Source organism: Equus przewalskii, chromosome 5 (assembly GCF_037783145.1).
Source record: "Equus przewalskii isolate Varuska chromosome 5, EquPr2, whole genome shotgun sequence".
Taxonomy (NCBI): domain Eukaryota; kingdom Metazoa; phylum Chordata; class Mammalia; order Perissodactyla; family Equidae; genus Equus; species Equus przewalskii.
Window position 1 is genome coordinate 38589076 of NC_091835.1, and position 72089 is coordinate 38661164.

Below are 72089 nucleotides of genomic sequence, written 5' to 3' on the forward strand. Positions count from 1 at the left end.
TTCTCATACAGCAAATAACTAATAACATTTCCTATTGATAAGGCATGCCTAGCATATCTGAGGATCAGCAAGGAGGCTGATACAACTGGAGCAGAGTGAGTGAGGGGAATAATGTTAGAGCGTGCACTCTCAATTGAGATGATATCACTGACAAGGGGACAAAAATGGATCCTTCAGGGTAGCGAAAAAAATCTTATTCATTTTATGTATAAAGCACAAACATACATAAAGTAAATAAAGAGAGGGGTAGCATATTTGTGGTTTTGAATTTTTATGGGGATGCATTAAGAAAATATGTCTGTGAAACTCCTTAATGGGTTGAGTTTCTGGGGATAATGAAAAAATGGTTGAGAAACACTGTTAACAGGATAAGATGCAAGAGGTAACAGGGCTGAGATCATCCAGGTCTTTGTAAAGTTTTAGCTTCTTCATGGAGAAGCATGGAAAGCCACTCTTAGGTTTGAACAGATGAGCCACATGATCTGACTAAATCTGAAGGGCATCATTTGGCTTTTGAAATGAAATACAGAATAAGGTCAGAAATAGGGAGATCCTTAAAATAATTCAAGCAAGAGATGATGGTGGTAAACAGTTGAAATGGTGAAAAGTGATTGAATTCTGACATATTTTGAAGTTAGGGTTAACAAGACTGTCTAACGTAACATGTGGCCTGAGAAAGAAAGAGAGAAGCTAAGGATGAAGTATGATTTTTGCCTGGAAAATCTGGAAACATTGTGTTTTTCATTAACTGAGTTGAGAGAGATTATATATGAAGTACGTGTGAGAGAGATCAGGAGTTTGTTTCTGGATTGGACATGGAAAGTATCAATTATCTATTAAACTTACAAGTGGAGCTGTTTAATAGCAACTCATATACCTAAGTCCTGAGTTAAATGGTGAGATTTGGGCTGGAAAGTATAAAATTGGGCTGTTCAGCTTATATGTGATGTTTAAAACAAAGGCACTGATAATATCACCAAGGAAATTAATATAAATATAAAAGAAAAGAAGTCCAAAGACTGAGCCCTGTGGCACACAGAGGTTAAGAAATAAAGGAGAAGAGGTGAAATCAGCAAATAAGACTGAAAGGAGTAGCAATGAGGTAGGAATAAAAATCAAGAAAATGCATTGCCCTGGGTGCCAAGTGATGAAAATTTCCATGAGACATAAGTGAAGATTAGCAGTGTCTAATACTGCTACTTACTCAAGTATGATGATAATTTATAATTGGATTTACAAAATAGGAAATAGTTGCCATGTATTACTCAGCAAAAATCTAATTTTTGAGAGATTTAAAAGAAAACAGAAGCAGTGTCTTCCAGACATGGCAGAGTGAGCTGTGCCCTTTTTCTCACTGCCTTTTGAATTACAACTAAATGGACATTCACTGACCAATAGAGGAAGCCTACACAGCACAAAAGGATGAGTGAGAGACACATGCAGCTATACAGCTGAAGGTGGATAGACTGGCCCTCTGGGAAGTGGCAAAAATAGGTGAACACACCCTGCTCTCCCTCAGCAGTCCTGTGCACGCACATGAATTCATTCCAGCCCTGCACAAGTGGCTTAAAAGTGGGAACATGTACCAGGGTGACAGTAGGGGGAAGTGATGGCAGCCCTTATCCCATGCTCATGACCACTTTTACAGCAGGGAGGGGGAGCACACCATGCCCCTGTGATGCCAAGGAGCAGCCTTAACACATTCCAGTGAGGAAGCCCTGCCCAGCAAACTCAGCAGCCCCACAGACTGCAAGCAGAGACCACAGCAGATCTATGTGCTGGGGCAAAATCACCCCAGACTCATGTGAGCACTAATAGTGCTGCTGAGCCCCCAAAGAGGGAGCATGTCCTAAGCAGCTGTGGGAAGAGGCAACAGCAGCTTTGAGCCGGCTTGTGATTACTTTCCTGGCAGGGAGTGGGAGCCCATAGGGCCCTTGCAGTGCCAAAGAGTGACCTTAGCTCCTCAATCCAGCAAGGAAGCCCTGCCTACCAACCACAGTCCACACAAGCATCTGAATGCACCCCAGGAAAAGGCAGGGACTCATAGCACCCCCACAGCTTCCAGAAGATGGGGTGGGGCCAGAAACTCTGTTCCTGTTTCCCTCTAGCGGTAATTGGTGGGATCTGTGACCTAATACAACCACAAATCTCCTGACAAAAGACCAGCTCAATGAACACCATGAGAAACTGCAGCAACAATTCAGACCACAAGGAAAATGACAATTATCCAGAAAGCAACCCTGAAGATGCAGAAGTGTTCAACCTAAATGGCAGAGAATTCAAAATAGCCGTCATAATGAAACTCAATGACATAAAAGAGAACATGGAAAGACAATGAAAGGAGCTCAGCAATAAAACGAATCTCTTCACCAAAGAGACTGAAACTATAAAAAAAATCAAGCAGAAATTCTGGATATAGAAAACACACTTAATGAAATAAAAAATAATTTAGAATCCTTAAGAACTAGAGCTCATATTATAGAGGAAAGAATTAGTGATTTAGAGGATGAAACTACAGAAATTCTACAGGTGGAGGAGGGGATAGAAGTAAGATTTAAAAAAATGAAGGAATTCTTCAGGAAATATCTGACTCAATTAGGAAAAGCAACATAAGGATTATAGGTATTCAAGAGGGAGAAGCGGGGGAGATAGGAGCAGAGAGCTTGTTCAATGAAATAATAGCTGAGAACTTCCCAAACCTGGGGATAATGCTGGATTTACAAATACACAAAGTTAATAGAACACCTAGGGGCCGGCCCTGTGGCTGAGTGGTTAAGTTTGCGTGCTCTGCCACAGTTGCCCAGGGTTTCGCCAGTTCGAATCCTGGACATGGACATGGCACCACTCATTAAGCCATGCTGAGGCAGCATCCCACATGCCACAACTAGAAGGACCCACAACTAGGAATATACAACTATGTACTGGGGGGCTTTGGGAAGAAAAAGGGAAGAAATTCTTCTTTAAAAAAAACAAAACACCTAATTACGTCAGTGCTAAAAGAACTTCCCCAAGGCATAGAATAGTAAAAATGTCAAAAGTCAATGACAAAGAAAAAAGATTAAGAGTAGCAAGGCAGCACAAAATAACCTACAAAGGAAACCCTATCAGGCTTTCAGTGGATTTCTCAGCAGAAAGTCTTCAGGCTAGGAGAGAACGGAATGGTATATTCAAAATACTGAAAGACAAACACTTTCAGCCAAGAATACTCTATCCAACAAAACTTTCCTTCAGATACAATGGAGAAATAAAAGCTTTCCCAGATAAACAAAAACTGAGGGAGTTCATCACCACTACATCTCCCCTACCAGAAATAACTAAAGATGCCCTCACACCAGAAACAAACGGAGAGGTCTACAAAGCTCTGAGCAAGGCGATAAACAGACAGATGTATTCAGAAAACTGTAGCTCACTACCATAATAGGGAGGCAAAGACTCAATTACGACTTAAAGGATAAAGGGAAAGAAAGCATCAAATGTTATGATAAACACTCCAACTTAGCCACCAACTCAGAAAATTAAAAACAGAACAGTTTGCAGCAGCAATTATTCAGAAGGGGTGAGGAAAGGGAAGGAATTTGCTTAGGTTAATGGAGATAAAAGACTATGAGAAAACACTATCTCATCTACAAGATCTTTTACACAATAATCACAGTAACAACTAAACAAAAAATCAGAACAGAGCCACAATTCACAAAAAGGGAGAAAACTTCCTCAGAAAACCACCAAAATGAAATGGCCGGCAGAAATACAAAGGAAGAAAAACAATGGAAACAGAGAACAACTAGAAAACAAGAGATAAAATGGCAAGATTAAGCCCTCATATATCAATAATCACTCTAAATATAAATGTATTGAAATCTCCAATAAAAAGTCACTAAGTAGGTTTATGGATTAAAAAACAAGGCCTGACAATACACTGCCTCTAGGTATTGCCAAACTGATATCAGACAAAGCAGACTTCAAGTTTGAAAAGACAATGAGAGACAAATAGGGCAGTATATAATGAAAAAGGGGCATCCCACCAAGAGAACATGACATTTATTAATATATATGCACATAACACAGGGGCATCAAAATACATAAAGCAACATTAACAGACCTAAAGGGAGAAATTAATAGCAACACAATAATAGTAGAGGAACTCAACACCCCACTTACATCAATTGACAGATCATCCAAACAAAAAGTCAACAAGGAAATAGTAGATTTAAATGAAACTGTAGATCAGGTGGATTTAATAGATATATATAAAGAATTCCATCCAAGAACAGTAGAATACACATTCTTCTCAAGTGCACATGGATCATTTTCAAAGATGGACCATATTGGGAAACAAGGCAAGCCTCAATAAATTTAAGAGAATTGAAATCATCCCAACCCTCTTTTATGACTGCAATGTTATTAATCTAGAAATGCACTGAAAGAAAAAGACTGGAGAAGTTATAAATATGTGGAGACTAAACAACATGCTACTGAACAACCATTGTATCAATGAAGAAATCAAAGGGGAAGTTTAAAAACACCTGGAAACAAATGAAAATGAAAAGACAACATACCAACTCTTATGGAACACAGTAAATGTGATCATAAGAGGGAAATTCACAGCCATACAGGCCCACCTCAACAAGCAAGAAAAATCTCAAAAAACCAATCTTAGAAAGCACCTAACAGAATTAGAAAAAGAACAAAGTCCAAAGTCAGCAGAAGGAGGGAAATTAAAAATCATGCAGAAATAAATGACATCGAGAATAAAAAATAACGCAGACAGGATTAATGAAACTAAGAGCTAGTTCTTTGAGAAGATAAGTAAGATTGACAAACTCTTAGCCTAAATCACCAAGAAAAAAAAGAGAAGGCTCAAATAAATAAAATTAGAAATGAAAGAGAAATTACAACAGAAATACAAAGAATTATAAGAGAATACTATGAAAAACTATATACCTACAAATTGGATAACCTAGAAGAAATGGATAAATTCTTAGACTTATACAACCTCTCAAAACTGAATCAAGAAGAAGTAGAGAATTGGATAGACCAATCTCAGGTACAGAGAATGAAAGAGAAATCAAAAACCTTCCAAAGAACAAAAGTCCAGGACCAGACGGCTTCTTTAGAGAACTCTACCAAACATTCAAAGATTTAATACTTTTCCTTCTCAAACTATTCCAAAAAATGGAAGAAGATGGAACACTTCCTAACTCATTCTATGAGGTCAACATTACCCTGATACCAAAACCAGACAAGGACAACACAAAGAAGCAATATTAAAGGCCAATATCACTTTGATGCAAAAATCCTCAACAAAATATTGGCAAACCAAACACAGCAATATATTAAAAGGAGCAAATACCACGATCAAGTGGAATTTATTCCAGGGAAGCAGGGATGGTTCAGCCTCCATAAATCAATCCATGTGATACCCCACAATAACAAAATGAGAAATAAGAATCACATGATCATCTTAATAGATGCAGAGAAAGCATTTGATAAGATCCAGCATCAATTTATGATAAAAACTGTCAATAAAATGATCAAGAAGGAAAATACCTCAACATAATAAAGGCCATATATGACAAACCCATAGCCAACATCATACCTAATGGTGAAAATCTGAAAGCCAACCCTCTGAGAACAGGGATATGGCAAGGATGCCCACTCTCATCTATTCAACATAGTATTGGAGTTTTGGCCAGAGAAATTAGACAAGAAAAAGAAATAAAAGGAGTCCAAACCGGAAAGTAAGAAGTGAAACTCTCACTTTTTGCAGATGACACGATCCTATCTATAGAAAACCCTAAAGATTCCATCAGAAAACTATCAGAAATAATCAACAACTACTGCACAATTTTAGAGTACAAAATCAACTTAAAGACATCAGTTGCATTTCTATACACTAGCAATGAACTAGAAGAAAGAGAAATCAAGAATATAATCCCATTTACCATCACAACAAAAAGAATAAAGTATCTAGAATAAATTTAACCAAAGAAGTGAAAGACCTGTGCACATAAAACTATGAGATATTATTGAAATAAATGGAGGAAGACATAACGAAATGGAAAGATATTCTGTAGTCATGGGTCAGAAGAATAAACGCTGTTAAAATATCCATACTACCTAAGCAATCTACAGATTCAATGCAATTCTAATCAGAATCCCAATGACATTTTTCACAGAAAGAGAACAAATAATCTTAAAATTTATATGGAATGACAAAAGATACCGAATAGCCAAAGCAATCTGGAGAAAAAAGTACAAAGCTGGAGGCATCACAATCTCTGACTTCAAAATATATTACAAAGCTATAGTTAACTAAACAGCGTGGTACTGACACAAAAACAGACACACAGATCGGTGGAACACAATTGAAAGCTGAGAAATAAAACCACAAATTTATGGACAGCTAATCTTCAACAAAGGAACGAAAAATACACAATAGAGAAAGGAAAGTCTCTTCAATAAATGGTGTTGGGAAAACTGGACAGCCACATGCAAAAAATGAAGGTAGACCAGTATCTTACATCATACACAAAAATTAACTCACATGGATTAATGATTTGAATGTAAGACCTGAAACCATAAAACTCCTGGAAGAAAATATAGGCAGTACACTCTTTGACGTTGGTTTTAGAAATGTCTTTTCAAATACCATGTCTTCTCAGGCAAGGGAAACAAAAGAAAAAGTTAACAACTGGTATTGCATCAGACTAAAATCTTCTCCAAAGCAAAAGAAACCACGAACACAATGAAAAGACAACCCACCAACTGAGAGAAAATATTTGCATATCATTTGTCCAACAAGGGATTCATTTCTAAATAGATAAAAATCTTGTACAACTCAACAACTGAAAAAGCAAACAACCTGATCAAGAAATTGGCAGAGGATATGAACAGGCATTTTTCCAAGGATGATATACAGATGGCCAACAGCCACATGAAACGATGTTCAATATCACTATTTATTAGGAAAATGCAAATCAAAACTACAATGAAATATCAGCTTACACTTCTCAAAGTGGCTATAATTACCAAGATAGATAACAATAATTATTGGAGAGGATATGGAGAGAGGGGAACCATCATACACTGCTTGTGTGAATGCAAACTGGTGCAGCCATTATGGAAAACAGTATGGAGATTTCTCAAAAAATTAAAAATAGATCTACCATATGATCTAGCTATCCCACTGCTGGGTATTTATCCAAAGAATTTGCAATCAATGATCTAAGGAGATTATGCACCCCTATGTTCATTGCTGCATTAGTCACAATAGGCAAGACATGGGAGCAGTCCAAGTACCCTTCTACAGATAAATGCATAAAGAAGATGTGGGATATACATACAATAGAATAATACTCAGCCATAAAAAAGACAAAATCGTCCCATTTGCAAAAACATGGATGGACCTTGAGAGTATGATGTTAAGCAAAATAAACCAGACAGAGAAAGATAAATACTGCATGATTTCACTTATATGTGGAAGATAACAAATATATGGTTAAAGAGAAGAGATTAGTGGTGACCAGAGGGGAAGAGGGCTGGTGGGTGGGCAAAAAGAGTAAGGGGGCACATATATATGCTGACGGATAAAAATTAGACTGCTGGGGGTGAGCATGATGAAGTGAATTCAGACATTGATAAGTTAAAGTGTACACTAGAAACTGCACAATGTTATAAACCATTATGATCTCAATGAAATTACTTGGAGAAAAAGAAAAAGAACACATAAGGAAATGAATTTGAAATACTTTTAGCATGATGCAGTTAAATGTTTATTAAATGCATTTTTTCTAATAGTGATGAATTGTCCTTCTTGAGTCTGGTATCATACTCAATCCTGAATGCAATCAATTGTGGTCCCTTGAAATATTACTTGTCCTTGTTTTTCTCTATCTTTCCATCCTGGAAATTTTTTCCCTCACTTCTTAATGTCTTTTATAGTTTCTATCTCCCTGTCTCTTTTCTTCAGTTCTTCTTTCAATTCACTTACATCAGTGAAGCAAGAAATCCCTACATGTTTCTAATCTTGTTCCTCCACTGATTTTTCATTTAAGCGATTTTGTTTCTATTCCTAGAATTTCTGTTGTGACTTTTTCGAATTTCTCTGGCTTCTTCCCATCACCCAACACTAAGACACTAACTTCCTTTTTGTGTGTTCATTTCTAGCTCTTAAATTTCTATTCATTTAAAATATTTATACTTTATAATCCAATATTCAAGAATTACATCATTTGCTGTCTTTCCTAATTTTTTTTTTTTTTTTGCATGACTTGATATTTTACATTGTGGCTTCCAAACCCTATGTGGCCTAGGTTGAGAACATCTCTTGAAGTTTTCTATTTATATTTTTTAATCATAATTATATTTTATATTTGTAGTTTCATTTTATATTTTGCCCCCAGTCATCACAAAATATCAATCTTCCTGATTATTGTAAAGAGAATGCCCATCCCTCAAACCTTATTTCTTATTTCTCTATTTGTTATTTATGCTGAATGTTGCTGAAGAGGAGACAGGTTCAGATCTAATCTCTTAACTCATTACCATACTGCTTATTCTAGTTATTTTATACCAGAGTAGCAGCTGTTGAGAAGAAAAGAGATTTAACTATATACACAAAACCACCATTTCCCCAGTATAATCCCAGGAACTCTGATTACTTTTGTTTGGAAATCTCCTCTTTGATCTATTAATTTTGTTTAGACTTACTCTCTTCTTCCTCTAGTTAGTGATTTTCTCATCAAAAGTTTGGTGATTCTCATTTGTCTGTTATTATTGATCACTGGCGCTTAAATTTATGCAATGTTTCCAATCATGAAATAGTAGTTCTATTAATTTGTTAACTAATTTAGATAATATTTAAAGAAGCTTATCTCTGGCAATGTTGAAATTGTGGGAGGAATCATGTAGCTGGACAAAGTATGTGGATATCTTATATTCTGACTTCTGGGATTTCCATACCTCCTGCAGGTGGTCATGACTGGTGGTACACTACCCTCTTGTCCACACTTACCATACAATCTGGTATCTCTTAAGCCAAAAATTACATTCCAGAGTGCCTTTTTCTCAGTCATAATAACGGGGAAAAATCTATTGCTTTTTATTTTTCGAGGTTCAAAGTAGGCTTCATAGATCATCTTTATGGAAAATTGAAGAATTTAACGAAAGTCTTTAATTTTGGTGCTCTGACAGTGGCCCTAAGCATCCAACTACTCTTATTACCTGTTATCTTTAAGCTGATCTTATATCTCTTATATTGTTTTATTTGCTATATTTGCTCTTTAAATGATATAATTGATAACTTCTTTTTAACTTATAATCTAATTTTCTGTGAACCCCATAGCATTTGTTTTATCATGCAAATAATTTCACAATTTTTTTTTTATTCATTTGATACTATGTTCAGGGTCTGGTAAGAATTGATTATTTTATAGGTATTTTTCCTATTATTTCAATTGATTTGGCATAGTAAGTGATATAGCCATATATGCTAAATCTGTTTAACTTGATCCAATAAAGGAGTAATATTTTTAAGTGGAAAAATTTTATTTAATAATTTATTTTTAATTTTTATATTCAAATAGCCAAAATGTGCCCGTATTATAATGTCCTACCAGCCTGGCTATGCCTTTATCTTTAAAAGCCATGTGGAGGTCCTGTGCGAAAATTGGGGGTACTATAGTAAATTAAAAATTACTGCATGGAAAGCTATTGAGAAATTCCATTAGGGAAACTCAGTTATCTTGGCCAGGAAGCAAAAAGAAATAAGAAGCAAATAAAGCTCTCAAAACCATTATATTAGTCAAGATGGGTGAGGTTATCCTGCAGTAACAAATAATCTTAAAATATTGAAGGCTTAGAACAACAAAAATCTATATCTGCAGCAAGAAAGCTTTATTTCAACTTGTGCCGTAGAAATCTTCACCCACATCACCTTCACTCCTGGACAAAGTTTCATGGAGTAGCTTCTGTGTGGAACATTGCGGCTTCTTGTATCAGAGAGAAACAGACTACAAAAAACCATGAACGTGCCTCTTACTATTTCATGTCTGAACTGTCCAACTATATACATATCCCAGAAATAATTGCTAACAAGGCATAGACAATTCAAAAGGTGTGAAAGGACAGTATGAGGAACACATGGTGGAGTCATGCCTGATGATACATTCTTTTTGTTAGTGCCACAGGAAAAGAAACCTGGACTGTGGAGTTGAGAGCACCGAATCTTAGCTATTAGGCTACCAAATCATGTTTCTAGAGTACATTATAAGCATCAGTGTTGGTTTCAGTTTAGGAATATGGTAAATATGACTTTTCCAGTTACAAAAATTATGAAAGAGGTGTGAAAACCTTCGTTAGAACACAGATTTCTTAGACCCAAATATTCCAAGACAAAGGGCAATCAAAGCAGCCAATGTCAGATAGGACTAAAATTGCCAATTCAGAGCGAAGGTAGAAATGAGCCACAGTCAATGTACTATCAGAGTTCCAGACACACAGAGATAAAAGGGAGCAGGAAAATTCATGGATTTTGAAAGTACAAGTAAGGTACTTCAAATAAAACCTGGTTAATTGAATTGAAGACATTTCACATTTCTAAACTTTGTAAAGAGGCAACATATCTAAGAGGAGACAATTGTAGAAGTTTAATTTTATTCCTGCTATAAATATACTGTCATATGTAATTGTCTAAAGGAGATTTTCCCAAGATGTATAATCTCATCTATCAGGCAAAGTGGACAATTAGCATTCAAAAACAAAACAAAACAAAAAAAGCAGTGACCCAGAAAATGTTGTCCGAATGTTTTCCTTTGTTCAGATATCATTTGGTCTGCCATTATCTTTGCAACAATGATCCCTGAGCTCTGGGAAAATAATTTTGCCTAAGATAAACTCCAAGGGTGAGAAATTTTTGTTTGATGATGATGATGATGATGATGATGTGGATGAGAGACTAGTATTTTGATAATTCTTTATGTGCTAATGAATATTTGGAGATTTAAAAATATGTAACATGAGATTTTTAAAAATGCAATTTTTTGTGGTCTGGACATCTACATCCATTTCAGGGGAAGGCAACCTTAAGCTGAATCTGTTGGAGGAACATTAGCTTAATCATGGCGATACATATTTTAAGCTGAAGAATAAACAGAATAAGAATTTGGGAATGGATGAACTCTTTTCTTAATTAATTTTATCCTTTTATATCACACAAGTGTTAATTCCAAAGTTAGCTACTTTGAGACCTATAATTTGTTTTATCTTAGTGCCCTCTGTTCCTGCTTTCTTGAGGTTATCTGAATTTTTTGCCACTCCATTCAATTAATATATTGCCTTCTAGGCATTACCTGTTTGCATTATATTTTCAGTGGTTGTTCTAAAAATTACAGTATACACCCTTAAATTTTCTCAGTCTGGTTAAAGCTAATTTTGTACAACTTAAAAATCTTGTACCATACAGCTTTATTTAACACATACCCTATCCATTATGGTATAGTTTCATATGTATTACATCTTATGGGCATTGGAAACACTGGAAGACGATGTTAAATTTTTTTTTTTTTTGAGGAAGACTGGCCCTGAGCTAACACCTGTGCCCTCCTTCCTCTATTTTGTATGTGGGACACCACAACAGCATGGCTTGATGAGTGCTGCATGGGTCTGCACCTAGGATCTGAACCTGCGAACCCTGGGCCACCGAAGTGGAGCACACGAGCTTGATCACTACACCACTGGGTCAACCCTGACAATGTTACAATTTTTGCTTTAAATAGTCATATATACTGTAAGGAAATCAACAGAAAGTAGTCTTTAATATTTATCCAGATATTTACAATTTTTCATGATCTTCTTACCTTCTCAAATACCCAGTTTTCCTTTGGGTACTATTATTCATAAGCCTGAAGAATTTCCTTCATTTAGCATTTCTTGTAATGCAGGACTGCTGGTGATAGATGTTCCTAGTAATTTTTTTAAAATGTTTTAATTTATTTCCATTCTTGAAAGATATCATTGACATAGAATTCTGGGTTGACAGGTTTTATTTTTTTTCTTGAGATGAATATTCTATTATCTTGTTTTCATTATTTCTAATAAATTTATGGCCATATAAAGTGTCATTATTCTCTAGTTGCTTTCAAGATTTTCTATCACTTTCAGAAGTTTGACCATAATGTATCCATTATTACTTAGTTTTTATTTATCTTTTTTGGGTATTACTGGGCTTTCTGAATCTAACTTTCTGTTTTTCAACAAATTTGGAATGGTTTCAGCCATTATTTCTTCAAATATTTTTCTGCCAAGTGTTTTCCTCTCCTTGTAAGATTCTAATTACATGTGCTATAACTTTTGATGTTATCACATTGGTCTCTTTTTTAAAAAGTATTTTTGCCCTTTTCCTCAGATTGAATTATTTCTATTGATTTCTGTCAAAGTTAAATGGCTCTTTGTCATATGCATTGTGCTGTGAAACCTATAAAGTGGATTGCGTGTTTTACACATCCTACATTTTGTTGCGAATGTTCTGTTTTATATCATTTGCTGAGATTTAGCATTTTGTATATTGTAAGCATATTTTCTTATACATACTTGAGCATCATTTAAATACTACTTTAAAAACATTTCTCTGGGGACTGGCCCAGTGGTGAAGCAGTTAAGTTGACATGCTATGATTCAGTGACCTGGGGTTTGCTGGTTTGGATCCTGGGCGTGGACCTAAGCACTGATTGTGAAGCCATGCTGTGGCAGGCATCCCACATATAAAGTAGAGGAAGATGGGCATAGACGTTAGCTCAGGGCTAATCTTTCTCCAAAACAAATTTGTCTGATAATTTACAAATCTGGGTCATCTTCAGAGTGATCTTATTTTATTGTCATTTTTCTTGAGACAGGTCACATTTTTCTGTTTTTTTTTTTTTATGTTACTTTAAATCTCGACACTCTTGAGAAGACTCTGGATTCGATTATATTTCTCTAAAGAGTGTTGGTGTTATTATTTAGAAGGCAATTAAATTAGCTGAACTAGCACTGAAAACTATCTCTTGGTTGACAACTCAAATCATGTCTCAGCTCTATAATTTGTCTTTAGGTGCAGTCTTGTTCACACAAGGATTGTTTTGGTGTCAGTCAGAATTTGGGGCAGAGTTTGGACACTGCGTTTATTACTGCCACTTTTTGGCACTCTCCTTTCTGGGATCCTGCCGTCATTTTTTAGCCCTGTTGTTGTCCTGAGCTCTATCCTCTACTTTTTTTTAGAGAGGAAAGACTGCAAGGTGTTCATTGGAGTTTTAGATAAATAAATGAAGTTGAACTTGGTCTGCCTTCAGGCTAAAAATGGTAATAGCAGGTAACTCTTTTTGTGTCATTTTCTTCTTCCAAGTCCAAACTACTTTTCCAAAACTCTGACTTTCCCCGCCTTCAACCTCCAGGTTGATGTGTGTATGCATGTGTGTGCTTTGTCCAGAGGTTATAATTGTTATCAGTGGTAGGGTCCCTCAACAGCTTGCTTAGACATACCAGAAACAGAAGCTCAAATTCCTTTGGATTTAAGTGTTTTTTTCTTTAGTTTGAAAACATCTTCAGTTGTTTTATGTCTGAGGACCTCATGATCTCTATAGTACTTACTAAAATTTGACGCACTATTTGTTGCTGGCATTTTATTATTGGTAGATATTTATGCATTTTGCTACTGTGGTAACCAAATGTTGTTTATGAATTTTATTCCAGAATCTTTGATAGGGAATCTTAGATAACATTAACATATGTAGTTTGGAACAAAAAGTGAAATAGAAAAGGAAAATATAAACCTTAGGTAGAGAAAAACATTGGATTCATTCAATTAGTGTGTGGTCATTACCCAATTCAGTCTTTGGGGGAAGAAAATGTAAATTTTTGCGTGTTGTCTTGGGAGGAACCACAAAGAAATAATGGTTGTAATTAATGGAGGAGACTCATAAAATGTAGAGCAGAACAACACTTTTTAAATGTTAATGTCTTATTTTATCCATAACATTAATTACCAGTAAACAAAATATTCAGATTAGTAACTTTGGCACACAAGCTTGGACATGAACAAAACAGTCCTTTTTACCACAGGGCGAATGTGCTGTATTAGAATTTATGCTCACTCATCCGGCTTGATTGCCCATGTCCTTGAAATTTATACCATACTGCTTGCTCCCCATATGTGCATTTATCCAAGACCCTGGTGAAAGTATCTACATGACAATTATTACCACTATACAAAATTATCTCATAATAACTTTTGGCACAAAGGAAACAAAAACATAGATGAGAAGTTAAGAAAATATTAACATTTTTTCTATTTCCCAATATTTTCCTTTCACAAAAAAACATTTCACAAAATATAATGGGAAAAACGTCCTCATAGCTGTTATGGTACATTAGATTATTTTTCAGTGAACTTACATTTTCTCCTTCTGACCACTATGAGAAGAGTATATTTTGTAGAGAATTAATGATAGGTTTGGCCCTGTGACTTGTTTTGACAAGACAATGTGAGTGGGAAAGTGATGGCTTATGAGTTCTGAACCCAGGCATAAAGAAGTACATTTCTGCTTGGCCCCCTGAAAGCTACTAATCTCTGCCATAGAAGATCATGTACAAGGTAGCCCATTGTTCTGAGAATAATATATATAAAAAGGATCTGAGCTGAATCTGTGGTCTGGAGGTTAGCCCATGTATACCTAGCCTACATCAACTGAAACCCAGCCAAAAGATAAATGGGAGAATGAGAAATAAATGATTATTTTTAAGTGTCAATGCCATCTTGCTTTGTTTATAACACAACTTTAGCAATTACATATAGCTACAATTTACATATTGAATAATATTAATTTTTAACATTTATATATTTTCTCAATATGAATATGGGAATAAATATAGAGAACTAAAGAAAATGTCCATATTCAAAGAGATAAATGTATATGAAATGTTAATTTATTTTGCAAATGATCATCATGTATAGGATCTCTCCCTCTTGTAATTGAATGATGGCGGAATTGTGTCTGAATATTGTCAAATAACTAAAGTTTATTCTGAGTTCTCTCAATGAATATTTGTCTGAGCCCCACAAATATTTTTACACTTTTGATTTTTAAAATTATTTAACATTTTATTTTTTTCCTCAAACTATTTTTCTAAGCATGGTAATAAACGTTGACAGAAGGTGGGAGATAGAAAATTCAATAAAACAAGATACCTTCCAAAATATCTGAAATCCAGTAGAGGAAAAGAAAACATTAAAAAATCAAGGAACACTATTATTATCCAATGAAAATACCAGTTTCCACCAAAAATATGAATCTATCATTGAGAATGCTATACTAAAACAGATTCAGAAGATAGATGTTGGTTCCATTCTCTGAGGAAGTTGGGCAGATCCAAATGGCTCTTATACAGCAAGCTTGCGGTTGTTGCGTAGTAACCTTGAGGGCCAATTAATTTATTAAACTCAGCTCCAAATCTATCCTTCATTGCCCTTTTTTGAGATAATAGAGTATATCTTATAAACTCTTCTCCCTTGTCAGCTCGCGTGATGTTAAGTTTTGTCAGTAAAAGGCACTGGACAGGCACTGCAGGAGAAACAGCTCTTCTTCATGGTTTCATGGAATTTTCTCTACTTTGGCTACTACAGTGTGGTTGCCAGCTGCATGCACGCAGGAAGTCCTGTGATATTCACTCTCCAGCAAGTTTTTGTGTCCAGTCCCATTCATAATTCCCTGCCCTCCAGTCTCTGCCTGCTGACAATCTGGCAAGGAGGTCATCTTGCTTGCCTGTCACAGACTGAGATCCATCCTCACCAATTTCAGCCTGCTGACTGAGGAACTACTCTGTTCCAGGGCGCTCCAGTGAACGTGTCTGCCATGAAGTTGCCTGCAGCCACAACGTCTTCAGTGATGTCTAAAACCCATCCTCAGGGAATAGATCTGGCTGCAAAGTGACTCCTTCCTTGGGTGCTCTCCTTTAACCTGAAGGTATTCTTTGTAATTTTCTTTTATCCTCTCTTAGTAGGTAATTTCTTACAAATAGTAAATAATTATTTACATAAATCTTCCTTTGATTTCTGTCTCCTTGACTGTGACTTATACACCTTACCTTGCACCCTCAGGTAAGGTAGAATAAATCAATTAATTTGAAAATATGAGTGGAATTACTCAACTTACTGAAGATAGAAATAACAGTTCTTGATGTTATTATTTGCAATTTATACATGATTTATTTTAATAAATTGCAAAAGCTTAAGAAATTGATAATATGTACCTGGGTATATATTTTAAAAATTAATATACACAAAGATTTAAAAATAATTCTACAAATCCAAAAGTGAAGCCTCAGGCAAACTATGGACTTTAGGTGATTTTGATGCATTAATGTGGATTCATCCTTGGTAACAACTGTCCACTCTGGTCAGTGATGTTGATAATGGGGGAGGCTATGTATGTGTGGGGCCAGGAGGGATAAGGGAAATCTCTGTACCTTCCTCTTAATTTTGCTATGAACCCAAACCTGCTCTAAAATATAGTATCTTAAATAATTCTAAGAAAATAATTTATGGCTTTTGAAGAAACTACAAATATGCTCCTTATTGATGGTGAAAGAGCAGTATATCAAATTTAGGTAAGCTAAACTGCCTGGTGCTTACAAACATACATTCTTATTTCCAAACATGATGCAGAAGAAAGTGTGTTTTTCTGATAATTCAAATATGTACAGTTATTGTCCCTATCTAAAGATATTGGGAACCTGAAATACAAAGAATAATACATCATTAATATTGGTAATCTATAACTTTCTATTTTAATCAATAAACAACACATTTAGACCAATAGCCCCATAGCTAAATCTGAATATTTCCCATATATTTTTCTGTGGAAACACTTAAATAATTGTGTTTATATAATTACTTGTGTATTTCTTTTTTTTCTTTCTAAGATTAATTCCTTCAAGGTAAAATATGAGTTTTCAAGAAACTTACAGTTTGGAAGAGAAAGTTGAGCCATTTGACCACACCCATGAATTATTATTGGTTCTTTGGGAGAGTCCAATCCATGAAAAAACACTCAAGGAGTTCAAAAAATTCTATGAGAAAAGACATTTTACTAGAAGTCAATTAAAAACTTTTATACTAATTAGGATTTGGTAACAACAAATGAAGTTAATTCTTTCTTATTTTATAGAGTCTTTCAATTTACAATATAACGTTACACACAGGATACATTATAAAAATGTATTATGACTAAATGAAGAGGGCACATTGAAACAATGACAGTTTCAGGGCTCTGAAAACTGATCGAAGGTTAACGATAATTTGTGAAGTGTTTATTATTGGAAAACTGACTAGAGATTCAAGTAAAAATGGAGCCAACTTCTAATCTTCTTGCCTAGGACTGCTCCCACATCTGCCCTCCTGCCCAGCCCAGCCCAGAGAGCAAGAAGAATTGCAATTTGTACAATATGGATAAGGCTGAAAGAAATCAACGATGTTGCTGATACGGGGCAGACTTGATTAGCAGATGGGAATGGGTCACTAAATAGCCCACTAGTATTTCAGTTCAATGTGTCAAACTTCCTAGGTAATTAATGAGGAAAACCATCCTTTTTTAGTCCAAGGTTGTGATCTCCTTTGTGTCAAGCACAGTGCCAGCTGTATATAATGGGAAGGTACTGAAACCAAGACTACGATGAAAGAAATGACATTAGATCTACGCATTCTTGGATGATGGAAAAAATGTGTAGATGTGTAGAAGAGACAAAAATGATACTAGTAAAAGGTAAAAACGAAGGGAGACTTGAGATCTGATTTCAAAGTTTTGAGCATTCTCCAAAACAGACACACACACACCCCAAATGGTAGAAGATGGAAGCTCTACTGACTTACAGCATTTGAATAAAGCCCATTGAAAAATCATTGTTTCACAACTAAGCTATGCAATCACAAGGGCAATCCCTAAGAAGTCAGGCTAAAAAGTAAAAATAAACAGTAAGAATTTTTAAAAACTGAGCAGAAATATCACAGGCACACTTTAGAGAAGATGCTGCAGCAAAAGTTTATGCAAGTTACAAAAAGTAATAAGTGTAAGGTGGGACTGGCCCAGTGGAATAACTGTTAAGTTCATGTGCTCCACTTCGGCAGCATGGGGTTTGTGGGTTCAGATCCCGGGTGCAGACTTACACATCACTCATCAAGTCATGCTGTGGCACGGCCCCACATACAAAGTAGAGGAAGATTGGAATAGATGTTAGCTCAGGGACAATCTTCCTCACCAAATATGATTATGATAATAATAATAATAACAAATATAAGGAAACTGAAGCAGAATCCATGTTTACTACAGTATATTATCAAAAATGTCTACTTAAAACATAGAAAGCATGCAAATAAACTAAAAATTGTTTGACATACTCAGGGAAAAAATCAGACAATGGAATCCTTCACTGGGATAAAATGTTAGATTTATTAGAAAAAATATATAGAGGAATTATTATAAATACACGTAAATTATAAAGAAAATTGTGTTCAAATAATTATATGAAAATACGATGGCAGTGACAAAACCAGTAGGAAATGTCAATAGAGAAATACAAACTATAAATGGACCAAACAGAAATGCTTAGTTGAAAAATACATTACCTGAAATGAACAATTCACTAAATTGATTCTACAGAAAATTTGAGATGCAGAAAAAAGAACTGATGAAATTGAGGATCGAGTAATAGAAATTATTCATCCCAGAAGGTGACTGAGAAGAATTAACACAGTTCAGAGACTTTTGAAACAGTATTAAGAAAACCCATATGGGTGTAAATATAGACTGAGAAGAAGAAGAAAGACAGAAAAGGACAGAAAAATAATTATAAGACAATGAATGAATAACTTCTTAATTTTGAATTTAAAAATATTTATAGACCCAAAGGGCTCAGCAAATACTAATAGACTCAGCATATTGAAATCCACATCTCAAGACAGCACAATCAAATGAATGAAGAACATTTGAAGACAAAGACAAAGAAGTAATCTTGAGGGAACAGGCAGGATTGTTATGACTTCAGTCAATGTGCCAATCAGAGAATGAGTGAGATATTTCCCACCTCTAGCAACACATAGGTCAAATTACCTCACACAAAATCCACATTTTCCTGAAAACTATTCCACATTGGAGGGGGGTGACATTAGCAAGATCGAGGAACAGGAAGCCGCAGGCCCTCATTCCCTCACAGAAACAACAACTCAACAATATATCCAGAAATAAACCCATTTATAATGATTTTCTAAGGTCTAATGATTTTCTACAAGGGTGTCAAGAACATTCAATGGAGAAAGGACAGCATGTTCCATAAATGGTGCTGGGAAAGCTGACTATTTTCATGCAAAATAATGAAGCTGGAAGTTTACATTACACCATATACAAAAGGTAACTCAAAATGGATTAAAGACCTAAACATAAGACCTAAAATTCCTGGAAGAAAACATGCTGGGAAAGGTAATGACACTGTATTTGGCAATGATTTCTTGGATGCACAATAAAAGCACAGGCAACAAAAGTAAAAGTAGACAAATGGGACTACATCAAACTGAAACACTCTGCATCACAGGACACAATCACGAGTGAAAAGACAAGGTCCAGAATAGGAGAAAATATTTAAACATCATATCTGATAAGGAGTTAATATCCAAAATATATAAGGAACCTCTGTAGTGCAGCAATTTAAAACCAAATAACCCAATTATAAATTGGGCAAATTCAGAGAATTTTCCAAAGAAGATGTGCAAATGACCAAACATGAAAATATGCTCAATATCATTAATTACTAGAGAAATGAAAATCAAAACCACAATTAAATATCACCTTATACCCATTAGGACAGCTACTATAAAAAACTCAGAAAATAACAAGTACTGAGGAGAATGTGGAGAAAAAAGAACCTTTGTATACTGTTGGTAGGAATGTAAATTGGTCAGCCATTATGGAAAACAGCATGGAATATTCTCAAAAAATTAAAAATAGAATTACCATATGAATCAGCAATCCCACAAGTGAAAATATATCCAAAGGAATCAAAAGCAAGATCTCAAAGAGATATTTGCACACTTATGTTCATTGCAGAATTATTCACCATAACCAAGATGTACAAGCAACCAAATTTCCACTGATGGATGAATGGATGAAGAAAATATAGTATATATATATATATAATGCAATATTATTCAGCCTTAAAAAGAAGGAAATCTAGTCACATAATACAACATGGATGAAACTCCAGGCTATTAAGCTAAGTGAAATAAGCCAGTCACAAAAAAATCCAAATGATTCCAATAATATGAGGTGTCTAAAGTAGACAAACTCAAGGAAACAGAAAGTAGAATGGTTACTGCTAAGGGTTGGGGGTTTAGTGGACCAAGGGGAATTATTGGTCAATGTGTACAGAGTTTCAGTTTTATGAGGAGAAAAAGTTCTAGAGAACTGTTGCACAGCAAGGCAAATATAGTCAACAATGATAAACGGTACACTTAAAAATGGTTAAGATGTATGATATAGTTAAAATGTAATGGATAACATGAAAGATATTGTATGAGTAAACTTTATGACATTCTAAAAAAGGCAATAGCATGGAGACAGTAAAAAGATCAGTGATTATCAGAGTTAGAGGGAAGGGAACAATTAATAGGTAGAGCAAAGAGGATTTTTAGGGCAGTGAAAGTATTCTCTATAATTCTATAATGGTGCATACATGTCATTATATTTTTGTTCAAACTCATGAAATGTACACCACCAAGAGTCAACCTTAATGTATATTACAATCTTTGGGTGATAAAAATGTATCAACATAGGTACATCAATTGTAGCATATGTACCACTCTGGTGGGAGATATTGATAATGGGAGAAGCTATGCATGTGTAGACAGTAGGAGTGTATGGGAAATCTCTGTACCTTGTCTCAACTTAGTTGGAAACCTAAAACTGCTCTTAGAAAATATAGTTATTTTTTTTAAATGGGTCGTAAGGTAAATTTTATGTTATGTGTTCTTTTTTTACTACAAAATTTGAAAAATAAAATAAAAAGCAAAAAAAACATGAAAGAGGTAATCTTAAAATCAGCAAGAGAAAAACCATCCATTACATATAAGAAAATAACAATACAATTAGCAGATGCGTTCTCATTAGAAGCAATGAAGAATAGAAGGCGGGGAATGACATACTCAAAGAGCTGAATGTACTGCAAAGAAAAAAAAAGCTTTGTCAAACAAGAATTCTAAATTCAGCAAAAGAATCCTTCAATAAAGAAGATGAAATAGGATCTTACAGCATACACAAAACAGATTTTCTTGTTAACTGACCTGCCCTCCAAAAATATTCTTCGGGCTAAAAGTAAATGATACTGGAGGATAACTCATATCCATAAGAAGGGATGAAGAGTAGCAGAAATGGTAAATATGTGGGTAAATAAGGGTTTTTGTGTATGTGTGTTTTCTTCTCTGAATTTCTTCTAAAAATAAGATTATTTAAAGTAATCATTATAATACTGTATGATTGGGTCTATAACATATATGGGTGATACTTTGTGCTGGTAAGTGGATGCCTTTGGGTGAGGGGAGTAAAACCTTATTTTTTAACATTTGTAGATTTCTGTCTTGCAAAGACACCTAGAATGGTTCATTTCAACTGACGAATGTGAAATAATGAATGCAGTGCTAGAAAGGATGTGTATAATTAGTGTTCACAAACCTGTGCTAGCTGGCTTCAGTACAGCACTGTTAGAAGCAATCGTAAGATAACAAAGGAGGCAGAGACAAAATGGAGCTATGTTGATGCTAAGTTTCTATATTTTACTGGAATTTAGTCAGAATTAACTTGAGTAGATGGTGAACAGTTAAAGATATAATTGTAACATCCTCAGCAACTACTAGGAAAATAATTAAAAAAACATAGTCAAACTATCAATAAAGGAATTAAATTGGAACACTAAAATAATATGTATTTAACACAAAAGATGTCAGGAAAGGTGGAAGAAAGAACAAGAGATATAAACATAGAATAAATAATAAAACAGCAGACCTAAATCCAACTATACCAATAATTACATTAAATGTGAATGAATAAACATTCCAATCAAAAGATAGAAATTGTCATACTGAATAAAAAAGTAAGATCCATCTATATGTTTTCTATAACAAACAGACTTCAGATTCAAAGGCAGAAATAGGTGATGGGGCTGGCCTGGTGGCATAGTGGTTAAGTTCGTGCACTCTGCTTTGGTGGCTTGGGGATTCCCAGATTCGGGTCCCAGGTGTGGACCTACACACCACTCATCAAGCCATGCTGTGGCAGCATCCCATATACAAAATAGAGGAAGATTGGCACAGATGTTAGAAGATGGGCACAGATATGAATGATAATAAAATGAGAATATATAAAAATTTTAGGTTGGAACTAAAGTAGTACTTAGAGACAATTCATATCTCTGTCTCATGTTCAAAAGGAAGAACATTCTAAAATGAATGATCTGAGAAGCTTCCCTCTCAAGAAGCTATAAAAGGAAGAGTCAATTAAAGTTATAGAAGGAAGAAATGATAAATATATTTTTAGTCAAAAGTTTACGCTGAAATCTGTACAGTAGAATAACTCATGGTAGCTCCAAATGCAACAATGTTCAAAATACCCTTGAGCATCAGCAATAGAATGGATAAGTGCATTATAGTATAATTAGACAATGGCACCAAGGAGGTATGGACCATCTACAATTTCGTGCAAAAATATGGGTGAATCTCACAAGTTTAGCTTTCCTGAAAATGCCAAAAATAAAGAATATATACTACATGATTCCATATCTATAAATTATTATTTTTTGCAGAAAAGAACAGGAGGGGGTCATTTTTTAGTGCTTGCAAAACTCATTTTCTCATTCTAGATTATAGTTACACTTGATGAAAATTCTGCAGTCTGTTGGTATATATAACAAGCGCATCCATTTGTATGTATATTATACTCAATACCACTATCCTAAGAGAATGTTATAAAAATATGTAAACACATCTTAAAATAAACATAAAATGGAAAAAATCCTAACAAATACAGCTTGTGAAAACTAAAACAAAAAGAAATAAAGATACCAGAATTGTCTTACAACTTCTAATAGAATTTTATCTATAAATATCAAAAAAATTTCCACACTCAGTTGCAGATCAATTCAATGTTGATGTAAGCAATATTTACAATGAGAAATATAATTCTAATACTACAAAATCTCTTGTAGGGTAGAGAAGAGTGAAAACACATCCACGAAGATGAATGAGGCTAATAAAATGTGTGTGGTACATGCATTTTGATGGGCATATCACACACAAAAAAGGAAATTACATACCAGCAGCAATTATACATAGTTATTAAGAATTCCAGCAATATATAAAAATAACAGACTATGACATAAGTGGATTTATTGAGGCAGTATTAGGTTGGATTTACATTTGAAATTCCATAAAATTAATCCAATACATTAACAGAATAAAGAAGAAAAAATATGATTACTTTGTTACAGAAGGCATTTAATAAAATTGACATTCATACTTGCATTGAGAAGAAGCAATAGAATCTTTTAGAAAGATAGGAATAAAAAAGGAAACATCATGCAAGATTTAGAATAGACAAGATGGCTTTTAAAAAGAAGAACTAATATACACCTACTGTAAAAAAAAAAAGCACAGCATTTAAAGTATGGATTTGGCATAAAAACAGATAACTAGATTAATGAAAGAAGTTAGAAATTGCGATACTATACCCACACATTTATAGAAAGCAGACTTCAACAAAGATGCAAAATTATTCAATGAGGAAACTAAAGTCTTTTCAACAAATGTTGCAGAAACAATTGGCTGTTGATATGCAAAATAAAAAATAAATAATAATTTTATCCATACCTCACACTATATACAAAAATAAGCTGAAAAGCGGTCATAAACTAAAGTGTAAACAACAAAACTTCAAAAAGATATATTAGAAAAACCTACACAACCTTGGGTTAGGTGGAGATTTCAAGTAGTAAACTTGGAGAAAATATTTGCAAACCAGATATCTGATAAAAGATTTGAACAAGGACACATAAAGAACTCTCAAAATACAAACCAAAAAAGAAAATATTTCAATAGATACTTCACCAAAAAAGATACATGGATTGCAAATAAATAAATACATGAAAACATGTTCAACACTATTAGTCTCAGGAAAATTCAAATTAAAACTGGTACAGATCAGACTTCCTGTTCTGAAAAGAGGAGTGGATACTACTTTTCCCTATTCTTCCCAGGAATAATATTTTATAACGTTAAAAAAATTCTGGCCATTAAAAGACTCCAATATGAGGGTAAAACTGTAAGTCACAGAGTCAAAAAAGCTATTTACATCTCATAAAATCAAAAAAGAGCTCATATCCAAAGTATAACAAGAAGTTCTAAGAAGGAAAAAGATGGACACCACATAGGAGAAATGGGCAAGAGACACGAACAGGCACTTCTCATTCTCACAAAAGAGACTATCCTAGTGATTAAGAGTCCAGAAAAATGTGTTGAATTTAACAGTTCTCAGGAAAATGCTTTTTAAAGTGATCAAGATAATCATATAACAATCAGAACTTACAATATGAATTTCTGAGAGTACTAAGTTTTTGGATCAAGGGACCATTGAGTAAAATGTGTATTTACACAACAAACTAGAAAAATTTGGAAATAATTTAATAAATTTGACATATACATATATTTATGACCCTGCAATTTCACTATGGTGCAGAGGATAATATATTATAACTATACAGAAATACAATTAAATAATGTAAGTGTATTTGTAAATTATTATTATATTATTGTAAGTATATTTATATTCTATAATATAGTTTATTATATCTGATTCATTTGTATATAATACATAAATTACAAAAACAATATACATGGGAAAATACATACACGAGGATTTTCATTATATAGGCATTTATAATAGCTAGATATTAAAAAGCAACTAAATTTCTATCTCGGCAGAATAGATTAAAAATGTCACATTAATATAACATAATACAGAAGTGAAAATTAATGAACTAAGATAAATGTAATAATATGAATGAATTGCTATATATCATGTGGGAGTAAAAGGAGACACATATAAAAATGTATACTGAATGTCCCATTTATATAAAGTTTAAAAATAAGCAACGATAATTTATAATATTAAAAATCAGAATAGTGGCTAAGTGAGGAGGGAAGAGAAGTGATGACAGTACTCAGGGGTGGGGCTGCTGGAGGTCTGGACATCTATTTCATGACCTTATTTGTAATTACATGGTTCTATTCACTTTGTAATCAACCTGAACAATTGTGATATGTTGAGTTTCCTTGATGTATGGTAAAATTGAACAGTAAAATTTATTTTAGAACAAAAGGCATTTTTCAAAACAGCTTTTCTATGAAAAGTGAGACCTGGAAATTATTAAATGCACATTAGTGATATAAACATATAAGTAAAATATTATTAAGTCCAACTATGGAATAGTAACGGACTTTAAAATAAAAACTACAAATATGTACAAAGTTATGGATGACCTACAAATACCACGTTAACTGAAATTTGCTTTTAATAAAATGTTAAAAACATTAACAACCTTACCATTTCTTCTTCATTATCTATATAAAGCAGATTAGAGTTCTTAGAAGTACAGGCCATCAGACTCTCATTCCATGCTTTTCTTTCAATACTAATGAAATAGCAATTGTTGGAATAGGTTAACCACTCCTCTGGACAACGACGACAATGATGTGCTGAAGAAAGGTTATGAATTATTATCTAAAAACAATTTGAATTTTAATAAATGAAAATTAACTTACATATTTCCATAGGTAGAAACATATATGTACATAACACCTATTCAAACTCACAGGCTTGTATATATAAAACAGATCACACTCATACACACACGTACAGAGAAGGGTCAGCCTCTCATCCCCTAATTTATATGCTCATAAAAAGTAAATGCACAAAAATATTCACTCTACATATGTCCTGAAATTCAATAAACAAAACCACTTTTTAGAGTAGTAGTGTTATCTCTTATCAGTAGAAAATTTAGGCCAATCTAAAACAATGGGTATTGTGATTTTAAATGAATATATCTTCATATTGTTGCATAAGAAGGAATACTCTACTCTCATCATTTTTATGAATATTTGTTACCTGACAATTCACTGTCCCCAAAAAATCTATTATCACTCTTCACTAGCGTAAGATAGAGACAAAATAAAAACTATACTAATATCAGAACTCTGAAAATTATTGTATACCTTTCTGGCTCCTTGTTATCAGGGATGAATTATTCCGCTCCAAGATTACAGTAGCTAGAAATATTAAAGTAATTATTACAAAAATTAATATTGATTGATCTAAATAACTCAGAATAATTTTAGTTTCTTACCTTGAAATTGATGTATTGTTTAGAATTAGAATAATCTGGAAAAATATGACTTTACCAAAAAACTAATGAAGTAACGAAGATTGGGGGAAAAATATTTCAAAATCCTAAAGGACCAACTTCACCATCTTTTGCATTACTTGGTTTAACCAATCTCAAGAATTAATTTACGTTTCTCAATAAGGTTGTTCAGTCTCCTAAAGCATGTCTTTGAGTTAAGAAATCAGATATATATATATATATTTATGTATAATACTCTCTGCAACCATCCTGTTATTTATAATTTGACAAATTCAGAATATTCATTCTACACTTAGTCTAAATGCATACATTAAAATGAGAATTCTATATCACAATATTATGAAATGGATAGAGGCACTGACCATCAATAAAGTGAAAAATCTTCGTATAATTTTTCAAAATTTACTTACAGTGACTAAAGAGTATCATTTGTACTACAGTGTACATTAAGACAAGGCAAATGATTCCCAAGATCCCAGCAATTAGCTTCTCTGGAGATGGTGGTAAATCTACAGGGAGAGAAATCAAAACACTGAGAAAGGAGAGAGGGAGGCATTTGTTTAGACAGTTTACATACAAGAGAACCCACATTCACAGGGGATCACATACAGAAAACTTGGATCCAAAACCCATATCTACCATTGTAATCTTTCTTTCAGAATATTCTACAGCATTTTCAGCAAATGTAATCCTCCAGGAATTGTTGGTCAAAGACTACAAATTACAACAATGCTTGAAAAAAATTAGTCCTCAGATTTCATCTTAGAATATTGTGTTCCTGCTTCAAGCTCTTATCCTCACAAATAAAAACTACCTGAGCTTATTCTCTACCCTTTTCCCAAACCTCTGCACCCCAGCTGCACATCCTAGAACAGTTATACTGTGTGTCTATCAAATGTTTTACCTTTGTAGTGGTCATTCTTGTCTTTCTCTTGAAGATCCTAGAAACATTTTGAAGGTTTAATTCCACATAAGTTATTTCCTGTTCAGTTACTGAAATGGATCTTAGTGTTCTTACCTTTCATTTGATATCTCCTTGAGTCCATAACCGGTTTCAGTTCTGAACAGTTTTCTCTTTGGTTATCCATCTCTGCAGCTGACTAATGACAAAGGCTGTCCTCAATGATAACTTTAGTTAATAGATGATGTATACAATGACGAGATCTCTAGTATCGTCAAATGAGTGTGGGGTGAGTAATAGTACTCATTCTGCAGTTGAACAATGTAAAAGTCTCGTTCTAATTTCCTTAGGGTTTACATAAGTGTTTCATGATAGGGTTGCTCAGATAGTTTTTAAAATGATATACTATATTTGACACAATATTCTTGGTTCGAGTAATGAAGAGCAATAAATTAGAGAGGAATAAAGAAGTTGATGCATAATAATATCCTTATTAATTTAAAGTCGGATTCCACAGAAACACTTTAACAGTATTAGAATAACTGTTAAAATTAAAATGCTGCATTGGGAAAAAAAAGCACCAATTTTTAAACATGTTAATGGTTAAAGATTGAGTGTTCTAAAGTTGCGGGAATAGTAGTGTTAGCATATACAGTAATTCCTGCACTAAATTACTTTTATTTAGTGACTTACATTTCTTTATTAAAAGTGGATGAGGTGTTACCAAGTGATGTTTTATTTTGAATAATTGTGTATTTTTGAGGAACCATTACGATTTTAAAGAAATATTTTATATGTTTAACACTTATACATGACACGCTAAACTTATCCAAAACCTAATAAATAAGGAAAACAAAACAATATAAAAAGGAATTTAGAAAAATATTATTTTGCACAAGTAATTGGCAATTGATTTAACAGCGAAGATATGAAACCATAAAATGATAAAAGTGTAGATATTTATGGAAGAACACAGTTTGTGCAAACTTGCAGAAAGATTCTACAGCTGTCAAAGTCAGTAAGTGCAGCTTAAGTTGTGCAAGCAATTGTAATAAATCAGATAACGCAATTTAATAATTCAGTTAATGAGCTCTGTAGTCAGTTAGATCTGGAATTAATTCTGGGTTTGAAACTTACAACATGTGATCTTTAAAAAGTTGCTTAGGGGGCTGGCCCCATGGCCGAGTGGTTAAGTTCCCTCGCTCTGCTGCAGGCGGCCCAGTGTTTCGTTGTTACGAATCCTGGGCGCAGACATGGCACTGCTCATCAAACCATGCTGAGGCGGCATCCCACATGCCACAACTAGAAGGACCCACAACTAAGAATACACAACTATATACCAGGGGGCTTTGGGGAGAAAAAAGGAAAAAGATAAAATCTTTAAAAAGAAAAAGTTGCTATAAAACTAGAAACCTAGTTTTATAACCTAAAATGAGAATAAATATATGTATGATATAATGCATGTAAAACACTTAATAGTCTGGCATTATAACGTCTCAATAATATGTTAGTTATTTTAATTATTGTTTTAACAGTTACCAATTTATTATTTCTGAACCGTATCAGTTAGACAATATAACAATTCATTAGACAGGAGTCTCTTTATCAGTGTGGTACCCTTTTTTTTTTTGCAATGTTTCGGTCAATTTTTTAAAGTCTTTTGATTTTTTATAATTAGTTTAAATCAGCATTTTCTGGAAATACTTCATTCTGATTTTTATTAAAAATCGCACTACTTTTATTGTTTCTAAATAAGTGTATGGAGGATTATGTTTCACCTTAGGATGAGAGCATCTTAAGAATCTATTTTTAAAAGCTGGCTAAATATAAAATAATATCTATACTGATTATAAGATATACATTAGCTATTCATTGTCATGATCCTTATGGGATTCTTCCTTAAATTATATTGATTTATAAATCTAATTATGCATATGTGTATGCACTTGACTAGTTCTCTGCAGGCAAGAATTTCAATATTTATGAAATCCTTCAAAATATTTCATATTTTATGCTTGTTTTTGGCCCTGAATTATTCAAATAAAGATATTGATTTTCTTTTTGATTTGATTACATATTAATTGTGGCATCATATGTAGCATTTGTAACCTCTCACTAAATGAGAAAGGGCTAGTAGAGAGAAAGGAGAGTAATGTCACATACCTCCGTTGGCCAGAGAGTCGTGCATTCTCTAGTTGGAGACGAGGTTACACTTTCAAGCAAACGATAGCTGTGGTCTTCACAGACTGCCCTGTGAAGGCTCAGAGTGGAGACAGTGGACAAAGTAGATTTCTCATCAATGTGGTACTTATGGTTTGAACAGGAAATTCTTACACTTGGGCTATTTTGAAGGCATTTTATCTCCTCACACACTGTCAGAATAGAGGAGACGGAGCTTGTAGTGAGTCCATCAGCAAGTGCCTCTGAGAAATGGTTTTTATATTCTAAAAGATATCAAGGGACAGCCTTCATCATTTGTGGTATTAACTTGCTTCCATCTCAATCACAAACACTAAAAACTTAGACCTTGTTGAGAGTATCTTAGATGTTTAAGTTCTACTTTTAAACAAGATTGCTAAATTTTGGGATTTCATACTCTTTTTCCTTTACTCTCAATGTCATTTCTATTATAGTGGAAAAAATTCTAAAATAATAATCCCATTAACAATAGATATTTAATGATATTTGTCACTAATTATTCAGAAGAATGACTCCATTTTCAACCTTATTGTAACTGTCACAATGATCATCAATTCCCAAACATCTTTGTCTCAATTTCTCTGCGTTAGTATTTAAAATTCCTGCATTCAATTTGATTATTCATAAATAAGTTATTTAGATATCCCCTGAAAAAAAAATGTCTCTGGGAAGGCTAACAGGTTAAACAATATTGAACTATATCACCATGGCAGAGATTGAAATATTATTCATTGATTCATCCTCCAATTATAATTAATTGTCTGTATTTTAATAGTAATATTTGCGGTAAATGACAAAAGCCCAAGTCTAACTATGTAGGGGGAAGAGAAAGATAATTTTTGAAAATCTAAGTTAACCAAAAAGTGGGAGTGGCCGAAAAAGTAGGCTTTTAAAAGAACATCTTGGGCCAGCCCAGTGGCGCAGCGGTTAAGTTTGCATGTTCCGCTTCGGCAGCCTGGGGTTCGCAGGTTCAGATCCCAGGTGCGGACATGGCACTGCTTGGCACACCATGCTGTGGTAGGCATCCCACATATAACGTAGAGGAAGATGGGCATGGATGTTAGCTCAGGGCCAGTCTTCCTCAGCAAAAAAAAGAAAAAAGGATTGGCATCAGTTAGCTCAGGGCTAATCTTCCTCAAAAAAAATCTTAAATGACACATGAACATCAAAAGAAAGAAAACATTATATCTACATGACCTAGTTTGTATCAAATAGAATTATTTTTATCATTCCTCATCTTGTATCAAGGAAAGAGGGAATGTTTACCTATAATTCTTAAAGAAATTAAAAATGGAAAGTACCTTATGATCCAACAATCCAACTTGTGGGCATATATCCCAAGGAAATGACTCCATTATCTCCAAGAGATACCTGTACTCCCATGTTCATTGCAGCATTATTCACAATAACGAGGTATGGAAACAACGTAAGTGTCTATCAATGGATGAATGGATAAAGAAAATGTGGCTATGTATACAATGGATTGTTATTCAACCATAAGAAAAAGGAACTGTTGTCATTTGTGACAAGGATGAACTGAGAAGGCATTATGTGAAGTGAATAAGCCAGACGAAGAAAGACAAAAACTACATGGTAACATTTATATATAAAATCTAAAAAAAAAAAAAAAAAAAAATCCAACTCATAGAAACAAAGAGTAGAAAAATGGTTGCCAGGGACTGGGGGTGGAGAAAATAGTGAAGAGGCTAGTAAAAGAGTACAAATTTTCAGTTATAAGATGAATAAAGTTTGTGGATCTAGTGTATAACATGGTCGCTATAGTCAATGATACTGTATTGTTCATAACTGAAATTTACTAAAAGAGTAGAAAAATATTTTCACCCACAAAAAGGTAAAGACATAATTCACAGATTAAAAACAATCCAATTGATATGCAATCCTACTGAATACAAAGCTCTAGTAGAAAATCACATAATATGTTTTATCTCATTCTTTAAGTGTACCTTATAAAAGCCTTACAAATGATTCCATTACTTATTACCGTGTTGTATTCTGAGAAGTAAAATCGAGGTCAGAAAATTATGTCATAAAAGTACGGGGTTGATACTGACGCGGATATCAGTTTCCCCACATTAAACCCAGAATATATGGGGTTAAAACCAAAACACTCATTCCCTGCTTACTCTCTGGCTTCCTGGCTCCAGAATCCACTATCCTCCATGGAGACAGACACCGTCAAGGACAAGCACCTGGATTATCTCCTCCAGGCAGAGAGATACAGGCTCATGGGAAAGCTGCTGACCGGCAAAGTCACAGGCTTCCTCCTCTCTGCAAACGGTCTCAAGGCCAAAGACAGGCTGGTGGGAAAGCTCCGACCAGCAAGGCCATAGACTTCCCCTCCCTTACCTAAAACCCCAAATAAAAACCCTTCCTTTTAGCTCTTCGGAGAGTTTGGGATTTAAGCATTAGCTGCCCTGTCTCCTTGCTCAGTGCTGTGCAAAAATAAAATTCCTACTTTCTTCCACCACACCCGCTGTCAGAGATTGGCTTGCTGCACAATGGGTGAGCAAACTTACTTCAGGTTCTGTAACAGGGTCTTAAAAATCTGCAATTCATCAACACAAAAGAACAAAAAAGCTAACATGATCAACTTTCCCTAAGTGAATAATATGCTTGCTCATTAGGAAAAAAGGTTAGCAGAAGTTATCCTATTATAAGACAAAAAGGCTGAGTTATTTTGAGTTATAAGTTTGATCTTCATGCCATGACTAATTTTTTAAACTAATAAAATGAAGAAATGTGTTTGTGGCACCAAGGAAATTATTTCCATTACATCATTTGACAGAGAAAAAATCTGATCGATGTGTTTACTTTTTAACCAATTGGCCTTGCTGTGTAGTTAGTCTAAAATGACTTATGTGGGAAATATTCACTAGAAAAGAAAATTACGTAACCTCAGGTATCATGTTTACTCATCATGATTTAAAAAATCTTTTTAAAATTTTTATGTATTTTTTTTTTTGAGGAAGATTAGCCCTGAGCTAAAATCTGCTGCCAATCCTCCTCTTTTTGCTGAGAATGACTGGCCCTGAGCTAACATCTGTGCCCATCTTCCTCTACTTTATATGTGGGGTGGCTGCCACAGCATGGCTTGCCAAGCAGTAGTAGGTCCGCACCTGGGATCTGAACCCCAGAATTTGAGAACTTAACTGCTGCGCCACCAGGCTGGCCCAGCATTGTGGTTTTTTGCCATTCTTTTTCTAGTTATGTTTTCTCTCCTCTGCCTTTTCTCTTTGTCCCTAAGCTATCAGAATCATTAAATGTTATAGGATAACGTAAACATGGTCTTCTAAAACTCGCAAACACAAATCGGCAAAAAATTACAATTCAGTCAAGTCTCTCTGCTTTGGATCAGGTTAGTTTAAATGTAACTCAAATAAATCAGTATTGACAAGTGATGACTTAGAAGAACAGATGAACAGCTTCAGCAGGTAATGAAAGAAACACATTGTAAATGGTATAAATTATAAACCTAATTCTTAGAAGAATGAAGTATATTACAAATACGATTTATCTCTAAATCAAATTAATATTTTGACAATTTCTAAACAGAAATTGACTATCAGAGAAATCATAGTCTAGTTAAGGAAAATCATATTGCATTATTTTGTATTAGCCATAAAACAGCTAAATAATTTCTACACAGATGAAATCCTGTAATTTTACATCATCAGATCCATATCTTGTGGATTTACCCACCCCTTTATGGAAGAAATTCTAGTTGACTGATGTCTATTATCTTTCATCTTTTGCTATACTCATATATTGGTCTGTGTCATTTGAATTTTGTATACTATGTTTTATTGACCCCTAAAATGAGAGAAGAGTTTAATCTGTAGAAAGAAGAAAACATACAATGTTAATAAAATTCAGAAATGTGTCATACAAAATGTGATATATGTGTACATGTGTATGAAGTAATTATTCCAAAATATTTATCATTACTATCTACTAAAATTAGCATATTTGGTTTTCTGGTTGTTATATTTCAAAGAGTTAAGAATGTTTAAAGATTTGAAATGCCATGGAGAGATGAATACTAGGTGAACTGTTGCTTCTGATTTCATGTTCTGGACACTTTTCCCTCTCTCTTCTGAGAGCCTTCACATCACTCTGACAACATTTAATATATATATGTTGAAATCAAGTTTTCACAAACACCAAAGCAAATAGTATTTCCAGTTACAATGATACTAAAATGAAAGACTTGCACATTGACCTGCTATTTTTGGTCATTTTCTGGTTTTCACACTGTACTCAACAAGGTCATGCTCCCTTTCCCCAGCAAATTAATGTCCACTCAGAGCCTGTGAACATGAGTTTATTTGGAAATAGAGTCTTTGCAGATGTAAAGAGTAAGAGGAATTGTGGGAGCCACCTGTGAGAGGGAACTGCTACTCAAGTGTGACTCCCTGAGGAGGTAACACTAAGACAAACACATGAATTAGGTGAGGAAATTAGTAATGTAGATAAATGGAGAACATGTCTCATAGAGCAAATAACTAATAAAATTTCCTATTGAAGAAGCATGCCTGACATACCTAAGAACCAGCAAGGAGGCTGATATGGTTGGAGCAGAGTGAACGAAGGGAATAGCGATAGAGCATGCATTCTCAATAGAGGTGATATCACTGACAAGGGGACAAAAATTGATTCTTGAAGGTATTGAAAAGATCCTTAATTTTAATGTATAAAGCACAGATATATGTAAAGTACATAAAGAATGGTGTAGTATATTTGTGGTTTTGAATTTTCATGGGAATGGGTTAAGAAAATATGTCTGTAAAGGCTACTTAGTGAGTTGAGGTTGGGGGTGGTAATGAAAAAAATGTTGAAAACACTGTACTAGAGGATAAGATGTAAGAGGTGACAGGGCTCAGATCATCCAGACTTTTGTAAGGCTTTATCTTCTTCATGGAGAAGCATGGAGAGCAACTCCTAGGTTTGAACAGATGAGTGACATGATCTGACTTACTTTAATGGTGTCAATTTGGCTACAGACATGAAATACAGAGATTAAAGTATGAAATAGGGAGGTCCTTAAAATAACTCCAGCAAGAGATGACGGTGGCTTGGACCAGGGTAAACGGTGGAAATGGTGAGAAGTGATCAGAGCCTGGCATATTTTGAAGTTCGAGTTAGCAGAACTCTTTTATGTAAAATGTTGTCTGAGAAAGAAAGAAAAAGGAGTCAAGAAGTACGATTTTTGCTTTGAGGAAGTGGAAATGTGTTTCTCTTAAATGAGTTGGGAAAGAATATGCATGAAGTGAGGGTGGGATAGAGAGATTAGGAGTTTGTTTTTAGGTTGGACATGTCAAGTAGGAATTATCTATTAAACATATAAGTGGAACTGTTGAATAAGAGCTCAGATATCTAAGTTCTGAGTTAAATGGTGAGATTTTGGCTAGAAAGTAAAAAATTGGGCTTTTCAGATTATATATTGTGCTTAAAGCAAAGGGATTGATAATGTCACCAAGGAAATTAATGTAGATGCAAAAAAGAGAAAGTCCAAGGACTGAGTCCTGTGACACTCAGAGGTAAGAAGAGTGGAAATCAGCAGTAAGGCTGAAAGGCATAGCAACAAGATAAGAATAAATATCCTAAGAAAATGTATTGCCTTGGGTGCCAAGTGAAGAAAAGTTTTCCCTGAGGCAGGAGTGATCCACCGTGTCTAAAGCTGCTGCTAATTCAACTACTATGAGAATTTGTTAATGGATTTACAAAATGTGAAATAGTTTCAGCATGCCATTGGGGCAACAATCTGATGTGACAGATTTAAAAGAAAATAGGAGAGGAATTTGAAGCAGTTTTACTATAATGCAGCCTGATGTTTTGTAAATGTTTGTTTTCTGATAGTGGTGAATTGTGCTTCTTGAATCTGAGTATCATATGCATTATCAATCCTGAATAAAATCAGTTGTGGTCTCTTCTATTACTTGTCCTCATTTTTCCTGTCTTTCCATCCTGGAAATTTTAACCTTCATGTCTTAGTATCTTTTGTAGTTTCTACAATTTCTCTTTTCTTCGATTGTTCTTTCAATTCACTTACTTTCTTTGTAAACATTTTTAACCTTGTTCTTCAATCACTCCACTGATTTTCACTAGAAAGATTTTGCTTTAATTTCTAGAATTCCTATTTGTGACTTTTCCAAATTTCTCTGCCTCCTCCCAACCTCGACTCTTAGACACTAACTTCTTTTTCAATGTGTTTATTTCTATCTCTTATATTTTATTCACTTTAAATAATTATAGTTTATAATCTGTATTCAATAATTACATCATTCAGTATCTTTTATTTTTTAACATGACTTGCAATTTTCAATTGTGGCTTCCAAATCCTACACAGCTGGTTTGAGAATATCTCTAGAAGTTTTCTATTTCTATTTTTTATTCACATATTATAATTATAACTTATATTTATAGTATTCTATTTATATTTTGCCACCAATCTTCACAAAATTTCAATCTTCCTGATGGTTTATAGGGGATTCCCCATCCCTCATGCCTTGTTTCTTATTTTTCTATTTGTTATTTATGCTGAATATCTAAGAAGAGGAGAAGGGTTCAGACTCAAACTCTTCAATCATTACATGCTGCTTGTTCTAGTTGCTGTATTATACCAGAATAGCAGCTGTTGAGATGAAGACAGATTTAACAATACACACAAAAACCATCATTTCCCCAATATACTCCCAGGAACCCTAGTTACTTTTGTTTGGAAATCTTGTCTTTGATCCTTTAATTTCCTGTTTAGACTTATTCTCCTATACTTCTAGTTGGTGATTTTTTCCTCAAAAAGTTTGGTGATTCTTATTTGTCTATTCATGTTAATAACTGGCACTTTAAATCTAGGCAATGTTTTTCTATCATGGAATAGTATTTCTTTAATTTGTTAACTAACTCAGGTACTATGCAAAGAAGCTTATCTCTGACAATATTAAAATCATGGGAAAAACTATGTAGCTGGACAGGCTATGTGGATATCTTATATTCTGACTTCTGGGATTTTCATACCTCCTGCAGGTGGTCATAGCTGGTGGCATGCTACTCTCTTCACCCAACTTAGCACAAAATCTGGTACCTCCTAAGCCAAAAATCACATTGCAGAAAGCCTTTGCCTCAGAGCCACAGTAACAGGGAAAAGTCTCTTGCTTTTTATTTTTAAAGGTTCAAAAAGAGATTGCAGGCAAGATGATGGTGTGGGAGGACTGTGAACTCACCTCCTCCCACAGACACAGCAAATTTGCAACTACCCTTGGGACAGTTACCCCTGAGAAAGAACCAGAAACTGATAAAAAGAACAACCACAACAAAGGACAATGCTGACTGAGGTGGAAGAGGCAGAAATATCTTTCTGGAGAGGAAAAAGCCACATTCTAGCCACAGCACTTCATGACTAGGAGCAATCTTAAGGTACAAAGCATTCCCTGGAGGAGAGGGGATCTGAGTGGGAGAGCTATGCCACAATAAGCAGCTTTTGAATTCAGCACAACCAAGATGAGTGTCATAACTGGCTCTGCTGGCTATTATCAACAACAAAGGGGAATACCCCCAGAAAAGCTGTTGAACATAAAAGAAAGGAAAGCCTGTTCTTAAAGGACCCATGCTCAAATTTACCCATGTTGGAAAGCAACAAAATATCACCAGAAAGAAAGGTGCAGAGTCCTTTGGTGAAAAGAGACTCACTTGATAGGCTCTGGGCACCTCTCAGTGAGGCAGGATGTGGCTGGGACCACCTCCCCAGGGACTAAGACATTAGCCACAGCCATTAATATGACCTAGTCAGGCATGCTGACACACACATTGGAAGACGTCATTGGAGTTCTTTCCCTGATCTCTTAGCACAGGAGTTTGCCCTATCCAGCAGAACAGTCATTTAATCCAGCTCACCCAGGGCAGGCAGCCTGCCCTAGAGATGGGCTCTACTGACCAGAAAGCCTTCAGGAAACTTGTAGGCCTGCATAGGTAAGGTGTGTGGGACCACTGCAATGAGGTGAATGGGTCCATATTTGCAGGACAGAGAGTATGCTAGAGCTGGACAAGTGTTGGCGGAGTGTGTGGGTGGGGCAGGGTGAGTAGGTCTGTTTCAGTGGGGTGGGGTGTGTGCACAGAGAAAGACTGTCACACTTGTGGCCAGCCCCACAAAGCTGCATTACTGGGAAAGCTGACAACAGCCTTGCAGGGCAGAGGCCTACAGCAATTGTAAGTCCCTGAGCCTGACAACAAGCTATGCTAGGGGCCCACTCACTTAACAGGAAAACTGCAGCAGGAATGTGCTGTTAGACCTTGCAGCTAACTCTACTGGGGCTGTAGCAGCAGCACACAGCTGAGCCTTGAAACCTGCTGGCCAGGGAGACATCCTAGCATTCTTGTGCACCTGCAGTAAGAGCAACCCTACAATAATAAAAAGACACACATAGCCCACACAGGGGAAACTCCTGGAACATTTGGAACTGGTGATGAGAGGAAAGCACATTGCTGAGACTTATAAAGAGTCTCTTACATAAGGCCACCTCTTCAAGATAAGGAGATGCAGCTGACCTATCTAAAATATACATATAAGCACAGAGAAATAGGTAAAATGAGGAGACAATGGAAGATGTTCTAAATAAGGGAATAGGAGAAATCCCCAGAAAAAGAACTAAACAAACAGTTTGGATCCCAGGTTCAGACATGGCACTGCTTGGCAAGCTATGCTGCGGTAGACATCCCACATATAACGTAGAGGAAGATGGGCATAGATGTTAGCTCAGGGCCAGTCTTCCTCAGCAAAAAGAGGAGGATTGGCATCAGTTAGCTCAGGGTTAATCTTCCTAAAAAAAAAAAGAAAAAATATATAGATTGCTATTTGTGTAGCTTATTATATATGAACCTCATGGTAATCACAAACTAGACACCAATAATAAATACACAATAAAATTAAGAGAAAGGAACCCAAACATAATACTAAAGCAAGCCATGAAACCACAAGGGGAGAGAGCACAGGAAGAAAGGAACAGAGAAAAACATCTAAAACATCAAGAAAATAAAGTAACAAAATTGCAATAAGTACATACTTATCAATAGCTACTTTAAATGTCAATGGAGTAAGTGTTCCAATTGAAAGACATAGGGAAGCTGATCAGATGAAAAAACAAGATCCATCTATATGCTGCATACAAAAGGCATACTTCAGACATAACGACACTCACAAACTGAAAGTGAAGGGATAGGAAAAGATACACCATGCAACTGGCAATGAAAAGAAAGCTAGGGTAGCAATACTTATGTCAGAGAAAATAGACTTTAAGACAAAAACTATAACAACACATAAAGAAGGGCACTACATAGAGATAAAATGAACAATCCACCAAGAGGATACAATACTGTAAATGTCTATGCACTCAACATAAAAGCACCTAAATATATAAAGCAATTATTAACAGACATAAGTGGAGAAACAGGCACTAACACAATGATAGTAGCAGATTTCAATACTCTACCTACATCAATGGATAAAGCACTCAAACAAAAGATCAATTATGAAACATTGGCCTTATATAACACATTAGAAAAGATGGACTTAGATAAATATAGAACACTCCATTCAAAAACCACATAATACATATTCTTTTAGAAAGCAAATGGAACATTCTACAGGATAGATTAGATATTAGCCCACAAAAATGTCTCACAACATTTAAGAGGATGGAAATAATGCCAACAATCTTTTATGAATACAAAGTTATGAAACTAGAAATCAAATACAGGAAGAAAATCAGAAAAGCCACAAATATGTAGAGATTAAACAAAATATAACTGAATAACAATTGAGTCAATGAAGAAATGAAAAGAGAAATCAAAAAATACCTGGAGACAAATGAAAATGAAAATAGGACATACCAAAATCTATGGGATACAGCAAAAGTGATTCTAAGAGGGAAGTAGATAGCAATACAGGCCTGTCTCAACAAACAAGAAAAATCTCAAATAAACAATCTAAAATTGCACCTAAAGGAACTAGAAAAAGAAGAAAAAATCCCAAATCAGTAGAAGGAAGGAAATAATAAAAATAAGAATAAATGAAATAGAGATGACAAAAAAATAGAAAACATCAATGAAGTAAGAGTTGATTCTTTGAAAAGATAAACATAATTGACAGACCTTTAGCTAGACTCATCAGGGAAAAAAAGAGTGGTTTTTTGGGGGCTATGATCTAAGCTCACCCCACAAAGTAATTCCCATGGCTTTATTATGGACCCATGTAAAACTTCAGGCATCTTTTCTGTGCAAGATTTAAATATGTAAAAAATAGTTTTGGAGAAAATTGTGAGGTTTTCCTCATCAGAATGTGTTAAGAAGCTTCTCTATTACTTTTCTCCATTCTCAACTGTAAGAGGTGCACATATGCGAATGAGATGCTCCAACTTTGGAAGGAAAAGGACATTTCAGTCTCTTCTTCCCCAGGACCCTGTAAAACTTTCATCTTCTCCAAAGTCTAGGAAGTGTTAGAGGTTATCTTGCCAAAACTTGACAATTCCTTTCAAAATTTATGCAATTCCAAAAAAAGATAGCATTTATATATGTCCAAAATATCACACTTGGGAAGGAGAATCGGGTTCTTAACCAATAAGAAAAATAACAGTAATCGTAACTTAATTTCCATAATGGAAATCCATTTCCAGTAAAAAGATTATATTTGTGATGCCTGGATAAAATGAATTTATTGAAACAAGAGATTTTGATAGGTGAAAGAAAGAAGACAAAGTTTTGGAGGTTGAGTTCTCTTGGAAATAAGACTTTATTGAGTGTTTGGGGAAGCAAAATATTAAAAGATCACATATTGCAAACACAATGTAGTTAGGATTTATTTTAAGGATCTTCAGGCATTATATTATTTATTCCTCTGAGCAACTCTATTAGGTGGCTATATTTACGGTCATTGTATCACAGGTGAAGGAATTGAAGCATGAAGTTTTTGAGTAACAATGACTAATATTTAGTGAATAGTTATGTGCCAGGAAGTGCCTTTCAAATAATCTTCTAGTAACTTTACAAGTAAGATACTATTTCTATCAGATTTTACAGAAGAGAAAACTGAGCCAGAACGATTCTGTAACTAGGTCACAGGGTTAATAGGGTGCGTGTAGGATTTACACACAAGTGACCTGGTTTCATTGGCCATGTCCTTAAACTTTATTCCGTATTGCTTACTCCTTATTTGTACACGGATCAAGGACCTTGGTGAAAGCCTCCATATGACAATCTTTACCACTGTACCAAGCTATCAGAATTAGGGAGAGGAAAAGAAACTCGACAGGAATTTAAGAAAGTACCAATTTAAAAAGAGAATTAATTCTTTTTTTTTTAATTGTGGTAACAGTGATTTATAACATTATATAAAGTTCAGGTGAACATTGTTATAAGTTTTGACTTCTGTGTAGGTTGCATGTTCACTCCCCAAAGACTAATTACAATCCATCACTGCACACATATGCCTAATCACCCCATCGGACATTTTCCCTCCCCACTTCCCCACTCACAACCACCAATCCAATCTCTGTTTCTGTGTGTTTGTTTGTCGTTGTTTTAATTTTCTACTTATGAGTGAGATCATATGCTATTTGACATTCTCCCTCTGACTTATTTCACTTAGCATAATGCCCTCAAAGCCCATCCATGTTGTTACAAATGGCTGGATTTCATCATTTCTTATGGCTGAGTAGTATTCCACTGTGTATGTATACCACATTTCTCTATCCATTAGGCCTTTGGTGGACAGCGAGCTTGCTTCTAAGTCTTGGCTATTGTGAATAATAGTGTGATGAACATAGGGGTGCATATATTTTTGTGCATTTGTGTTTTCATGTTTTTGGCTAGATACCCATCAATGGAATAGCTGGATCATATGGTAGATCTATTTTTAATTTTTTGAGGAATCTCCATACTGTTTTCCATAATGGCTGCACAAGTTTGCACTCCTACCAGCAGTTTATGAGGGTTCTGTTCTCTCCACACTCTCTCCAACACTTATTGTTTCCTGTCTTTTTAATTATAGCCATTCTGATGGGAGTGAGTTGATGTCTCATAGTAGTTTTTATTTGCATTTCCCTGATAGTCAATGACGTTGAAGATCCTTTAATGTGCTTGTTGGCCATCTGTGCATCTTCTTTGGAGAAATGTCTGTTCACACCTTCTGCCCATTTTTTAATTGAGTTGTTAGTTTTTTGTTGTTGAGATTTATGAGCTCTTTGTATATTTTGGATATTAACTGCTTATCAGATATACGGTTTGCAAATATCTTCTACCTGTTGTTAGGTTGTCTTTTAATTTTATTGATGATTTCCTTTGCTGTGAAGAAGCTTTTTAGATTGACATAGCCACACTTGTTTATACTCTTTATTGTTTGCCTTAACTGGCCAGACATGGTACTTGAAAGTATGCTCCTAAGACTAATGCCAAAAACCGCACTGCCTATATTTTCTTCTAGAAGGTTTTTATGGTTACATGTCTTACATTCAAGCCTTTAATCCATTTTGAGTTAATTTTTGTGTATGGTGTAAAATAATGTTCTACTTTCATTCTTTTGCATGTGACTGTCCAGTTTTCCCAACACCATCTATTGAAGAGACTCTCCTTTCTCCATTGTATGCTCTTGGCTCCCTTGTCGAATATTAGTTCTCCATTCATGTGTGGGTTTACTTCTGGCCTCTCAATTCTGTTCCATTGACCTGTGTGTCTGTTTTTGTATCAGTACTATGCTGTTTTGGTTACTATGGCATTGTAGTATATTTTGAAATCAGGGAGTGTGATATCTCCAGCTTTGTTCTTTTTTCTCAGGAACCCTTTGCCGATTTGGGGCCCTTTGTTGTTCCCTATAAATTTTAGGATTCTTTGTTCTATTTCTGTGCAAAATGTCATTGGAACTTTGATAGGGATTGCATTGAATATGTAGATTCCTTTAGAAAGTACAGACATTTTAACTATGTTAATTCTTCCAATCCAAGAGCATGGAATATCTTTCCATTTCTATGTGTCTTCTTTGATTTCTTTCAAGAATGTTTTATAGCCTTTGGTGTACAGATCTGTCACTTTTTTGGTTTTTATTCCTAGGCATTTTATTCTTTTTGTGCAATTGTAAGTGAGGTTGTATTCTTAATTTCTCTTTCTGCTTCTTTGTTTGGTGTATAGAAACACAACTGATTTTTTTAATGGTGATTTTGCATCATGCAACTTGACTGTCTTTATATATTATTTCTAAAAGTTTTTAGTGGATTCTCTAGAGTTTTTTAAATATAAAATCACATCATCTGCAAATAGTGACAGCTGCACTTCTTCCTTTCCAATGTGGATCTATTTTGTTTCTTTTTCTTGCTTGATTGCTCTGGCTAAGACTTCCATCACTATTTTAAATGAGTGAGTATACTTGTTTCATTCCTATTCTTAAAAGGATAGCTTTCAGTGTTTCTACATTGAGTATTATATTACCTGTGGGTTCATCATATATGGCCTTTATTTTGTTGAGGTACATTCCTTCTATACTAATTTTATTCGGAGTTTTTGTCATAAATGGATACTGAGTCTTGTCAAATGCTTTCTCCGTGTCTATTAAGATGATCATATGATTTTTATTCTTCATTTTGTTGATGTGGTGTATCACGTTGATAGATTTACAGATGTTGAACCATCCCTGCATCCCTGGAATAAATCCCACTTGATCATGTTGTATGATCTTTTTAATGGATTGTTGTATTCAATTTGCTAGTATTTTGTTGAGGATTTTTGCATTCATATTCATCAGTGATATTGGGTTCTAGTCTTCTTTTCTTGTGTTGGGCTTGTCTGGTTTTGGTATCAGGCTAATGTTGCCTTTGTAGAATGAGTTTGGAATCTTCCCTTCCTCTTCAAATTTTTGGAAGAGTTTGAGAAGCATTGGTATTAAGTCTTCTTTGAATGTTTGGTAGAATTCACTAGGAAGCCATCTGGCCCTAGATTTTTATTATTTGTGTAGTTTTTGATTATTGTTTTGATCTCTTTACTCTGATTGATTGAAATTCGGTATTTCATCTTGATTCAGTTTTGGAAGGTTGGATGATTCAAAGAATTTGTCCATGTCTTCAAGATTATCCAGTTTGTTGGTGTATAGATTTTTGTAGTAGTCTCTTATAACCTTTTGTATTTCTGAGGTGTTTACTGCAATTTCTCCTCTTTCATTTCTCATTTTATTTATTTGAGCCTTCTTTCTTTTTTTCCTTGGTTATTCTAGCTAAAGGTTTGTCAATTTTGTTTCCGTTTTCAAAGAACCAGCTTTAAGTTTCATTGATTTTTTTTTGTCTCTATTTCATTTATTACTGCTCTGAATTTTATTATTTCCTTCCTTCTACTGATTTTGGGCTTTGCTTGTTCTACTGTTTCCAGTTCCTTTAAGTGTATTAGATTTTTATTTGAGATTGTTCTTGTTTGTTGAGGTATGCCTGTATTGCTATAAACTTCCCTCTTAGAACTGGTTTTGTTGTAGCCCATAGATTTTGGCATGTTGTATTTTCATTTTCGTTTGTCTCTAAGTATTCTTTTTGATTTATCCTTTGATTTCTTCATTGATTCAATAGTTGTTCACTTATACTTTGTTTAATCTCTACATATTTGTGGCTTTTCTAATTTTCTTCCTGTAGTTGATTTCTAGTTTCATACTTTTGTGATCAAAAAAGATTCTTGGTATTATTTCAATTTCTCAAATGTATTGAGATTCGTTTTGTGGCCTAACATCTGATCAATCCTGGAGAATTTTCCATGTGCATTTGAAAAGAATGTGTATTCTGCGTTTTTTGGATGGAATGTTGTATATATATCTACTAAGTCCATCTGGTCTAATGTGTCATTTAAGGCCAATGTTTCCTTATTGATCTCCTGTTTGGATGTTTTATCCATTGGTGTAAGTGGAGTGTTAAAGTCCCCTACTATTATTGTGTTACTGTCTATTTCTCCTTTTATATCTGTTAATAATTGCTTTATATATTTAGATGCTCCTATCTTGGGTACATAGGTATTTACAAGTGTTATATCCTCTTATTGGATTGTTCCTTTTATCATTATGAAGTGTCCTTTGTCTCTTATTACAGTGTTTGTTTTAAAGTCTATTTGGTCTGAGATAAGTATTGCTATCCCTGATTTCTTTTATTTTCCATTTGCATGGAATATCTTTTTCCATCCCTTCACTTTCAGTTTGTGAGTGCCTTTAAGTCTGAAGTGTGTCTCTTGAATGCAGCATATATATGGGTCTTGTTTTTTCATCCAATCAACCACCCTATGCCTTTTGATTGGAGCATTTAGTCCATTGACATTTAAGGTAGCTATTTATAAATATGTACTTATTGCCATTTTGTTACTTTTTTCCTGGATATCTTAGTAGTTCTTCTCTCTTCCTTTCTTTGTCTCTTGACCTCTTCTCTTGTGGTTGATGGTTTTCATTAATATTATGTTGGGGCTCCTTTCTCTTAATTGTTTGTGTATTGGTTATAGGTTTCTGGTTTGTGATTACCATGAGGTTCATATATAATAATCTATGTATATAGAAATGTATATTGAATTGATGACCTCCTTAGTTTGACCTCTTTGTAAAATTTCTACTCTTTTACTTCTTTTCTCCAACATTTTATGATTTTGATATCATATTTAACCTTTTACCTTGTGTGTATCCATTTCCCTCTTATCATTGAAATAGGTAATTTTAGTACTTTTGCTTTTTGATCTTCATATTATTTTCGTAGGTGGTAGATCTGCTACCTTTACTTTCTTTTTTGTTGTACCAGTGATTTTATTGCCTTTTTTTGTTGTTGATAATATTCTGATTCCTGTTTGTGGTCTTCTCTTTCCCACTTAATTAAGTCCTTTTAGCATTTCTTGTAAAACTGGTTTCTTGGTGATAAACTCTTTTAATTTTGCTTGTCTGGGAAACTCTTTATCGCTCCTATACTGAATGATAACCTTGCCAAGAAGACTATTCTTGATGGTAGTTATTTTTTTTCTCAGAACTTTATGTATATATCATCCCACTCCCTTCTAGCCTATAAAGTTTGAGCTGTGTAGTCAGCTGATAGCCTTATAGGCTTTCATTTGTACATCACCTTTTGCCTTTCTCTTGCAGCTTTTAGGATTCTGTCTTTATACTTAATTTTTTTTTAATATTTTTTTATATAGATTTTATTTTTTCCTTTTTCTCCCCAAAGCCCCCGGGTACATAGTTGTATATTCTTCATTGTGGATCCTTCTAGTTGTGGCACGTGGGACACTGCCTCAGCGTGGTTTGATGATCAGTGCCATGTCTGCGCCCAGGATTCGAACCAACGAAACACTGGCTCGCCTGCAGTGGAGCGCGCAAACTTAACCACTCGGCCACGGGGCCAGCCCCTATACTTAATTTTTGAAATTTTAATTATAATATGTCTTGGCATGGTTCTCTTTGGGATTATCTTATTTGATGCTCTCTGTGCTTCCTGTACTTGGCCATCTGTTTTCTTCTTTAAGGTAGGAAAGTCTTCAGCTATTTTTTCTTCAAATAGATTCTCTGCCAGTTTGTCTCTCTCTTCTCCTTCTGGGACACCTATAATAGGGTTGTTAGTGTGCTTGATGTTGTCCCACAGTTCCCTTAGACTGTTCTCATTCCTTTTAATTATTTTTCTTTTATCTGTTCAGCTTGGGTGATTTTTCTCGAGTCTTTCATCCAGCTCGTTGATCCATTCTTCTGCATCATCTAATTTGCTACTAAGTCCCACTAGTGACTTTTTCATTTCCATTATTGTATTCTTCAGTTCTGATGGGTTCTTTTTTATAGTTTCCATTTCTTTGTTGATGTAATCACTTTGTTCATTCATTCTTGTCCCAAGAGCAGTGAGCATCCTTATGACTTTTTGCTTGAACTCTTTGTTATGTAGATTGTTTAGTTCTTTTTCTGGGGTTTTGTCATGTTCCTTTGCTTGAAACATATTCCTTTGCCTCCTCATTTTGCCTTTCTCTGTGCTTATATCTACATATTAGATCAGTCAGCTATGTCTCCTGATCCTTATGTAGGAGACATCTTTTGAGGTCCAGCATTGTGCTTCCTCTTCATTCTCAGTTCCAAGAGTTCCGAGAGTGACCCCTGTGTCAGGTACATGTGTCCTTATATTGAGGGCAGGGTTGCTCTTGCTGCAGGTGCCAAGAGAGTGTAGGTTGTCCTCCTGACTAGCTGGTGGTAGTGTTCAGCTGCATTTGGCTTCTATGGACCCTTCAGTCAGTTTATTGGGTTTGATGAGCCCCAGCACAGTTGGCTTCAAGGTCTCATAGCACATTCCTGTTGTGGTTTTTCTGTTAAGTGAGTAGGCCCTCAGCATACCCAGTTCCTAGGCTCAATGGCTTACAATTGCTGTAGGCATCTGGCCTGCAAGGTTGTTCTCAGCTCTATCAGGATTGCAGCTGAGTGGGGCTTGTCCCAGGCACAAGAGTACCCAATTGTTTCAGGCTTTGGAAGGTGGAGCCAATCCCCTATGTGGCTGTTTGAGAAATACAGGTCTTCTGGTTGATATGCCCCATGGCCCACAGGTCCACACTCACCATCAATACAGTCCTGGTTCATGCACACATTCTGACCCCTTGGAGTGGACCCTGCCACTACACTGATGATGCCCCCACAACCTCCACCCTCTCTTCATGCATCCCTTGCCCCACTTGCCCACCTGCAAAGGATCCAAGCACCCAGTCTATGCAGGCCAAAAAGTTGCCTTAGGGCTTGCTGTTGGGTGGGGGTAGTCCCTAGGGTGGGCTGCCTGCCTTTGCTGAGCTTGATTAAATCAGCACTCTAGTAGATGGAGCAGGCCCTGGGCTAATATAGCAGGGGAGAACTCCAATGGGATCTTCCAGCATCTGTGACAGCCTGCCTGTAATAGGTCACAATAATGGCTGATGCCAGTGTCTCAGTCCCTGGTGAGGTCTCACCTCTCACTGAGATGCACCCAGAGCCAATTGGGTGAGTCTCCTTTTTACCAAAGGGCTGTGCCCCTTTCTCTCTGGTGATTTTAGGTTGCTTTCTGAAATGGCTGAGTTTGTGTATGAGTCCTTTAAGAGCTGGCTTTTTTCTGCTTATGTCTGCTAGCTTTCTTAGGGATATTCCCCATCACAGTTAAAAGCCAGCAAAGTCCAGATATTATGACTCTCATTTCAGTTGTCCTGAGTCCAAAGGATGCTTATATTGGTAACACTCCCCTGCTCAGGTCCCCCAATCCTCCAGGGAAGGCTTTAAACTGTAGGATTGCTCCCAGCCAGCCTGCTGTGGTGCTTGGTAGCTCATCAAGTTGGCTTTTTTCTTTCTAGACAGGAATGTCTGCCTCTTCTACCTCAGTTAGGACCGTCTCTTGTTGTAGGGGTTTCTTTTTATCCAGTTTTCAATTCTGTCTGAGGGGTAATTGTTCCAAAAATATCTGTAACTTGGTTGTGTTCATGGGAGGAGGAGAGATCAGAGTCTGCATACATTGCCATCTTGATACCTTCCATCTTGGAAACCCCCAATTTTTGTTCTATCTCCTAATATATTTCTTTTACGAACTTATCTATCTCATGAAATATAATGAGGAAAATATTCCTATGGGTATTATGATAAATTATTTATCAGTGAATCTACATTTTCTTCCTCTAACCACTATGAGAAGAGTATATTTTCAGACAATCAGTGATAGGTCTGGCAACGAGACTTCTTCTGACAATACAATGTCAGTGGGAGCATTAAGAGGTACATTCTACTTGCCGCTCACAGACCTGCTCATCGTTAGATAGAAGGTCATGTACCAAGTAACCCAGAGTATTCTGAAAATAAAATATATAAAAAAGGTCTGAGCTTAAACTATGGTCTGGAGTCAAGCTTATATACTCCCAGACTACATCACCTAAAACCCAGCCAGATGCCAAATGAGTGAATGAGAAATGAATGCTTATTTTTAAATGTCATTGCCAACCTGGGTTTTTGTAACACAACTGTAGGAATTCGTTACAGCTGCCATTTACATATCACATATATATATATATAATTAATTTGAGTATTTATATATTTTCTTTATATGAATATAAGGAAAGAGAATAGAAAATATAAATAATATGTATATATTCTAGAGATAAATGAATATGAAATATTAATTTATTCTCCAAATAATAATCAGATACAAGCTCTCTCCCTCTTGTAATTGAATTGTGGTAGAAATATCTCTAAATCATTGTCAAATTACTAAGCTGTATCTCAAATTCTCTCAATAATTAGCTGTTTGACCCACCCAAATATTTTTATCATTTCAATTCTTGTTTTCTTCATTATTTAACATTTTAGTTTTTCATCAAAGTATTTTCTAAGCATGATAATAAAGAGTCACAGATGGAGGAAGATAGAAAATTTAATAAAACAAGATACCTTCTAAAATATCTGAAATACAGTAGGGAAAAAATCATACATGTAAAAAATATCAAAGGACACTGATTATCACCCAATGAAAATACTAATCTCCACCAAAAATAAATCTACTCATTGATACTGCTGCACTAAAACAGATTCAGAAGATACACGTTGGTCCCAGGAAGTGGGGCAGATCCAAATGTCTCTTGTTACAGCAACCTTGTGGTTGTTGCATAGTAACCTTGACTGCCAATTAACAATTTAATACTCTCATGTCCAAATCTATCCTTCACTGCCTGTCCTGAGATAATGGAGCTGGATCCTGTAAACTTTTCTCCTTTGTCAGCTTGTATGATGTTAAGTTTTGTCAGTGAAAGGCACTGAAGAGACATTGCAGGAGATCGGGCTCTTCCTCATGGCTTTATGCTGTTTTCTCTCCTTTAGTTACTGTGGTGTGGCTACCAGCAGTATGTATGCAGGAAGTCCTGTGGTATCCACCCTCCAGCAAGTTTTTGTGTGCAGTCTCATTCATAGTTCCCTGTCTTCCAGCTCCTACCTGCTGACACTCTGGCAATGGGGTGTTCCTGCTTGTCAGTCACAGCCTGAGATCTATCTTCACCAATTTCAGCCTGCTGACTAAGGAACCACTGTGTCCCAGGGCAATCCAGTGAACATGTCTGCCATGGAGTTATCTGCAGCCACACTCTTTTCAATGATATCTGAAACCCATCCTCAGGGAGTAACCTTGGTGCAGAGTGATTCCTTCTGTGGATACTCTCCATTAATCCTAAAGTATTCTTTGTAATTTTCTTTTGCCTCCTCTTACTAGGCTACCCCCTATAAACAGCTAATAATTCTTTACATCAAACTTTCCCTGATTTCTGTCTCCTGACTCGATTCTTACTTATATACCCTACCACTCCAGGTTGTTGTGTTCTCTTTTCAGCATCTTCAAAGACTAGGACAAATTATTTAATTTGAAAACATGAGGGGAATTATTCAACTTATTGTAGATAGAAATAACATTTCTTGATATTATGATTTACAATTTATACATGATTTACTTTAATAAATAACAGAAGCTTAAGAATTGTATAATATGTACCTGAGTATATATTTTAAGAATTAATATACACAAATATTTCAAAATAATTCCAATATGAAGGGTAAAGCCTCACACAAACTATGGACACTAGGTGCTTATGATGCAATAATATAGATTCATTGTTGGTAACAAATATCCATTCTGATGAGTGATATTGATAATGGGGGAGGCTATGCATGTGTGGACCCAAAAGGATATGGGAAATCTCTGTATCTTCCTCTTAATTTTGTTATGAACCTAAACCTGCTCTAAAATATAGTATCTTAAATAATTACAAGAAAATAATTGTATGGCTTTTGAAGAAACTACAAATATGTTCATTATTGATGGTGAGAGTAACATTATACCAAATTTAGGTAAGCTAAATTGCCTGGTGCTTACAAACATATATTTTTATTTCCAAACAGGATGCAGAAGAAAGTGTGTTTTTCTGATAATTAAAATATGCACAGTTATTGTCTCTCTCTAAAGATACTGGGAACCTGAAATACAAAGAATAATACATTATTAATATTGATAATCAATAACTTCCTATTTTGATCAACAAATATATTTAGGCCAATAGTCTCATATCTAAATCTGAAGATTTCCCATATATATTTCTATGGAAACACTTAAATAATTGTGTTTATATAATTGTTGATATATTTCTTCTTTTCCTTCTAAGATTAATTCCTTCAAGGCAAAATATGAGTTCTTAAGAAACTTACAGTTTGGAAGAGAAAGTTGAGCCATTTGACCAAACCCATGAATTATTACTGGTTCTGTGGGAGAGTGCAATCCATGAAAAAACACTCAAGGAGATCAAAAAGTTCTATGAGGAAAGAAATTTTACTAGAATTCAAATAAAAACTTTTATACTATTTTGGATTTTGTAATAACAAATAAAGTTAATTCTTTCCTATTTTATAGAGTCTTTCAATTTACAACATAATGTTACACACTGGACATGTTATAAAAATGCATTATGACAAAATGAGGAGGATACATTGAAACAATAACAATTTCAGGGCTCTGAAAACTTATCAAAGGTTAATAATTTGTGAATTATTTATTATTGGAAAAATGAGCATTAAAATAGTTATGCTAAATATTTTATGTATGTTCAAAAATTATGTAGAGACAAGAAATATATAAAAAAGACCCAAATTAGATTTCTAGTGTTCAAGTGAAAATGGAGGAAACTTCTAATCTTTTTGCCTAGGACTGATCTCACACCTGGACTCCTGCCCAGGCCAGCTCAGAGAGCAAGAAGAATTGTAGTTTTTACAATTTGCATAAGGCTGAAAGAAATCAATGATGTTGCTGATACAGGGCAGATTTGATTAGCAGAGGGGAATGGATCATTAAATAGCCCACTAATATTTCACTTCAAGGTGTCGAATTTCCTTGGTAATTAATGAGGGAAACCATCCTTTTTTAAGTCCAAGTTTGTGGTCTCCTTTGTGTCAAACATAGTGCCACCACAAATATAATGGGAAGGTACTAAAAATCAGAGTACAATAGAAGAGATGACATCAGATCTACACATTCTTGGATGATGGAAAAACTGTATACACGTGGAGAAGAGAAGAAAATGGTACTAGTAAAAAGTAAAAATGAAGGGAGATTTGAGATCTGATTGCAAAGTTTTCAGCATTCTCCAAACAGAGACACACACAGACACACACACATACACACACACACACAAACACATATACATCAAATGGGAGAAGATGGAAGCTCTACTGACTTATGGTATTTGAATGAAGCCTTTAAAAAAATCATTGGTTGACAACTAAGCTATGCAATCACAAGGGCAATCCCTAAGAGGTCAGGCTAAAAAGAAAAAAAAAAAAACAATAAGAACTTTAAAAAATTGAGCAGAAATATCACAGGCACACTTTAGAGAAGATGATGCAGCAAAAGTTTACACAAGTTACAAAAAGTAATAAGTGTAAGGTGGGGCTGGCCCAGTGGAATAATGGTTACGTTCCTGTGCTTCACTTTGGCACCCTGAGGGTTGTGGGTCCAGATCCCAGTCACAGACCTACACATCGCTCATCAAGCCATGCTGTGGGAGTGACACACAAATAGAGGAAGATTGACAAAGATGGTAGCTCAGGGCCAATCTTCCTCAAACAAAAAAAGAAGAAGATTGGTAACAGATATTAGCTCAGGGCCAATCTTCCTCACCAAATTTAATGACAACAGTAATAATGAATATAAGGAAATTGAAGCAAAATCCATGTTTACTACAGTATATTATCAAAAATCTCTACTTAAAATATAGAAAGCATGCAAAGAAACAAAAATTGTTTGCCATACTTAGGGACAAAATCAGACAATGGAATCTTTTACTGGGATAAGATGTTAGATTTATTAGAAAATATATATATAGTAATTATTACAAATATACGTAAATTATAAAGAAAACTGTTCAAATAATTATATGAAAACATGATGGTAGTGACAAAACAAGTAGGAAATATCAATAGAGAAATAAAAACTATATAAATGGACCAAATAGAAATTCTGAGTTGAAAAATACATTACCTGAAATGAACAATTCACTAAATTGATTCTACAGAAAATTTGAGATGTAGAATAAGAACTGATGAGATTGAGGACAGAATAATAGAAATTATTCATCTCAGAAGATGAGCGAGAAGAATTAACACAATTCAGAGACTATTGAAACAGTATTAAGAAAACCCAGATAGGAGTAAATATAGTCTGAGAAGAAGAGAGACAGAAAAGGACAGAAAAACAATTATAAGACAATGAATGAACAAATTCCTAATTTTGAGTTTAAAAATATTTATAGACCCAAGGGGCTCAGCAAATACTAATAGACTCAGCACATTGAAATCCACATCTCAAAACAGCACAATCAAATGACTGAAGAACATTTGAAGACAAAGACAAAGAAATAACCTTGAGGGAACAGGCAGGATTGTTAGATGACTTGAGTCAATGTGCCAATCAGAGAATGAATGAGATATCTCCCATCTCTAGCAACACATAGGTCAAATTACCTCACACAAAATCCGCATTTTCCTGAAAACTATTCCACATTGGAGGGGGGTGACATTAGCAAGATCGAGGAACAGGAAGCCACAGGCCCTCATTCCCTCACAGAAACAGCAACTCAACAATATATCCAGAAATAAACCCATTTATAATGATTTTCTACAAGGCGTCAAGACCAATCAATGGGGAAAGAACAGCATCTTCCACAAATGGTGCTGGGAAAACTAGCTATTTTCGTGCAAAATAACGAAGCTGGAAGTTTACATTACACCATATACAAAAGGTAACTCAAAATGGATTAAAGACCTAAACGTAAGACCTAAAATTCCTGAAAGAAAACATGAGGGGAATGTAAATGACACTGTATTTGGCAATGATTTCTTGGATATGCACTGAAAGCACAGGCAACAAAAGTGAAAATAGACAAATGGGAGTGCATCAAACTAAAACACTCTGTGCATCAAAGGACACAATCAAGATTGAAAAGACAAGGTATAGAACAGAAGAGTATATTTCCAAAGTATGTCTGATAAGGACTTAATATCCAAAATATATAAGAAACTCCTACACTTCAACAACAAAAAATCAAATAACCCGCTTAAAAATTGTCAAGGGAAGTGAATAGACAATTTTCCAACGAAGACATATAAATGGTCCACAGGCATATGAAAAGATGTTCAATACTACTAATTATTAGAGAAATGCAAATCAAAATCACAATGCGATATCAGCTTATATCCATTATTATGGCTACTATTAAAAAAACAAACAGAAAGTATCCAGTATTGCTCAGAAGGTGGAAAAAAAGGAACCCTTTTACACTGCTGGTAGGAATGTAAATTGGTCAGCCATGATGGAAAATAGTATGGAGTTTTCTCAAAAAAAAAATAGAATTACCATGTGAATCAGCAATCCTACATGTGAAAGTATATCCAGAAGAATGGAAAGCAAGATCTTGAAGAGATATTTGTACACCCACATTCATTGCAGTCACGAATGTTCAATGTTCAAGACAGCCAAGTGGTAAAAGCAACCCAAATGTCCATTGATGGAGGAATGGATAAAGAAAATGTTGTATTACATACAATCTCATATTATTCAGTCTTAAAAAGGAAGGAAATCCTGTCATATGATACAACATGGATGAAACTCCGGGTCATTAAGCTAAGGGAAGTAATTCAGTCACAGAGAAAAGTGTATGATTACACTTAGATGATGTTTCTACAGTAGTCAAATACATAAAAACAGAAAGTAGAATGGTGAGTGCTAAAGCTGGAGGAGTTAAGGGGACATGGGTAATTATTGGTCAATGGATGTAGAGTTTCAATTTGGGAAGGTGAAAAAGTTCTAGATAGCTGTTTTACAACAACACGAATATAGTCAACGCTCCTAAAATGTACACTTGATCACTTTGTAATGTATACAGATGTTGAATTATAATGTACACCTGAAACTTATGTAATAAAAAAAGATACTCTCAATTAAAAAAGATCATTAAGATGCGTGATATGGTTAAAAGGTATTGAATGAGATCTAAGTTATTGTATGATTTCTACTTTATGATATTCTAGAAAGGGAAAACGATGGAGATAGTAAAGAATTAGTAATTAGTTGTTGCCAGAGTTTAGCAGGAAGGAAAGGATTAATAGGAAGAACATGGAGTAATTTTAGGGCAGTGAAACTACTCTGTATAATTCTATGCTAGAGGGTGGATGTCATTATATATTTGTCCAAACTCGTAAAATGTACAAGGCCAAAGTGAATCTTAATGTAAACTATGGTTTTGAGGTGATAAAGATGTGTCAATATAGGTTCATCAACTGGAACAAATACATCAGTCTTGTAGGAGATATTGAAAAAGGCTATGCATGTGAAAACAGCAGAGGTATATAGGAAAAAACTATATTTTGTCTCAATTTTTTTGTGAACCTGAAAATGCTCTCAGAAAATAGTTTATTTTTTTTAAATGGGTAATATGGTAAATTTTCTTATGAATTTTTGAAATCAGTAATAGAAAAACTACCAGTTATATATGAGAAAATAATAATATGATTAATAGATGAGTTCTTATAAAAAATAAAGAATAAAGGGCAGGGAATGCCATATTCAAAGAGGAGAAAGTAATGAAAAAAAAATAACTCCTTCACGAAAGAATTCTAAATGCAGCAAATCCATCCTTCACAAAAGAAGGTGCAATGAGGATCTTACAAGAAACAAAAACAGAGAATTTTCTATTACCAGAACTTCCTTCCAAAAATATTCTTCAGCTAAAAGTAAATGAAACTAGGGGGCAGCCTGGTGGTGCAGCCATTAAGCTGGCTGGTTCCGCTTTAGAGGCCTAGGGTTCACCAGTTTGGATCCCAGGTGTGGACCCATGCACTGCTTGTCAAGCCATACTGTGGCAAGCATCCTACATATAAAGTAGAGAAAGATGGGCATGGATGTTAGCTCAGGGCCAGTCTTCCTCAGCCAAAAAGTTGAGGATGGGTGGCAGATGCTAGCTCAGGGCTAATCTTCCTCAAAAAAAAAAAAAAAAAAAGAGTAAATGATACCAGATGGTTACTCATAGCTGCAAGAAGGAATGAAGAGTAACAGAAATGGTATTTATGTGGGTCAGTTTAAGAGTCTCTGTGTGTGTGTTTTCTTCTCTTAGTTTCTTTTTTTGTCAGTAATTTTATTGAGATCATAACGGTTTATAACTTTGTGTAATTTGGGGTATACATTATTATTTCTCAATTTCTGAATAGACCTCATTGTGTTCACCACCAGTAGTCTAATTTTTGTCCATCACCATACATATGTGCCCCTTTACCCTTTTCATTCACCCTGCAACTCCCTTCCCCTCTGGTAACAGCTGATCTGTTCTCTTTATCCATGTATTAATCATCTTCCACATATGAGTGAAATCATGCAGTACCTGTCTTTCTCTGTCTGGCTTGTTTTGCTTAACATCTTAACTTCTTTAAAAAATAAGATGATTCAAAGCAACGAGTATAACACTATATGGTTGAGTCTGTATCATATATGGATACAACCTTATGCTGGTAAATGGCACCTTGGGGGAGGAAAGAAAACCTTATTTTTTAGCATTTGTTGATTTCTGTAGTGCAAAGACACCCACAATGGTCATTTCAAGTCACCAACGTCAAATCATAAATGCAATTGAGAAAGGAAGAGCATACTGGGTGTTCACAAACCAGGTTTCAGTACAGCATTGTTAGAAGTACTACCAAGACCACAAAGGAAGGGGAGAGGAAATGGAGCTACGTTGGTGCTAAGTTTCTATGTTTTACTGGAATTTAGTCAGAATTAACTTGAGTAGGTAGTGATCAATTAAAGATATATTTGTAATATATGCAGTGACCGCTAAAAAATAATTTCAGAAATATAGCCAAACTATCAACAAAGGAATCAAAATGGAACACTAAAATAACGTGTTTAACACAAAAGTTGTCAGGAAAGGTAGAAGAAAAGAACAAAAGACACAGGCATAGAAGAAATGCCTAAATGGCAGACCTAAATCCAACTATGCCAACAACTACATTAAATATGAATGAATAAACATTCCAACCAAAAGACAGAAATTGTCATACTGAATAAAAAAGTATGATTCAGGGGCTGGCCTCAGTGCTTAGTGGTTTAAGTTCAGCACATTCTGCTTTGGTGTCCCAGGTTTGGTTCCTGGGTGTGAACCTAGACTACTGTCATTGGAAAATAAAAAGGTAAGATTCATTTGTAAGCTCTCTATAACAAACACACTTTAGATTCAAAGGCATAAATAGGCAAAAGGAAAACGATGAGAAAAGATATACCCTATAAACAGTAACTATAATGAGTAGAAATGGCTATTCGAATATTAGACAAAGTAGCTGTTAAAGCAAGAAATACCATTAGAAATAAAAAGAAACATTTCAAAATGTTAAAGCTGTCAGTACAAGAGGAAAATAAACAATTATAAACATGTATTTACCTAACAATCGAACTCTCAAACACATTAAGTGGAAACCGACAGAATTAAAAGGAGAAACAAACAATTCAATAATTACTGTTGGAGATTTAAAAGCTCTTCCCTCGGTAAGTGATAGAACAACTAGTCAGAAAATAAGAAAGACAATAGAAGACTGTAAAAACACTATGAAGTATTTTTACACATCTGACATATACAGAAAGTATTTTAGGTGTCAATCATTTAAAAGCATTGAAATAATTCAAAATATATTCTCTGAAGACAAAGCAATAAATTAGAAATGCATGATTCCATTTATATAAAGCATCTTTTAATGCAGAAAATAACATGAGAGGGTCATTTTGTCATGCAGGTAAATTTCAATTTCTCATTCTGGATGATGGTTACACTTGAAGAAAATTCAGTACGCTGTTGGATATAGTATGTGCATTTATCTGTGTGTATATTATACCTCAATAAAATTATCATAAGAGAATATGATGAAGAAATAGACAAAGTGGAAGAAATTCTAACAAATATAACTTGTGAAAACTTAAACAAAAAGAAATAAAAATACTAGAACTGCCTTACAACATCTTTTAGAACTTTATCTGTTATTCAAAAAACTTTCCAGTCAGGTGCAGACCATTTTGATGTTGCTTAAGTAATAGGTGAAAAAAATATATATAATGTCAATTTTATAAAATCTCTTGTAGGACAGAGAAAAGAGAAAACAGTTGCAACAAGATGAATGAAGCTAATGAAATATGTCTTGCGTATTTTTTATGAGAACATCACAAAAAAGGAAATTACATGTCAATGTCAATCATAAAGTGATATAAGGATTCCAGCAATATATAAAAATAATGAAATATGACAAAAATAGATTTATTGAAGCAATATGATGTTGGATTTACATTTGAAACTCCATAATATTAATCATATTAACTAAGTAAAGAAGATAAAATGATCTGGTCATTGTGATGCAGAAGGCCTTGATAAAATTAAGATTCATGCTTGCTGACGAAAAGAAAAAGCAAAACAATCTTTAAAAAAGATAGAAATAATGAAGAAACATCCATACAAATTCCTAGACCAGACAAGACAACTTTGCAAAAGCAGAACTAATGTAACTAATGCAAATTTATTGTGAAGAAAAAAAGAGTGCTTAATGTAGGGATTTGGCATGAAAATAGATAACCAGATCAATAAAACAGATTAGAAAGTGAAAAACCATACCCACTCGTATCTGGAATGCAGATTTCAACAAACATGCAAACTCATTAAGTGGAGAAAGTATATCTTTTCAACAAATGCTGTGGAAACAATTGACTATAATATGCAAAATAAAATAATATAATGATAGTTATTATTATTATTATTATTGTTTTATCCACACATCACATTATATACAAAAATAAGCACAAAATTGGTTATAAAAGTATAAACTATGAAAGTTCAAGAAGATAAATTGTCTATATAAAGAAAATTAGAGCATAAATATGTGTATATATAGCTTTATATATAAATATAAAGTTACTTATGAAAAAAGATCAGTTTTGCTATAAATAATGCTCCATCATGTAGATAATGATGTAGAAAATTATAAACTTCACTTCCACCTCACAGCATCACAAAAGATAAATTCCCAGTGGATTATAGATCTAAATGTAAAAGTTGAAAAATAAAATAAAAAGATAGAACTTAGAAGGTAATGTAGGAGATTATCTTCATGAAGTTTAACTACTGTCTGAAATTGGCCCAAAATAATCACTAACACTCAAGATGATAAATTGGATTTTGATAACATGAATAAATTCTGATCATTAAAAGACTCCAATATGAGAGAATGTAAGTCACAGAGTCAAAAAAGCTACTTTCATCTCATGAAATCAAAAATGACCTCATATCCAAAATGGAACAACTTCTAGGAAAGGAAAAGACAGACACCACATAGGAGAAATGGCTAAGAGACACAAACAGGCACTTCTCATTCTCACACAAAAGAATATTCTAATGATTAAGAGACCAGAAAAATGTGTTCAATCTAATAGTGATCAGAAAAATGCCTATTAATGTTATAAAGATACTGTTATATAACAATCAGACTTATAGTATAATAGACATAATTTTTACACAATATGTAAATGTTATAAATACAATATATGTGTAAAAAGACATACACAAGGATTTTCATAAAATAATTACTCATAATACCCACATATTAAAAAGCAGCCTTGGGGCTAGCATGGAGCACAATGGCTAAGTTTGCACATTCTACTTTGGCAGCCCAGAGTTCACTGGTTTGAATGCTTGGTGTGGATCTACACACCACTCATTAAGCCATGCTGTGGAGGCATCCCGCATACAAAATAAAGGAAGATTGGAAACAGATGTTAGCTCAAGACCAATCTTCCTCACCAAAACAAAAAAAAACACCAACCAAATTTCTATCTCAGTACGATAGATTAAAAAATGTCATAACAATATAATACAGAAGTGAAAATTAACAAACTACAGATAAACGTAATGATATGAATGTATTATAAAATATCTTATGGGAGTAAAAGGAGACACATATAAAAATGTATACTGAATGCTCCATTTATATAAAGTTTAAAAGTAAGCAAAGATAATTTATTATATTAAAGATCAAAATACAGGTCAAGTAAGGAGGAAAGAGAAGTGATGAGAGTACTCTTAGGGGTGGGGCTGCTGGGGGCTAGAAACGTCTATTTTATGATTTGATTTGTAATTACAAAATTTACAGTTTTTTCACTTGCAGTCAACCTGCACAATGGTGATATGTTTAGTTTCCTTGATGTATGGTAAAACTAAATAGCAAAATTTATTTTAGAAAGCAACCAGTTATGGAAACATGGTTTTCTATGAAAAGCAAGAACTGGAATTTATCACATGTGCATTAGTGATATGAACATATAAATAAAATATTATAAAATCAAACAAGGGAATAGTAACAGACTTTAAAATAAAAACTTACAAATATGTACAAAAATATGGATGATTTTCACAAATATAATATTGACAAATTAATTAATAAATTAATATAATGTTGGAAACCTTTAAAATCTTACCATTTCTTCTTCATTATCTATATAAAGCAGGTAGAGTTCTTAGAAGCACAGGCCATCAGACTCTCATTCCATGCTTTTCTTTCAATACTAATGTAATAGCAATTGTTGGAATATGTTAACCACTCCTCTGGACAACGATGACAGCGATATGCTGAAGAAAAATTATGAATTATTATTCAAAATAATTTGAATTTTAAAAAGTGAAAATTAACTTACATATTTGCATAGGTAGAAATATATATGTATGTAACTTATCTATGTATCCTCGTAGGCTGTTACATATAAAAGAAAACACACTCATGCACACACTCAGAGAGAGGGTCAGCCTCTAATCTCCTAATTTATGTGTTTATGTAAAGCAAAAACACAAACAAAAATATCTGCTCTATACATGTGCTTAAATTCAGGAAACAAAACCATGTTTTTAGAATAGTAAAATTGTTTCTCTCTTATCGGTAGAAAATTTGAGCCAGTTAGCAACAATGGGCATGGTGATTTTGAATGAATTTTCTTCATATTGTTGAAGAAAAAGGAAGACTGTCCTATAATTATTATATATGAACATGTATTACTTGATTTTGTAACTCATTGTCTCTCCAAAAATCTATTATCATTTTTAATTAGCCTAAGATAGAGACAAAATAAAAATATAGTAATATCAGGACTTTGAAAATCATATATACCTTTCTGATTCCTTGTTATCCAGGATAAATTGCTCTGCTCCATGATTACAATAGCTAGAAAAATTAAAGTAATTTTTATTTAAAAAACTGATCTAAATAATTCATAATTTTAGTTTCTTACTTTGAAATTTGGTGCATTGTTTAGAATTCGAATAATCTGGAAAACTATGATTTTACCAAAAAATAATAGAGTAATGAAGTCTGGGGAAAATATTTCAAAGCCTCAAGAATCAAACTTCACCATCTCTTACAGTGTTTGCTTTAATCAATCTCAAAAATTAATTTATATTTCTTGACATTGTCTTTCAGTCTCCTAAATGTGTCTTTGAGTTATGAAATCAGAATATATATATATATATATATATATATATATACATAAAATGCTCTACGATAATTCTGTTATTTATACTTTTGACAAATTCAGAATAATCATTCCACATTTAGTCTAAATGCACACATTCAAATGAGATTTCTAGTATATAATATTGAAAACGTTTAGAGGCACTGATGATCACTAAAGTGAAAAATTCCCTTATAATCTTTCAAAAATTTACTTACGAGGAGTAACTGTCATTGTTACCACAGCAGACAGCAAGACAAGGCAGATGATGCCCAGGATCCCAGCAATGAGCTTCCCTGGAGGTGGTGGTAAATCTACAGAGAAAGACAAAAACACTGAGAAAACAGAGATGGAGATAATTGTTTAGACAGTTTGGATACAAAAGAACCCACATGCACAGGGGATCATATATATAAACTTGGAACCCAAACCCAGAACTACTATTCTAATCTTACTCTCAGAATATACCATTGTGTTTTCAGTAAACATAATGCTCCATGAGTTGTTGGTCAAAGACTCTAAATATTACCAATGTCTGGATAAAATCAGTCTTCAGATTTTATATTAGAATATCATTTTTCAGCTTCAAACTTGATCTTCACAAGTGAAAAATATGTGAGCTTATTCTCTACTCTTTTCCCACTTCTCTGCACCCCTGCTGCACTTCCTATTATATGATGTGTCTATTAAATTTTTTACCTTTGCAGTGGTCCTTCTTGTCATTCCCTTGAAGATCCTGAGAGGCATTGTGAAGATTTAATTCAGCATAGGTTATTTCCTGCTCAGTTACTGAAATGGAGCTCTTAGGACCCTTAGGTTTCATTTGCTGTTTCTTTGAGTCTTTAACAAGATTCAGTTCTGCATAGGTTACTCTTTGATTATTCATCTCTGCAGCGAGGTGATGTAAAGGACTGTGCTCTATGAAAACTCTACTTGAGTGTTTAATAGATGGTGTATATAACAACAAGATGCCTAGTATAGGCAAATGGGTGGAGTGTGAGGTGAGTAATAGTACTCATTTTGCAGTTGAACAGCGTAAAATTCTGGTTCTAATTTCCTTTGAGCTTTAAACAGGTGCTTCATGATGGAATAAGTAGTTTATAAAATGATTTTCTATGTTTGACACAAGATTATTGGTTAGAGACATATAAAGCAACAAATTAATGAGGAATAAAGAAGTTTATGAATAATACTGTCTGTATAATTTTAGAAAGGTTCCATAGAAACATTTTAACACTATTAGAGTAACTGGCTTAAAATTAAAATGCTGTATTAGAAAAAAATGATGCACCAAGTTTTATGACAATTTTTAAATCCATTCATGGTTAAAGATGAGTGTTCTAAAGTTTGGGGAATAGTAGTGTTAGCATATATAGTAATTTTCTGCACTAAATTAGTTTTATTTAGAGGCATATTTATTTATTAAAGCGGACAAGGTGTTATCAAATGATCTTTTATTTTAAGTGATTGTGGAGATCTGAAAAGTCATGAAAATTTTAAAGAATTATTTTATATCTTGAAAAATGTTACATGACACACTAAACTTACCCTAAGCCTAATAAATAATGAAAGCAAAACAATATAAAAATTTTTTAAAATATTTATTTAACACAAGTAATGGGCATTTGATTCAACAGCAAAGATATGAAACCATGAAATGATAAATATAAGTGTAGATAATTTATGGAAGAACATTGTTGTTTCAGATTTCCAGAAACATTCTATGGCTGTCAAAGTCAGTGAGGATAGCTTTAGTTGTGCAACCAATTGTAATAAATCAGATAATATAATTTATTAATTCAGTCAATGAGCTCTGCAGTCAGTGAGATCTGGAATTAATTTTGGCTTTGAAACTTACAATGTGTGACCTTTAAAAAGTTACTTAGTGTCTAGCAACCTAGTTTTACTAATCTAAAGTGAGAATAAAAATACGTGAGATATAATGCATGTAAAACACTGAATATGCAATCTAGCTTTTATGAATCCTCAATAATTGTTAGTATTTTAATTATTATATAAACACAATTTCCGTGTTATTATTTGCAATTCCTATTTGTTAAACCACGTAAAGTAATTCATTAGACAGGTGTCTCTTTACCAGTGTGTTATATCTTTTTGCAATGTTTTGTTCAATGTTTTGGTTTTTGATTGTTTATAGTTTTTACATCAATATTTAATGAAACCCATCTCAATCTGATTTTTAGTAAAAATCAAATTCCTTTTTTGTCATCTAAGTACATGTATGAGGAATTACGTTTGACATTCATGATTTGATGAACTCATTTTGAATCAATTTTTAAAGGCTGAGCTAAATACAAAATATATAGAATAATATTTATCTCGATTAAAAAATACAAAATTAACTGTTCATATTCATGATTTCTTTGTTATTTCACTTCAAATTTTATCACTTTACAAGCCTAATGATGTATGTGTATGCACTTGACTAATTTTCCAGACGCAAGAATTTGAGTAATTTAAGAGCTTCTCCAACACATTTCATGTTTTATGCTTTTTTATACCCTGAAATAAAGATACTAATGTTCTCTTTGATTTGATTGTATATTAACTGTACCTCAGCAAGATATCTAGCATTTGTAATCTCCCACTAAATGAGATGGGCTAGTAGACAGAAGAGTTGCCACACATACCTTCTGTTGTCCAGAAAGTGGTGCATCCTCTAGTGGGAGGCTGGGTTACTCTTGTACACAAACAGTATCTGTGGTCTTCACGCACTGCCCTGTGAAGATGCAGAGTGAAGCAATAGCAGAAAAAGTAGGTTTCTCATCAATGTGTCACAGGAAATTATTACACTTGGGCTATTTCAAAGACAGTTTTTCCATCTCACACCTCCAAAATATAGGACATTGGAGTTTGTAGTGTGTCTTTTAGTTTGTCCATTGGCATGTGCCTCTGAAAAAAATTGTTTTGATTTTCTAAAAGATATAGGGGGAAAGAGATATGACCATCCCATGGTATTAACTTGCTTCCAACTCAATCAAAAACACTGAAAACTTAGGCCTTGTTTTGATGTTTTAAGTTTTCCTTTCAGACCAGTTGCTAAATTCTGGCAGTACATACTTCTTTTCCTTTACCCTGATTATGTCATTTCTATTATAGAGAAAATTCTAAATTCTAAAGGTCTCTGAGAAGGATAAAACATTTGTTTTATTAAACATATTGTTTAAATATTGAACTATATCATCATGCCAGAGGTTGAAATATTAAATTAGCACTTATTATATCATCATTTATTCATCCTCCAACCATAACTTGTAGTCTATATTTTAACAGGTATATTTGTTGTAAATGACTAAAACCAAACTAAAACTACGTAGATGGTGAAAAATATATGTTTTTAAAAAATTTCACTTAACCAAAAATGGAGGGAGGAAAGTAGATTTTTAAAACACAAATTAAAATGATATGTGAACACCAAAAGAAACAAACCTTTAGTTTAAATGACTTAGGTGTGGCAAATAGAATTCTTTTCATCATTCTTCATCTTCTATCAAAAAAAGGGGAAATGTTTATTATTCCTAAGAATATTCACTTCCAATGAAGTCTCTAAGAGATTAAATTCAGAAAAACTCAAATTAACTTTCTAAAATTTAGGAAAATGGTAACTAAATACGTAGTTATATCCTCCTAATCTAGGCTAACATTTGAGCCTTCTATAAAAATGGCTAATGTTGGCTCACTGTATGTGTATTTCCATTAATTACATTTTATTATATTTTCATAAAATTAATTAATAATTTCTCTTCTATTAGCCACATTAAAGAATTATAATGCTCAAGTTGTTTATTAATGAAGCCAAATAATACAAAATTCACTAATATTGTCTTTTAAAATGTCTTTTTAAATTTGAGATACTTATATCTACAATTCTTATGGTCATCTACCTTGAGGTTTTCAATTAAATAATGTTATATATATCATGTACTTTTGTTACATGTAAAAATATGGGTTTATTCTAACGGCATTTAACTTTAATGAAATGTATGTTCAGACAATACAAAGCCACAGTGAAATCACTCAAAATAATGAGTAGTTAGAATTTATTCCTTATTACAAAAATACTACATATATTTGTGACTGTTTCTAATAATAGTAATACCTACTATTGACTCAAGAGAGTTGCATAAATTAGAAGTCAATAACAAGTGAAAGTATGATTTAATATCATGGCAGTATGTATTCATTTTCAAAGATCTTTTTAAAAAAAGGAGAGAATTAATTATCAAATAATTCTAAAGAAAATAGTTAAGGATCTTTTAAAGCTGAAACACTTATTCTAAGTGAAAACTTGGATATGCAGAAAGGAAAGAAGAGTTGAAGAAAAGCAATTATGTGGATATATCTATATGGATATTGAGCGAATAAAATATTGATGATACGGTTTCAAATTTCAAAGTATATATTTGTAATAGAATTCAAGGGAGCAAATAGTGCATAAGCAGTAAATAAAAGTAGGGCTTCGTTAGGTCTTTTCACTGCTTGAGAAGTGGTAAAAGCACTATTTCGTCAGACATTAATTAGTAAAGAAAGTATGCTGTAAAATGTAAAGCACTGATAAAGAATATTTAAAGCATATTAAATTAACAAGTTCTTATAGAGGAAAGTGAAAATAAAGATATTTATTGTGAAAGATAAGAAAATAAATGAAAAGTAAAGTTCAAAGAAATGGTAGTGTTCATCTCAAATTAAATAGTAACTATATTATACCTAACAATTAATTACATCTACATATTTACACATATAAATAAAATAGATAACTGACACTGCATTGTATCATAATCAATAATTATCTTAAATATAAATAGAGAATTTTTGATTTAAATTCCAAGAATGTTGATATTTAAAAAACTATTAATGAGACACTCCTTTAACATAAGCATAAAGATAAAAGTAAAAAGGTGAAAAAATACACCACACAATACAAACCAGTAGAAAACTGCTATAGTTAATGTACTGTCACAATATATCACAAGAATCATTGTTGGAAACGATGAAGCATGTTTCACCATAATAGGTTGAATATCAACATCATTAACAATGTTTTTTTTTTAATCTGTATGTACTCAACAATACAACTTCAACATAGATTTGAAAAACGTGAAGGAGTAAAAAACAGAAATGGAGATTTACACAATTCTTTCACTGCTTATCAAACAAACAGATGTATCAGTAAGGCTATAGAAATATTTAAACTAGACAACCAATATATATACATACACACACAATATACTAACATAGAATACTCATTTTAAGTTCACATGGAAATTTCCCAAAAATACACTATATAGTCATATTTCTAGGCATTTTAATATAAAATATATAGAACCATAGTGTCACTGCAGTAACTGCTGGCTAAGTTTGACAAGTTGCCACTAGAAATTTGCATATTAAAATTTAATTTTTAATTAATTAAAACTAAATAAAATTTTAAAATTGGTTTCTCACACTAGCCACACTTAAACAGAGTTGTAGAACATTTCCAGCTTCACAAAAATTATCGAACTACAGTTTGTAAAAAATAGACGTTAATAACCAAACAACTGAGAATCTTTATATGGTTCCAAATACAGTAATACATTTATAAACAACATGTGGGCCAAAGAAATGATCACAAAGAATATTCACACTTTTATATGAATTATGAAGAAAATATAACAGCAAAATTATGTCTTGTGAAGTATTGACTGCATTAAATGCGTATGTTACAAAAGACAAAAAATAAAAGCAGAAATCAGAGCATGCATCACAAGAAGCTAAAAATGGAAAAGCTACAATTAGATGAAATTAAATTCAAATGAAGCAGAAGGAAGAAAACAATAAATAGTAAAAACTCAAATCAAGGAACAAAGTCACGGTAGAGAGGATCAACAAGGCCAAAATTATTCTCACTGAAAACACTTAGTAAAATTGATAAAAGACTATTGAAGAAAAAAAATTAAGACGCAAATCTTGTATATCTAGATTAAACATGGGAATACCATTATGATTTTTACACATATTAAACAGATAATAAAGCCACAGTATGAATAAATCCTTTTTTTTTTGGCACCTGAGCTAATATCTGTTGCCAATCTTTTTTTGTTTTCCTTTTGTTTCTCCCCAAAGCCCCTCAGTACACAGTTGTATATTCTAGTTGTAGTCCTCTAGTTGTGCTATGTGGGATGGCTCCTCAGCATGGCCCGATGAGCAGTGCCATGTCCGCGAGAAGGCCGAAACGCTGGACCGCCAAAGCGGAGCGCGCGAATTTAACCACTGGGCCACGGGGCCAGCCCCAGCAAACATCTTAACATCTATGTTTTCTACTTGAAAATTCCTTGAAAATGTAAATTACCCAAATGCAGTACAACAAAGAGAAACCTAGGTTAACGTAATATACATTAGAGAAGTTGAGCTCATTATGTAAACCTTCATACAAAAAAATTCTCCAAGCTCAAATGCTATCAGTAGTGAATAATAACACTTGTAAATCTAAAAGTACTCTTACACGAAGGCTTCCAGGTAGCAGAAAAGGAGGAATCCTTCTCAAAATAGCCTTGATAACAAAGCCTGCCAAGTACAAAACAAAAATGAAAATGTAGTTTAATGTCTTTGTGAACATGGATGAAGAAAACTACTTAATCTAAATGTAACGTATGCACTGATTTTTTAAAAAGGACAATACAGAATGATTATTGTGGCTTTATTTCAGAAATGCATATTGGCTTAAAAATGAGAAATAAAGACAATTTACTTCATAAACATTATACCGAGAAAACATTTATCATTCTATTTGATGCAAAAATAATAAAAAGATGGCATTAATTGGTTATAAAATCTATTAGAAAAAGGAATATTAATAAATTTCTTTAATATGAGAAAGGTATGATTAAAAATACACATTAAAGGGGCTGGCCCCGTGGCCGAGTGGTTAAAAGTTCGTGCTCTCTGCTGCAGGCAGCCCAGTGTTTTGTCGGTTCGAATCCTGGGGGAGGACATGGCACTGCTCGTCAAACCACGCTGAGGCGGCATCCCACATGCCACGACTAGAAGGACCCACAACAAAGAATATACAACTAGGTACCCGGGGGCTTTGGGGAGAAAAAGGAAAAAAATAAAATCTTTAAAAATAAATAAACCTTAAAACAAGCCTGATACTTAAGGATGAACTATTGAAATCTTTTCCCCTAAAATAGAGAAGGATACAAATAGAACCTTTTACTGCACCTTCTATTCAACATTGGAAATAAAACCCTAACCAGCAAACAGAAGTCAGGAAAGAAGTAATTGCCTCTTGAAAGAAGAAATAAAATAGTTGTTTATATAAAAAAATCCAGAAGAATATATATTTGAAGTGATAGAATTATTACATAAAAGCAGTGAAGTTATTAGATATAAGATCAACATGTAAAGCTCAAGTATATTTCTGTTTAAAGCAGCAAAAATTACTAAAGGAAATTTAGAAATAATGTCATTTATGAAAGCATGACTGTGAAATACTTATATTTCTTTAAGACAGTATAAATAATACAAAATATAATAGACAAATTAAAGAAAACTAATACACGGAAGGATAAAACATGATGTTGATTGGAAGACTCAATATTGTAAAGATAAGTAATCTTTACATGTTACTTTAAAGATTAAATGCAGCCCCAAACATAATCTTATGAGTTGTATGAAAAGCTTTGTTAAGGTATAATTTACACAACATAAAATCTATCCATTGAGAGTGTATAAGTCGGCGATTCTTAGTACATTCACAGAGTTCACAACCATCACCAGTATCAAAATTTAAGTTTTCATCACTCCAAAAAGAAACACTGTATGGATTAGCAATCATTTCCTATTGTCCCTCCCCTCAGCCCTTGGCAACCACTAAGACACTTTCTGTCTCTCATGGGTTTGCCTACTTTGATATTTCATATAAATGCACTCACTCAGCATACGGTCTTTTAAAAAGATTGAATGCCACAAATATAATGTTGAGTAAAAAAAGCCAGACACAAAAGTAATGGTATCTGTACTGTTTGGAGTGTATATTTCAATAATTGTTTTTGAAAAAACTTTCTCATTATTAAAACAAATAATATAATCCATATAATCCATTTTAACACATGCAATCATAATACTATTTCCATTTTATGAAATAAAATGTTACCCAACAGAATCCAAACTCAAATGTTTCGATTCTAAAACTTATGCTTGCAATTATATCTATTTGGAGACAACAACTGTCTGCTTTGAGGCCAGATGAATGTAGCATGACACAGTTATGTTTACTGATGATGATTCTGTTATCCTGTAATGGAAACAAAATGCATAATTCTATTGTTTTATTGAATGCGGGCAATCCATGAAACAATAGCAATTTCTGTGTAACTGTAATAAAAGAATATGTCAAAAATGGGTAATGACATTTTTCATATAACGTTAGTAAGAATTGGTTATTAGGAAAACTGAATAGTCCATTTTTAATATTTATATCAATATTTCATTAACTTTCAACATCTTTCTTAATGTCTATAATTCAATCAAAACAAATGTGTTAATATTATTATTCTGAATTCTTCAATTTTATTTTTTGTTCTATATATATTATAAAAATCTTACTTTAGTTTGGAAGTTGATCCCTTTATTTACACCTATGAATGATCACTGCTGTTACAAAAGACTCCAATCCATGATAGAATTGATAGAGAATTCAGAAATTTCTACCCCAAAATGATTTTCATTTAAACAATCACTAAGAAAGAATTCACCATTTTTAAAAATACAAGCAGTATATTCTTTCATAGGATCTTTAATTTTCAGAATGAAATGAGCATGTTAGATGCTAATCTAACACTAGGATTGTTAAAGTTGAAAACAACTTTTTTACAGTGTCAAAAACTTTCACCAGTGTTTGTTGTTTTGATTAAAATTCACTCGAACATTTATACTTAACAGTTTCACTCTTCTTCTTATGTTAATAAGTAAAATTCTGATTCATGTAATTTAATAGTTATCCATGTTGACAAAATGAACGTAGCAAGGCTTTAAATAGGCTTCCAGATACTGTTATAATCATTTCTTCAGATACTCTGACTAAATCAGCATATTTTTCTACTGTGTCTCTCAGAGTTTGGGTTTTAGAAGGAAATTAAGGGATTTCCATTGAGGATTAAATGACATGGGGGCCAAAAATTTGATTTTCTGGGTTCCACACCATTCTTTAACTAGGTAAGCCCCAAATCTGTTTCTAAATTGGTGGTATCCAGTGGCTTGACCTTGTCTTGACAAGGTGTCATAGACTCATTTCTCTCTACTACTCTCTGCGAAGTGCTACTATAAATCCTGGAACAAATGAAAGATAGAAGTAATTGTTCTGCTCTGGTATTATAGTTCCCAGAAAAAATTAAAGTAACCTTTATAAAAAATTAATATTTACCTAAATGAATCATAATAATTTTAGTTTCCAACTTTGAAATTTGGTGTATTGTTGAAGATTATCTGTAATAAAATTGAATTTACCAATAAAAATTAATAAAGTAATGAAGATTGGGGGAAATATTTCAAAATATTAAAAGACCAAACTTCAACATCTCTTACAGTATTTGGTTTAACTGATTTCAAGAATTAATTTGTATTTCTCAATAAAGTCTTTCAGTCACCTAAAGCATGTCTTTGAGTTATGAAATCTGAATATATATAATACTATTTATAATCATTCTGTTATTTATACTTTTGACAAATTCAGAATAACCATTCCATATTTCGTCCAAATATGCACATTAAAATGAGAGTTTTATTCCACAATATTATGAAATGTTTATAAGCACTCTTACTTCATAGTCATTTATTTACAGGGAGTAAAGACTACCATTTTTACTACAATGTACATCAAGGCAAGGCGAGGGCCAGTGGTTAAGTTTGCATGCTTAGCTTCTGTGGCCCAGGGTTTCACAGGTTCAGATCCTGGGCATGGACCTGGCACTGCTCCTCAAGCCGTGCTAAGGTGGCATTCCACAAAGCAGAGCCAGAAGGACCTACAACTAGAATATACAACTATGTACTGGAGGACTTTGGGGAGAAAAAGAAAGAAAAAAAGAAAAAGATTGGTAACAGATGTTAGCTCAGGTGCCAATCTTTAAAAAAAACAACAAGGCAGGTGGTTCCCAGAATTCCAGCAATGAACTTTTCTAGAGATGATGGCAAATCTGCACAGAGAAAAATGGAATCACTGAGAAAGGAGAGATGGAGACAATTGTTTAGACAGTTTACATACGAGATAACCCACATGCACAGGGAATCATATGTATAAACTTGAACCCCATACCTGTATCTACCATTGTAATCTTTCTCTCATAAAATACTATTGTATTTTCAGTAAATACAATGCTGCATGAGTTGTTGTTCAAGTAATACAGAATATTAAAATGTCTGAATAAAATTAATCTTTAGATTTCCTTTTAGAATGCTTTATTTCAACTTCAAGCTCTGATCCTCACAAATGAAAAATATGTGAGCTTATTTCCTACTCTTTCCCCATACCTCTGCAACCCAAGTGCACATCCTGGAACAGTTATATGATGTGCCTATTAAATGTTTTCCATTTATAGTGTTAGTTATTGTCATTCTACTGGAGATCCTGAGAGGCATTTTGAAGGTTAATTCTACATTAAGTTATTTCTTGTTTAGTTACTGAAATGGAGGTTTAGTGTCGTTAGGTTTCATTTACTGTCCTCTTGAGTCCTTAACCTATTCAGTTCTGCATAGGTTACTCTTTGCTGCTTCATCTCTGCAGCTGAATAATGTCAAGGACAATGCTTTATGAAAACTCAGTGTTATATGTAGCACTATGATAATTAAGTAGTTCATAAATGGTGTATTTAATAGGATCCCTAGTATAGTCAACTGGGTGGAGTGTGAGA

At 33.9% G+C, this 72089-nt stretch overlaps 2 protein-coding genes across 4 annotated transcripts; both read right to left on the reverse strand.

The window, feature by feature from the left end:
• Positions 1-15112: 15112 nt before the first annotated feature.
• Positions 15113-27710, reverse strand: LOC103540491 (NKG2-A/NKG2-B type II integral membrane protein-like). The gene is made up of 6 exons (XM_070619063.1): positions 27506-27710; positions 26898-26996; positions 26339-26392; positions 25668-25819; positions 16997-17100; positions 15113-16764 (listed from the first exon to the last, which is right to left on the reverse strand). Exons 1-6 carry the CDS (start codon positions 27573-27575, stop codon positions 16644-16646), a joined length of 600 nt encoding a protein of 199 aa, XP_070475164.1. The 5' UTR covers positions 27576-27710; the 3' UTR covers positions 15113-16643.
• A 21271-nt stretch (positions 27711-48981) lies between these two features.
• On the reverse strand, positions 48982-62104 carry LOC139083338 (NKG2-A/NKG2-B type II integral membrane protein-like). Of its 3 annotated transcripts, none has more exons than XR_011539978.1 (6): positions 61879-62104; positions 61398-61493; positions 60840-60893; positions 60157-60307; positions 50814-50917; positions 48982-50585 (listed from the first exon to the last, which is right to left on the reverse strand). XR_011539978.1 is itself a non-coding variant. In XM_070619064.1 (5 exons), the coding sequence occupies exons 1-4, from the start codon at positions 62063-62065 to the stop codon at positions 60174-60176; spliced, it is 471 nt and encodes a 156-aa protein (XP_070475165.1). In that variant the 5' UTR covers positions 62066-62104; the 3' UTR covers positions 48983-50585; positions 60157-60173. The 3 variants fall into 3 exon arrangements, 1 of the variants encoding a protein (XP_070475165.1); XR_011539977.1 differs by having other exon boundaries at positions 61398-61514; positions 61879-62092; XM_070619064.1 differs by lacking the exon at positions 50814-50917 and having other exon boundaries at positions 48983-50585.
• Between the last annotated feature and the right edge of the window lie 9985 nt (positions 62105-72089).

Bases quoted from the DNA above. Each gene is read 5' to 3' on its own strand.
- LOC103540491 (XM_070619063.1), bottom strand. From the start codon at position 27,575: ATGGATAACCAAAGAGAAAACTGTTCAGAACTGAAACCGGTTATGGAC. The intron at 25,820-26,338 runs GTATACAATAAT...ACCTTTCTTCAG, and splicing joins GATAACAAGGAGCCAGAAAG to CACATCATTGTCGTCGTTGT. The intron at 17,101-25,667 runs GTAAGGTTGTTA...CTTTTCTCATAG, and splicing joins TAGATAATGAAGAAGAAATG to AATTTTTTGAACTCCTTGAG.
- LOC139083338 (XM_070619064.1), bottom strand. From the start codon at position 62,065: ATGAATAATCAAAGAGTAACCTATGCAGAACTGAATCTTGTTAAAGAC. The intron at 61,494-61,878 runs GTAAAAAATTTA...CTTTCTCTGTAG, and splicing joins CAAGAAGGACCACTGCAAAG to ATTTACCACCACCTCCAGGG. The intron at 60,308-60,839 runs GTATATATGATT...ATTTTTCTTCAG, and splicing joins GATAACAAGGAATCAGAAAG to CATATCGCTGTCATCGTTGT.